The sequence below is a fragment of the Myotis yumanensis genome, unplaced genomic scaffold (assembly GCF_028538775.1).
Source record: "Myotis yumanensis isolate MYYU_CA2020_CCGP unplaced genomic scaffold, mMyoYum1.0.hap1 SCAF_14, whole genome shotgun sequence".
In the NCBI taxonomy this organism is placed as follows: Eukaryota; Metazoa; Chordata; class Mammalia; order Chiroptera; family Vespertilionidae; genus Myotis; species Myotis yumanensis.
The window spans coordinates 32,226,451-32,298,539 of record NW_027223765.1 but is presented as its reverse complement, the minus strand read 5'-3'; the positions used below and the strand labels follow the sequence as shown (position 1 = coordinate 32,298,539).

The window sequence follows — 72,089 nt, the reverse complement described above, 5'->3', positions numbered from 1 at the left end:
AAGAATCCGAAAGTGTGAAGATATTGTAAGGAGCCTCTGGGACAGCTACAAGCATACCAACATGAGAATAATAGGAGTGCCAGAAGATGAGAGACAGCAAGATATTGAAAACCTATTTGAAGAAATAATGGCAGAAAACTTCCCCCACCTGGTGAAAGAAATGGACTTACAGGTCCAAGAAGCGCAGAGAACCCCAAACAAAAGGAATCCAAAGAGGACCACACCAAGACACATCATCATTAAAATGCCAAGAGCAAAAGACAAAGAGAAAATCTTAAAAGCAGCAGAGAAAGAGGCTCAATTACCTACAAGGGAATACCCATACGACTGTCAGCTGATTTCTCAACAGAAACTTTGCAGGCCAGAAGGGAATGGCAAGAAATATTCAAAGTGCTGAATACCAAGAACCTACAACCAAGATTACTTTATCCAGCAAAGCTATCATTCAGAATTGAAGGTCAGATAAAGAGCTTCACAGATAAGGAAAAGCTAAAGGAGTTCATCACCACTAAACCAGTATTATACGAAATGCTGAGCGGTATCCTTTAAGAAGAGGAAGAAGAAAAAGGTAAAGATACAAATTGTGAACAACAAACATGCATCTATCAACAAGTGAATCTAAGAATCAAGTGAATAAATAATCTGATGTACAGAATGAACTGGTGATTATAATGAATCAGGGACATAGAAAGGTAATGGACTGACTATTTTTGGGGGGGAAAGGGGAATGGGAGACTCGGGAAGAGACTGGACAAAAATCGTGCACCTATGGATGAGGACAGTGGGTGGGGAGTGAGGGCGGAGGGTGGGGCGGGAACTGGAAGGAGGGGAATTATGGGGGGGGGGAAATAGGAACAAATGTAATCTGAACAATAAAGATTTAATTTAAAAAAAAAAAATAAAAGACAATAATAAAACTAAAAAAAAAAACAAAAAAACAATTAGCCTCCAGACAGAAGCAATTGCTCCACCCTGTTGGCAAAACTCTTGCCACACCTATAACCGATTGCCTGAGGGATACTCAAGACTAAATCAAATCAGTCTACAGACAGAGGCGGTCTCTGGAGGCCTTGAGTCTTTGCCTGATCTAATTAGTCAGAAACTATGTTTGACACGGTCCTGCTGTAGAGACTGATATGCATAGCAGATCTACCTAATACATAGGCAAAAACAGGCAGCCAAAATGAGACCAAAAAAAAGGAGCACCTAAATATATAAAAAACTGAGGAGCACCCAAGTATTTAAAAAACTGAGAAACACCTAAATATATATAAAAAAAAACTTCTAGAGAACTTTAAGGGAGAGATCGACAACAATATAGTTATAATAGGGGACCTTAACACCCCGTGGACTTCACTGAATAGATCTTCCACACAAAAAAACAAGGAAACAGTGACTCTAAAGGACACACTTGATCAGATGGATTTGACATTTCATCCCAAAGCTGCAGAATATACATTCTCCTCAAGTGCACATGGGTCATTCACAAAGATAGACCATATGTTAGGACACAAAACAAGGCTCTACAAGTTCAAGAAGATTAAAGTCATATCAAGCATCTTCTCAGATAACAGGGGAATGAAATTAAAAATCAACTACAGTAAAAACATTAAAAAACAATCAAATACATGGAGGCTAAATAGCATGTTATTAAACAATGAATGGGTTACCAATGAGATCAAGAAAGAAATCAAAACTTCCTGGAAACAAATGAAAATGAACACACAACAACCCAAAATCTCTGGGACACAGCAAACGCAGTCCTGAGAAGGAAGTTTATAGCACTACAGACCCACCTCAAAAAAAAAAAAAAAAAAAACAAGAAAAATTAATAATAAACTAACGCTACAAATGAAAGCATTAGAAAGAGAACAAGAAAAGGTAGAGTAAGCAGAAGGAAGGAAATAATAAAGTTTAGAGCAGAGCCCTAGCTGGTTTGGCTCAGTGGATAGAGTGCCAGTCTGTGGACTGAAGGGTCCAGGTTCAATTCTGGTCAAGGGCACATGCTTGGGTTGTAGGGGGCATGCAGGAGGCAGCCGATCAATTATTCTCTCTCATCATTGATGTTTCTCTCTCTCCCTCTTCCTTCCTTTCTGAAATCAATAAAAAATATATTTTTAAAAAAAGGTTAGAGTAGAAATAAATGACATAGATACTAAAAAAAATAATAATACAAAAAAAAATCAATGAAACCAAGAGCTGGTTCTTTGAAAGGATAAACAACATTGATGAACTATTAGCCAGACTCATCAAGAAACAAAGAGAGAGGACCCCAATAAATAAAAGTGAAACAAAAGCAGAGAAGTAACCATTGACACCACAGAAATATAACTGATTGTAAGAAAACACTATGAACAGCTATATGCCAACAAGCTGGACAATGTGGATGAAATGGACAAGTTCCTAGAAAAATACAACCTCCCAAAACTGAATAAAGAAGAATCAGAAAATCTGAATAAGCCAATAACAACTGAGGAAATAGAAGCAATAATAATAATAATAATAATAATAACTCCCAGGAAACAAAAGCCCAGGTCTGGATGGCCTCACAGGGGAGTTTTACCAAACATTTAAAGAAGTAACACCTATACTCCTCAAATTATTCCAAAAATTAAAGAGAAAGCAACACTTTCAAGCTCTTTTTCTGAGGCCAGCATTATCCTAATTCCAAAACCTGACAAGGACACTACAAAGAAAGAGAATTATAGACCAATATCTCTGATGAACATAGATGCTAAAATCCTCAACAAAATATTATCAAATCGCATCCAGCAATATATTAAAAAGATCATACACCATGACCAAGTGGGATTTATTCCAGGTATGCAAGGCTGATACAATATTCGCAAATCAATATATGTGATACATCACATAAACAAATTGGAAGACAAAAATCACATGATCATAACAATAGACACAGAAAAAGCATTCAACAAAAATCCAACACCCATTTTTTATAAAAACTCTCAGCAAAGTGGGAATAGAGGGTATATACCTCAACATGATAAAAGCCCTATATGACATCATACTCAATGGGCAAAAACTAAAGAACAGGAATGAGAGGGATGTCCACTTTCACCACTCTTATTCAACGTAGTACTGGAAGTCCTAGCCACAGTGATTGGACAAGAAGAAGAAATAAAAGGCATCCAAATTGGAAAGGTGGAAGTAAAACTCTCATTATTTGCAGATGACATGATATTGTACATAGAAAACCCTAGGGACTCCACACAAAGATACTACTAGATTTAATAAATGAATCTGACAATGTAGCAGGATACAAAATCAACACCCAAAAATCAATGCCTTTTTATACACCAACAATGAATTCTCAAAAAGAGAAAATAAACAATGCCATTTACCATTGCAACAAAAAAATTAAGATACATAGGAATAAACTTAACCAATAAGTAAAAGACTTGTACTTGGAAAACTATAGGACGTTGAAAAAAGACATAGAGAAAGATATAAACAAGTGGAAGAATATACCGTGTTTATGGATTGGTAGAATTAACATCATTAAAATATCCATACTACCTAAGGCAATCTACAGATTCAATGCAATCCCTATTAAAATACCGACAGCATATTTCACAGATCTAGAACAAATACTCCAAAAATTTATATGGAACCAAAAATGACCCCAAATAGCTGCAGCAATCTTGAGAAAGAAGAACAAAGTTGGAGGAATCATAATACCAGATATCAAGTTATACTACAAAGCCACTGTTGTCAAAACAGCCTGGTGCTGGCACAAGAACAGGCATACAAGTCAATGGAACAGAACAGAGACCCCAGAAATCGACCCAAGCCGTTATGCTCAATCAGTATTTGATAAAGGGGGCAAATGCATATAAAGGAGTCAAGACAGTCTCTTTAATAAATGGTGTTGGGAAAATTGGACAGATACATGCAAAAAAAATGAAACTAGACCAACTTGCACCATACACAAGAATAAAATAAAAATGGATAAAATACTTAAATGTATGTCGAGAAACCATGAAAATCCTAGAAAAAACCATAGGCAGCAAAATCTCAGACATTTCTGGTAGCAATATGTTTATGGATACATCTCCTAGGGCCGTGGTCGGCAAACTGCGGCTCGCGAGCCACATGCAGCTCTTTGGCCCCTTGAGTGTGGCTCTTCCACAAAATACCACGTGCAGGCGCGCACGAACAGTGCAATTGAAACTTCGTGGCCCATGCGCAGAAGTCGGTATTTTGTGGAAGAGCCACACTCAAGGGGCCAAAGAGCCACATGTGGCTCGTGAGCCGCAGTTTGCCGACCGCTGTGACCTAGGGCAAAGGAAACTATGGAGAAAATAAACAAACGGGCCTACATCAAAATAAAAAGCTTCTGCATAGCAAAAGGAACCATCAACAAAACAAAAAGGGAGCCCGCTGTATGGGAGAACATATTGGGCAATGATATATCTGATAAAGGGTTAATACCAAAATATATAAGGAACTCATACAACTTAACAAAAGGAAGACAAACAATCCAATTAAAAAATGGGCAAAGGACCTAAATAGACACTTTACCAAAGAGGACATACAAATGGCCAAGAGACATATGAAAAAATGCTCAAAGTCACTGATCATCATAGAGATGCAAATTAAAACAACAATGAGGTATATCACCTCACATCTGTCAGAATGACTAACATCAACAAATGACAATTGCTCTCGAGGATGTGGAGAAAAGGGAATCCTAGTACACTGCTGGTGGGACTGGTGCAGCCATTATGGAAAACAGTATGGAGTTTCTTCAAAAAATTAAAGATGAAACTACCATTTGACCCAATGATCCCATTTCTAGGTATATATCCTAAGAAACCCAAAACACCAATCAGAAAGGATATATGCACCCCTATGTTCATAGCAGCACAATTTACAATAGCTAAGCTCTGGATACAGCCCAAGTGCCCATCAGCAGATGAGTGGATAAAAAAAGCTGTGGTGCCGAACCGGTTTGGCTCAGTGGATAGAGCGTTGGCCTGCGGACTCAGGTGTCCCAGGTTCAATTCCGGTCAAGGGCATGTACCTTGGTTTCGGGCACATCCCCACTGGGGGGCGTGCAGGAGGCAGCTGATCGATCTCTCTCATCGATGTTTCTGGCTCTCTATCCCTCTCCCTTCTTCTCTGTAAAAAAATCAATAAAATATATTAAAAAAAAAAAAAAAGCTGTGGTACATTTATACCATGGAATACTATGCAGCAGTAAAAATGAAGAATCTCTTACCCTTTGAGACAGCATGGAAGGACCTGGAGAGTATCATGCTAAGTGAAATAAGCCAGTCAGAGAAAGACAAGTATTCATGATCTCACTCATATGTGGAATCTAATGAACAAAATAAACCGATGAACGGGGTGGATCCAGAGACATGGAAGCATGGAACAGAGTGGGGAATCTCGGAGGGAAGGTGGGGGAGGGTGGGTGGGTGGAAGGTGATCAACCAAAGACCCTGTATGCATATATGCATGGCCCATGGACACAGACAATAGAGTAGTGAAGGCCTAGGGTGGGGGTTGGGGGCAGTCTCAAGGGGGTCAATGGTGAAAAAAGGGGGACATATGTAATACTTTCAACAATAAAGATTTTTAAAAAATTAAAACTAAATATACAAACACATGCACTCCTATGTTCGTTCCAGGATTATTCACAATAGCCAAGACATGCAAAGAACCTAAGTGCGCTTTGACGGGGGGTTGGATAACAAAGATGTGGTACATATATACAATGGACTACTACTCAGCCATAAATAGATGGTTTTTTGTAACAACATGGATGGATATGGAGAGTATTGTGCTAAGTGAAATACCTCAGACAGAAAAGGACAAGAACCATATGATTTCACTCCTGTGGCTTATAAAACAGAAAACCACCACTCACCTCGCTGAAGCAGACAACAGAAGGCTGGTTACCAGAGGGGAAGGAGAGTGGGAGGAGGACCAAGAGGGTCAAGGACAAGGTGATGGGAGGCGACTAGGCCTCGGGGGTGAGTGCACAGTAACAGTACACAGATGCATTGCGAAGTTGTACAGCTGACATTTGTATAATGGTATCGACCAATTTACCCCAATTAATTTTAAATTGGAAAAAGGTTTCCTGTGCTTGAGACCTATGACTATATCTCTTTGAGGTCAGTTTAGAAGATGACATCACAAAGAATAATGCCTTTACAATCCCAGAAACAATTGACGCGAATAGATATTTTTAGGGAAGTTGCTTATCTTCCCTTTACACCAAACCAGCATCCAAGAGAACAGCTGTGGTGGTGAGTACAGGCCTCAAGTGGAATTTCACCTGCCTCCGGGATCCCAGTGCTCCCTTGGCCTCTGCCCACGCCTTTCTACCTGCCTGGAGAGAGGCGCAAGCCCCTGAAAGCACCCCCATCTGCTGTGTTCCAACAAGCTGAGCAGGGTGCTTTGTGGGCTCATGGGCCGTAAGAAGGGAGGTACAGAAGGGTTTGGAGCAATTTGGGAATCAGAAGGAGGTCAGGTCTTGAAGATACACTATGAAATGATTAAGGAAGGCATTTTCACATAAAGACTCTCAGTTGCGTTCAATAGGTAGACCAGTAGGTGGTGGTGGTGGTGGTGGTGGTGGTGGTGGTGGTGTGGCATGTGCAGTGTGGAAGTGAGGAGCCCGTGCCCAGGCCCTGATCCCAGGGATTTCCTGGGGCGATGTGCCCGAGCTGGGGTCGCGTCCCCTCTGTTCCTTCTACCCCACAGTGCCATTTCTTAGTGCCATTTGGTCAATGCATCTAAGCACCCATGGGCAGAACACTGAGTCACTTGGTCCTAAGAAAGTGCCTTTGCTCTTGTGACCATGTGGGAGACGGGAGGGACAGGTGGGAGTGTCGTTGCTCCCACCAACACAGCCACTGGGCACTCTGCCGGCCAGGAAGGATATCTGCGGAGCCCAGGAGTTGCCCACTTCAATGCCCAGCTTCCTGAGCTGGGCGCGGCGGAGGTGACGAAGCATCGGAGAGAAACAGCCTCAACCAAGAGAGCCTCCCAGGAGACAGCCCCACTGGCAACCAACTTTCAGTTCCCACTTCCAGAAGCTACTTTCCCCCTCCTTCGGGCAGATGGACGGCTGCTGTGCGGCCACCCGCCTCCCATTTCTGTACCCGCCTCCCATTTCTGTCTTCACCGGAGCCCTGGCTCCTCTTACTGCTCCTGGCACACAGCTCTCCCCGCTCCCCGTCCCCTTCTCCCCTCCCTGTCCCCTGCCCCCCTCCGCCCAGTTCTTGCCTGTAAGGAGGGCTCCTCCATCTGCTCTCACTGTGGCCGCTGCCAAATGCCCCGGAGCTCCCCATCGCTGCCAGCTCGACCTCCTTCCTGGGAGGCCCTCCCAGCTTCTTGCTGAAACTTGCTTTTAGGTACTTGTCTCGATATGAAAGGCACCTGTGGTGAGGGACGGCCTGCGTCAGGGAGGGCGAAACCCATCCCATTTAATGCAAAGCAGAGCTTGTCATAACCACCTTCTCACTTTCATGCAAATCACTTTCTGAAATTTCTGGCTCTGGCACAGTGACTCTTACCCATCCACTTCCTTCTCGGTGCTTACCGCACCGCCTGCCTTGCTCGAGGGGCCTCAAGTGCTTTGGCACCTACTGTCCTAAGCCCAGGATTTTGTTTTCTTCCTTCATGTCCTAGCACTTGACTGTGGGCCCCAGAGCCAATTAGAGTTCATGAGAAGAACGTGTCCTGAAGCCCGAACTGCACCATCTCCACAGGTTCTGCTAATAAATAAATAGGTGTGTTTTTAGCCTCCAGGGTTTGTGTTGGATCTTTTTAAAATCTTTATTGTCGAAAGTATTATAAATACTCCCCTTTCCCGCCCCACCCACCCCTTCTAGCCGACCCCACCCCCACCCCAGGCCTTCACCACCCTGTTGTCTGTGTCCATATAATTGTGTGGGATCTCGACGGTGAATATGACAAAAAGTGCTCTTACAGAGCGTGTTTTGAAAGCACCTGAGTCTTGTCCGTGGAGCTGAGGCCTTTTCGCCAGGAGAGTGGTTGTTCTGAAGAGCCCCAGCCCGTCTGACCGTCATCTCACAGTGAACAGTTTCCCTCAAGTTTTATCAAAATTCAGTTAACAGTTAAAGATGGAAACAAACACGACAGATTTCTATTGCAGTAAATACTTTGGGAAATTATGTTTAAGAACAAAAGCCAACATGAGCACATTGGACCGCTTGGAAGTCGGATGGAGGCAGGTAAGTGACGCAGACCCGCAAACGGCATTGCAGCAGGCAGTCGCGTCCCCCCATCCTCCTCCCCTCAGACAAGCCAGGGCGAGCTGAGGGGACCTGCTACCCCGCCGCGTGGTGTTGACTCAGCCCCTGGCACCTGGGCGGAGGAGGCAGGAGGTGCAGTTCCCACACTCCTGGGCTCTGGCTCCGTGCTCGCCTGGATCCCTGGAGACCGCCCGCCCAGCAGAGGAGCCTGTCTTCAGAGCCGGCGCTTGTCAATGGACAACACTGCTCCAGGGCTTCCAGGGAGTTCTTCAGAAGACATTTCTAACGCCAGGAGGCTCAGGGTCACTGGCTCAGGGCCGCTGTTACCTCCCTGCTGGGCCCACACCAGGAAGCTTGTCTATGTAGATTATGCCTGATTATGGCGATGAAAGATAGGCCCGGCCAAGGAAATCAGATTGCCCGGGAACAAGGGCTCCTCCATATCCCCACCTCCCTGCTGAGTCCCTTCTGAAAGGTTTCTCAGCGCCTGGAGGGCAAAAGCATGAGCTCACTGCAGGGTTGGGGGTTGGCCCCAGAGGCAGGTTCCTGCTGAGGCATCTCGGGACCCCCCGCCCCCCCCCCCCCTGCCTGTCACCCTGACAAGGGGCAGACAGAGACAAGCTGGGGAGAAACACCACGGGCAGAGGGAGCTCACAACTGAAAGCTTCGGCACCGCGTAGCATCAGCCACGTGGCAGGGGGGCGCTGCAGGGCCAAAGGGCCTCAGGGGCAGCTGCTGCGTCTTCCTCCTCCAGGTGCCGAGGAGGACGGACACCCCAGCATCTGCTGCAGCTGCTGGTAACTGGAAGCACAATCTCTTTTGCGTTGTTGTGTCTTGTTTAGGTTTTGTTTGCAAGACTCAACAAATACCAACTGACCCACCAGGAGTCCCCGATTCAATTAAAGTTCTGCTGGCGATAAATGGATGACTTCTACTTATTTGGTAAACGTGGATGAGCTGCCGTATGAGGAATTTTAATCATATATATTCATTCTACCCATAAAATAATTCCTACGCATAATCCTATACCAAAATCCCAATTTTTCTGTAGGATGTTGTCGTGCTCAATAAGCAGTTTTAGAACACACTCCACAGTTGATAACTTTTATGACCAATGTTTAAGTGAAGAGAGACATCATCCTCAGTAGGAAAAAGGAGGGAGTGGGTGTACCATGCACACCTTTGCCTGCCTGCCTCCCTCCCGTGAGACACTGTGTGTGTGTGTGTGTGTGTGTGTGCGCGCGCACCCGCACAGACTGTGGGTGGGTGAACGCTCCTAGGCTCAGGCACCGAGAGTCAGCACCCATGTCACTTACCTGTCAGGAATTTTCAAGGTTCCCTGTCAGCTGTGAGGAAAACCAGTGAGAACCTCCTTTAATGGACATTAGAAATCCTATGAAAATAACTGACAATCCGGAAGTTGCTACACATGGACTTTCATCTTTATAAATCCAGGGTCTGGTTTAGTAGCGGATGGATAATGCTAAGTTCGCAGTGTTTATTGAAAGAATGAATGAGTGTGAGCTAACCGTTCTCACCGCCGCCGGATTTTTCCACACTCAAGTGTGGGCGGCTGCTAACAAGAGAACGCTTGCCGGGGAAGCCAGGGAGCTTGGGAGGGAGGGAAAGAGCTTTCTCAAGAACAGATGAGTGAGAACTACAGCCAGAAGCCCACGAGTGGCGCTGGGATTGCTCCTCCCAGGAGAAGCTGGCTGTAGTGGAGAGTGAAACCACCTCCAAGGTCACGAAGCCACCAAATCACTTGCAGAGAGAGGCTCTCACTCAGTTCTGGGGTCCCCGCCAGAGCTCCCCCCCCCCCCATCCCTGTATCCAGGGAGGGAAATGCCCTAAAGACCACAGCAGCCAACACCAGGCATCAGTTGCTCTGCTCGAGTCCTGAGGGGCTTGTGAACTTCACCCCCACCCTCTTCCTTAAGTTCAGAGACAGTCGTGTTTGAGATCCCGGCTTAAAAGGCAAAGAGACCAGGGACATTGGCTCAGAGCCGGGCACAGGCTGCTTCCCTCATCTGCACCCACAGGGGTAGTCACAGGCCAGGGATGCACCTCTCTTGGGGCAAAACTCGTCCAGCCATTGGTTTGTGAGTTGAACTGGCCACTAGTCTTTGAGCGAGATGCTTCCCCACTGGCTCCAGGAACTGCCACAAACCCTGAGCGAGACCCCCTGCTGAAGAGCTGGCGGGCAGTGTGAGAGCAGGAAAGGTGCTGGGCAAGTGAGGGCGCCTGTGGCCAGGGCATGAGCGCAGCCGGGAAGAGAGAAATACATTGTTCCCAATAACTAATCTTATTCAACAATAGTAATAAGTTGCTGAAACCATTAGCGCTAATTTCCAGGCACTATTCTAAGCACTTAGTCCTATTTAACAAACACACACTTGAAAACAGAGAGGTTACGTTGAGGTCCCAAAGCTTGAGCAAGGGCAGAGGGAAGGATTTAAAACCAAGCAGTGTAGCTCCAGATGGTGCTCTTAAATAGAGTAGAGTTGATCCAAGCCCCTGGAAGGCAGTCTTCAAATCTGGTACGTGAACGGCTTAAGTTTTATACAGACAAATCCAGGTGAAACGGGTTGTCTGTCATTCGGCACAGAGTCGGTGGGAGGGGTGGGAGGTGGTCAGTTCTTTGGGTTTAAAGGAGGATGAAGATGACGAGGACCGTGAAGAGGACTCAGAGGATGCAGGGGACGTGCAAGGCATGGATGAGATGAGTCACCTGATGATGAAGAGGTCAAGGAGGTGGACGTGAAAAGCAATGCACAGAACCAGGACGAGGGGATGATCTAGGTTCACAAGGCAAGGTGACCTCAGGGAGACTCCAGGCCAGCCCCAACTACCCAGGAGCCCTGCAGAGCCAGCTGGTCACCCCAGTGCCCAACTATCACCCTTGGGAACCAGCAACTCTTTGGTGCATAGGACAATGCCCAACCACTGGGCCACACCAGCCAGGGCAATACAGGACCGAGTTTATAAAATTCTGAAACACCCAAGGAAGGAGAGCAAATTTAAGACGGCCAGAAGTCAGTACCACAGAAGACACATGCAGGCACCATCTGAGGGGAGGAGATGGGGCCACCAGGGTGCAGGTTCCTGCCCGCGAGGGGCTGAGGATCACAACCGAGAAAGAAACACACACGCCTCAGACTTGGTACATCAGGGTCACCAAACAGCACGAGTGATCAAGTCTGAACGTTAGACAGAAGCACTGACCAGCAGAGGGCCCGCACCCAGGCAGCTTGGAGCCACATGTCCCTGGGCAAGACGGGGCGGTGCAGGGAGGCACACTCCTGGCCGGCAGGGTGGACAGTGGAGCGCAGCAGGGCCAGTGGACCCGGTGGGCACACGAGTCACAAAAGATGGCGATGGCGCATGCAGAGAGGTTGACAGGGCGACAGGCCATCGTCGGAAGGACCGGATGGTGCCGGGACCTGTGACAGTCAGGGAGCAGACTGCCAGCTCCTGCATCGGGGCCTCCCCTCGTCAGAAGCATCCTGGGAAAGACATCCACGGAACCACTCTGCCCAGAGAAGACGGGCCAGTGGCTGCTATTCGCACCTGCGGTCTCTTCAATGAGTCGGGGCTTCCCGACTCTGGCTGATGCTTGGGGTCTGCTATGGAACCACCTGCTTCCGGACGCCTCACTAGCAAACTCCCTCGGATGGATTCTGGGACGCAGCCTCTTAATAATAACTGCGTCTTTGCAGGATCTCGACGACAGTCACAGTATCGTAGGTGAGGTTTTCAAGGAGCCCTGGCACTACTTTTAGACCCTTTCCCTGGAGAACCACGATGGAGGTGCGGGTAAACACCGGTACTCGCCGCCTCCCACCATCGCATCACAATTACAACTAAAATACAGAACAACCATCCCTCTGAACCGCCTGAAAGCTGGCTGAATGGAAGTCCTGCCACTGGAGAAATACAGAAGAAAGCACGTGGAGACTGGGAGGGGCAAAGGAGCAGAATGAGCTGGTCTAACACCCACATGTGCTGTTTTTTCAATCGGGAGGGAGTTGTCTCTGCACGAGGAGCAAGGGGTCTCAGCTGCACCCCAGCCCCCAGCCCAGGGTTCCAGCACTGGGAAGAGAAGCCCCCATAACTTATGGCCATAAAAACCAGCCGTGATTGGGGCTGAGTGACACAGAGGCTGCTGGAGACCCAGGTGTTCCTTTTAAAGGTCTGGCACACAAACTTACAAGATCCTGCTTCCTTTGAGCTCCAGCGCCGGGTGGTGGCTCTGGGGAACCAAACACATAGGGGAGGAACTGGATTGTCTGGCATCGGGGCAGGAACTCGGGGGTGACTTTCTCCCAGACGGGGGTGCTCACAGGAGTCATTGTTCCTGTGCTGGGACCTCTACTGAGTTTTCATCAGCATAGCCCACACTGTTTGCTCTGCCCTAGTGATTCCCTGCGACCCCGCCCCATCCAATTTGCAACCCCTCCCAACCTTTTTGCAGCGGCTTTTCCATGTGAATGCTCAGGCTTCAAACTTTGCTAAAATCTCAAACAAGCTGCAGATGGTGTCAGCGTGCCCCAAACCTACCAATAAAAGGCCTAACACCCGGCACTAGCACCAGCCTCCCTTGCTTCACAGCTGGGCCTCGCCTGGGCACCTCCAAGTCCAATACAAATAGCTCCTGCAGGGTGGCCCCAGGCAGTGGCTGACTTTGCAACGTCCTGGAGGCCCTAGAACCAGTGCACCCAGTGGACAGCTTCAGACCACAGCAGATTACAACTCTACACATCCACAAGCGACACACTCAAGAGGAGACTCAGTGAGCACCAAAGCCCCACTGAAGCAAGTCCTGCTCCATTGGGATGTTTCCTGCACAGCAGCTCTCCCACTGTAGCTGCAGTTGATCCTCACAGCCAATTGGCCTGGAGGTCAACTCCTCCCAGTGATACCAACAGCAATGAAGGCTCAACTACAAGACTATACACAGCCCACACAGAGGTGCACCTACAGTGCCCGGCTCAGGTGTCTGGGGAGGCTGAACCACGGAGCCCTACAGGACACCTACTACACAAGGCCACTCTACCAACTCCAGGAGACAGAGCAGCTCTACCCAATACTTAGAAACAAACACAGGGAAGCAGCCACAATGCGGAGACAAAGAAACATGTGACAAATGAGAGAAATGGAAGCAAGCAAACTACTGGATACAGAGTTCAAAACCATGGTTATAAGGTTACTCAAGGATCTTCATGAGACTTTAAGGATCTTAGTGAAAATATCAAAGACATGAGAAAGGACCAATCAGAAATTAAGCATACACTAACTGAAGTAAAGAATAATTTATAGGAATTCAACAGTAGAGTAGAGGAGTCCAAGAATCAAATCAATGATTTAGAATATGAGGAAGTAAAAAACACCCAAGCAGAAGAGCGAAAGGAAAAAATCCAAAAATATGAAGATAGTGTAAGGAGCCTCTAGGACAACTTCAAGCGTACCAACATTTGCATTATGGGGGTGCCAAAAGGAGATGAGAGAGAGCAAGATATTGAAAACATATTTGAAGAAATAATGACAGAAAACTTCCCCCACCTGGTGAAAGAAATAGACTTACAAGTGCAGGAAGCACAGAGTCCCAAACAAGAGGAAGCCAAAGAGGCCCACACCAAGACACATCATAATTAAAATGTCAAGGGCAAAAGACAAAGAATCTTAAACGCAGCAAGAGAAAAGCAGTTAGTTACCTACAAGGGAGTACCCATACAACTGTCAGCTGATTTCTCAACAGAAACCATGCAGGCCAGAAGGGAGTGGCAAGAAATGTGCAAAGTGATGAATAGCAAGGACCTACAACCAAGATTATTCTACCAGCAAAGCTATCATTTAGAATTGAAGGTCAGATCAAGAGCTTTACAGACACCCTGACCGGTTTGGCTCAGTGGATGGAGCGTTGGCCTGCGGACTCAAGGGTCCCAGGTTCAATTCTGGTCAAGGGTGTGTGCCTTGGTTGTGGGCGCATCCCCAGTGCGGGGTGTGCAGGAGGCGGCTGGTTGATGTTTCTCTCTCATCAATGTTTCTAATTCTCTATTCCTCTCCTTTCCTCTCTGTGAGGAATCAATAAAATATATTATATAAAAAAAAGAGCTTCACAGAGAAGAAAAAGCTAAAGGAGTTCATCACCACCAAACCAGTAATATATGAAATGCTGAAGGCTATTCTTCAAGAAGAGGAGGAAGAAGAAGAAAGAGGAGGAGGAGTTGGAGTTAAAAATATGAATAAAATGGCAACAAATACATTTCTATCAACAACTGAATCTAAAAATCAAAATAAACAAGAAATCAAATGAGCAAAATAAATGGTGAAAATAAAATAGAATCAGAAGCATGGAAGTTGGAACAGACTGATTAATCTCAGAGCGAACGAGGGTGGGGGGGGGGGGAGAGATTAACCAGAGATGTTACGTATGGACACAGAGTAGGGTGATGAAGGTCTGGGGTGGGGTGGGAACCGGGTGGAGGGGGACATTGGGGAAGGGGGGAAGGAGGAAGTCTGTAAAGGGGGGACAACAATAAAGATTTAAAAATCCCGTATACTTGCAGCACAACTATAAACATCACAGTATCCTCTTCCAGCTAACATGGCTTTTTAACTGCTGCTTGCCATGCAGCTGACCTTGTCCTTTGGAGTTATTTGTTGGGATGTGACGGGCCTTCTGCAATCTTTTATTGTCTTAGCGTATAAAAAGCAAGTGTCCTGAAGATCGTGTTGGCAGGCATGGTTACTGCCATCCCTCTGGGTGGCTCCCGCCTCAAAAGAATTTATGATCAGTTGCAACTTGTCTCCTCAGAGAGAGACTCACCGACCTGCTGACTGCTGGCAGCGAGCCAGCCCAGTGCACCTGGGACCGAAGGCGAGCCCTCCTGTGGCCTAGCACACCAGCCTCCTCTGGCCCCAGCACTTAGCTTCCAGAGCCACTGCCCTCTGGTAAAAGCAGAGAGGATGCCTGCCACTCAGCGCGCCCACCAGAAATGGCTTTAGCCTCACTGTGGTTGCAGTTGCTGTGGTGTAAGCTCCAGGAGGTCAGGGATCTTGTTTTGGTGCCCAGTGTATCCCAAGCTCCTAGTACAGTGCCTGGTACACACTGGGTGCCCAATAAACATTAAAACAAACAAACCGAACCTGACTGAGGCCATTTCTTCTCAATAAGTACTGATAGCAACTTCGCACAGCTTTCTTCACTGAAGAGGTGCCTGCCCTACACCTCCAGGCAGTGCCCTCCAATATCTTACAGGTTTTACTTAGCTGGAAGAAAGGAGGGGCTGGTAAGGACCTTGTTAATGGTCATGCCTGCACCATACTATCCTCAGAAAGCTGGACTCGTGGTTGCAGGCCCTTGTCTTCCTACAGGGCCACAAAGACCATGACTACGCCCCGTCCATACTGGCTTGCTGTGCAGGGCTGCCTCATCTAGCTGCAGGCCAGGGGCCCACCAACAGAGGGCGCCACTCCTTCTCAACCTTTGAATGGTATTTCACAGCTGAGTAGAACCTGTCCCAGGCCTTTGTTCCCCCGATTCCCATTTCATGCAGCCTTTGCCCTGGCTCTGAATTCCAGGCCTGCACAGACCATGATGGCACACAAGGGCCTTATGCTGAAATGTGGTCCTCAGAGCAGCAGCGCCTGGGGACTTGTTAGGGATGCAGAATCCCAGGCCCGACCCAAGCATTGCTGAATCAGCATATGCAGTTTAAACGGGATCCCTTGAAGAGTCATAGGCCTGCTAGGTTTGAGAAGTACTGGGCTGGAGGATATAATCTTCATTGGGAAAGTGGCCATATTAGCTTTCTATTTGCTGCCATAACAAATGACCACTAATTTAGTGTCTTCAGACGGTACACTATAGATCTCCCATTTCTGTCAGCAGCCTGGGCTCAGTGTGCCTCTGTTGGGCTCCTCTGGAGCCTCAGGGACAGATTTGACTTCCAGGATTCATTTCCTCTGGTTTTCCACACGGTGCCTTCCACCTGCAAGAGAGCAGGTGTATCCAGTCCTCCTCAGCTTCACCGGACTTCTGCTTCAGGCTCCTGGGATTGCATCAGGCTCCTGGGATTGCATCAGGCCTCTGGTAACCAGCACAATCTATCCCAAGGCCAGCTGATCAGTAAGCAACCTTAGCTTTATCTTCAAAGTCCCTCTTGCACCTGATGTAACATAACCACAGGCATGACACCACAGGCAATGGGTCCAAATCAAGACTCTTCATCTCAGGAGGGGACTCCCAAGCACTTTGATTTTTTTTTACTGTGAATTTTATAGGTCGTTTGTCAAGCTTTAAACCTCCTACATCCCGTTTGCTTCTTCCTCCCGGGTCCTGAGTTTCACTCATTAGCCACTGCCCACCACCCACCCTGCTAGGCGATGTCTCCCAACACATCTGGGTTCCCTCTCACCCCAGGAGAGCTCTCATCAGAGGGGCACAGAATTCTGCAGGAAGTCCACCCCTCTCACACCATCCCCAGCCATCCTGTTCCCTGGAAGGATCACAGGGAACATGGCTAATAACAAAAAATATGATGCTTGGCCGGTGTGGCTCGGTGGTTGAACTTTAACCTATGAACTAGGGAGGTCATGGTTCGATTCCCAGTGTAGGGGATGCTGGAGGCAGCCAATCGATGATTCTCTTTTATCATTGACTAGAGGCCCGATGCACAAAATTCGTGCAAGAGTAGGCCTTCCTTTCCCTGGCTGCTGGCACCGGCTTCCCTCTGGCACCTGGGACTCAGGCTTCCCTTGCAGCCCCGGCTTCGTCCGGAAGGATGTCCAGCCTAATTAGCAGATTATGCTTTTATTATAAATGTTTCTTTTTCTCCTTCTCTCTTCCTCTCTGAAATCAATAAAAATATATTTAAAAAAATATGGCAACTCATGCCTACTATTTCTTGTCACCCTCGCTCTTCCTCAGCTCCTACTTTCAACGTGGGGCTGTGGCCTGCAGGGCAGGAGACTGGGCAAGTGTGGCATCCCCCAGGCTCACAGGAGCTGGCACCCAGCCTAGCCTCCTGGGGTCTTTTGTCCCCAGCAGGACTGCACACGGCTCCAATTCCAGAGACTCACATTTGAGTAGACAGAGTGGTCAGATCTTCAAACAAATCCAGAGCTAATGACAGCCTGTCTCTAGCTGGTCGGTCACGCGTCAAATCCAGTGGTTTCTCATGAAGGCTCTTCAGAGTGATGCCAAGGCCACACACCACCTGAAGAGACTGATTTGGGAGACATCCTCTTATCGTGCTGTCTGTTTTCCACGCTTAAATACCAGCCCTCACCAGTCTTGACTCCCAAGTGAATTTTGTTTGTAAAAAGTCCATCCTTAACGGACGAGTCCTGCCACTTCTGACCAGAGTTAAAACTATACTCCTGGCTCCTGAAAGTCAACCCAAAAGTCATTCCTGAAAAGCTCTGAAGGTTGAAACATGATAGCACAGTTGTCTAAAGGGGCTTATTTGAAGGACAACAGTCACTGGGATGTGAGAAAATTTGGTTTGTTAAAAAAGCAGACACACTGCCTTCTAGTCATGCCTGACACCCTTCCTTGCCAGCAAGGGCGTGAAGAAGCCTTGCTGCACAGTCTGCCCTCTAGAAGCCACACGGGAGGCCCGCGGGCAGAGCGCGTGAGGATGCACCGCCCAGAACAACTCCCCGTGTGGGGCTAGGGCAGTGGCCGGCAAACTCATTAGTCAACAGAGCCAAATATCAACAGTACTTCTTCGAAATAGACTCGCCCAGGCCAAAAACCGAATTCTGCGCATGGGCCACGAAGTTTCAATCGCACTGTACGCACGCTCGCACATGGTATTTTGTGGAAGAGCCACACTCAAGGGACCAAAGAGCCGCAGTTTGCCGACCACGGGACTAGGGGATTGGAAAAGTCAAATGAAAAAATTCCACGTGGACCGTTTTGAATTCACGTATCTGTGACTCCCTCTTTCATACGAACCCGCTGCACGGGCTGTGGGCAGACAGCAGACTTCCAGCTCCTTTCACCACTCCCCTTTCACTGGGGAAAACAAGGGCTCCAGCGCAGCAGCCAAACTGGAAACACAGGAAAGCAAGGCTCCGGGAGTCTAGACCCTCAAGAGGAGGGCGAGCCCTTGGGAAGGGACATGTACATGGACTACATGCTGGCACTGTGCGCACCTTTTCTCCTTCAATCCTTGCAGCTCTCAATATACAGTGACGAGAACTGCGTAAGATTTGTAAGCACCAAATGTACATCAGGATTTAAAGCCAACTCCTCCTCCCTCTGCCCCCAAATGAACGCTCATGGGCAGGTTCTGTGGAAATTTCCCTTCCAGGCTGCACCTTCAGTCCTCCCAGGCTGCACCTCCCGGGACAGGCAGACAGTGCTAGACTCACTCCCTGAGGAGGCAAAGCTGCCTATCTTCAGCCCCTGGTTCAAGCTGTGGTCTATGAGTAAGCAGTAGACACCGCACTTACAGGTTGTTGGATATGCAAAAGCTCTCATTGGGAATCAGAAGCTGCATTTAAGACACCCAGTGAAGCTCCAAGGAAAACCTGAAGTGGAGCAGAAATGGATTGCGACTGTCCAGGGCTCCCTTCTTCCCAGCCATGCATCTGACTCGGACCGGCTCCTTAACCATAACTGCCGTCACCGTGGTAACCGCCACAGGTCTCAGAGCCTGTTCCCTCCTAATTCAACATCTTCGAGAGACCATGTTTTTTCATCTCTGAGGCCTCAGAGTCCAGCAAATCATCACCTGGCACACAGCAGGCCTGTGACAGAGTTGTCGAACTCCCCTAATTTTAATAGAAAACAAACAGGAAGAGATGGGTTGGTCAACCACGGTCAGACAGCAGTCTGAGCCACGCCCGAACCACGCAGGCACTACTCCGATTCAGTGACTAGGTGCATTCCCATTTTCCCCTCCAAAACCCAACATTCCCTCCGCTTTGGATATTCTTGTTTGTCTTCAGTTGCTAAGACGTCGAAAGTGAAAATCTGCTGTCACTAAGATCTGAGTGACAGAGCTCCGGATGGGGCCGAGGGCCCACTACCCAGCGCGGAGGCCACCTCGCCTCGGGAACCCAGGCCCACATGCCAGCCGAGGCCCAGAGCACTCGTGTTTTTCCCAGACAGCCATCCCCGAGCCAGCCAGCGGGGCCCACTTCTGAGTTGCATCAACACAAAGAAAACCTCGAAAATAGCCGTTTTGCTTTTTAAGCAGAAAATAAAAAATAGGCTTAAAAAAAAAAAAGCATACCTTTTTCAATAAAGGAGAAAGTCCCTCACATTGTGACCAAGGCTTGTAACAAACTCTTGAGGAAGGAGGTCAAATTTCAATGACACCAATCAAAGAATGCTGACATAAAACTCTACTGTTTTGTTGGAAGTTTTTCTCTCTCACAATTATAAAGTCCTTTTTATTAGTCAAAATCACAGTCACCTTGATTAAAAGGATGGGACACGCCATCCTCAGCAGAAAATGATAGTTTATAGAAACCCTCCCCCCCCCCGCCCCATACAGTCCCAATTAAAAACTAGGAAAAAATCTTCCCTCCTTCCCTACGATGTCATGGTAGGCTGGCTCCTTCAGTGGCACTGTAGCTCCAGAGGGGCCAGCCACCACAGCACCCTCCACTTCACCTTGGGGGGAGGCGGGATGCTGGTGGTCAAGGAGGTTAAAACATTAGTTCCAGTAATACCAGTTCCCAAACATGCATGTCCTTCCTATCCCCCAAGGCCTGGGACCATGGAGAATAGGGGACAGATAGAGCCCAGCTAAAAGGAGCAATTTGAGGAGGTTAGGAGAAGTCCAACATACCTTCTCCATTTCCTTCTCAAAAAAAAAAAAAAAAAAAAAGGAAAGAAAAGGCAGTTTTGGGTCTTTATCACACCAAAAATGGTTCCCCTCAGACATGAGAAAAAGACCAAGAAGTCCAGTCAGGGGTGGGGAAACTCAAAGCTCATCTAACCTTGCACCACCATTAATTTCACCTTCATGGCAATGGCTAAGCTAGGCCCCTTTTCTTGGCCACCTGCACTGTCCAGAACTGCAGATGGAAAAATACAGAGATCAGGGGATCACCCCAGGCACAGGGCCCCCCTCCTCCCTAAGGTTCCCTCAATCATCGGGTGGGATGTGCAGGGCAGAATACACCATCACCTGACTGTCCTTCTGCCGTTGGCACGAGAGGCTGCGCTGGATACTTCGGAGGGACCCTCCAGCTGTAATAAAGGCCCAGAGCCCCATGGAAACAGTGACTGCACAGATGGGCAGCAGGCTGGCCTCGTACCATGGGTTCAGGAATGTCAGTAGATGACTCCCAACACCCAGGCCCGAAGTCCAGTACCGTCTCCTCTCACAGGCATCAAAGAACACAACTCCCCAGAAGGTATGAAGCAGGATGATGGCTGCTGTCAGAAAAGCGATGCCAAGAAGTAATAGGGTAAATCTCCATGGATCCCAACCACACCTGGCCCAAGTGCATCGGCCAAAATATTGATAACAGAGAAGACACCACTGATGATACTGAAAGAAAGAACAGACACATAGGCCACCTGGCGGATGGAGATGGGTGATCTTCGGTCCTCACTCACAATGCTAACCCCTCATCTGCCTTCTTAAGCAGCTTGTAGTAGGCAAAGCGGAACATCTCCTGTAGAAGGACAGAGACCACAGCACCAAAAATCAGGAGGCCATACTGGAGCCGGGCAACTGACGGGTTGGTCACATGGACCAAGATGAACCAGACCACAGAGGCCAGGAGCAGAGAGACCAGCCAGAAAAATGCCCCTGCGACCAGGATGATGACACGAAGTGGGTCCTCAGGCACAGTGATCAAGAGAGCAAAGTCCAGGCCGAAAGCGACAAAGGTGCACCCAAAAAACACTGCGGCCCCTATTGCTGGTCAGCTGGGGGCGGGGTGGAGGCCTGGCCAAGAGAGGCAAATGGGAGGAGCACGCCCGCCAGAGTCCACGTGGGGTGGCGACCTGACCCGTAAGGGGTGAGGTGCAATGTCACCCTGGGGCCCCGGGGAAGGGGTGGTTGGAAGTTTCGAATAAGTTTCATGTTTTATATTTCACAATTTATGTGGTTTTTTAAAAATAAATCTTTATTGTTCAGATTATTACAGTTGTTCCCCCCCCCCACAGCTGCCCTCCACCAGGTTTCCACCCACCCCATGCCCTTATCCCACCCCCATTGTCCTCGTCCATAGGTGTAAGATTTTTGTCCAATCTCTTCCCCCACCCTGAGAATTGTCTGTCCACTCCCTTTCTATGTCCCCGATTCTATTATTTCACCAGTTTATTCCATTCTTCAGATTTTTTATTCACTTGATTTTTAGATTCACTTGTTGGTAGATGTGTATTTGTTGTCACTTTGTTGTTCATAATTTTTATCTTTACCTTTTTCTTCTTCTTAAAGAATACCCTTCAGCATTTCATATAATACTGGTTTGGTGGTGGTGAACTTTAGTTTTTCTTGTCTGTGAAGCTCTTGATCTGACCTTCAATTCTGAATGATAGCTTTGCTGGGTAAAGTAATCTTGGTTGTAGGTTCTTGCTATTCATCACTTTGTATATTTCTTGCCACTCCCTTCTGGCCTGCAAAGTTTCTGTTGAGAAATCAGCTGACAGTTGTATGGGTACTCTCTTGTAGGTAACTGACTTTTTTTCTCTTGCTGCTTTTAATATTCTTTGTCTTTTGTCCTTGGCATTTTAATTATGATGTGTCTTTGTGTGGTTCTCTTTGGATTCCTTTTGTTTGGGGTTCTCTGTGCTTCCTGGACTTGTAAGTCTATTTCTTTTGCCAGGTAGGGGAAGTTTTCTGTCATTATTTCTTCAAATATGTTTTCAATATCTTGCTCTCTTCTTCTGGCACACCATAATTTGGATGTTGGTATGCTTTGAAGTTGTCCCAGAGGCTCCTTACACTATCTTCATACTTTTGAATTCTTTTTGCTTTTCTGGTTGGATGTTTTTTGCTTCTTATTTCAAATCTTTGACTTGATTCTTGGGATCCTTTTGTCTGCTGTTGGATCTCTGTATATTCTTTATTTCACTCAGTGTATGCTTAATTTCTGATGGGTCCTTTTTCATATCCTTGAGGGTCTCATTAAATTTCTCTGAGGTTTCTAGATTCTTGAGTAACCTTATAACCGTGGTTTTGAACTCTATTTTCAGTATTTTGCTTTCTTCCATTTCTTTCATTTGTGACTTCTTTGTGCATTTTTGCTGCTTCCCTGTGTTTCTATGTACTGGGTAGCTGTTAAGTCTCCTTGAGCTTATAGAGTGGCCTTATGTGGTTGGTGTCCTATTGGGCCCAGTGGCTCAGCCTCCCCAGTCACCTGAGATGGACGCTCTTGGTGCACCCTTTTGTGGGCTGTTTGCACAGTTTTGTAATTAACCCTTGATTGCTGTTGGTATCACTAGGAGGAATTGACCTCCAGACCAATTGGCTGTGATGACCAGCAGTGTCTACACTGGAAGATCTGTTGCACAGGAGACACCCTTATGGGGCAGGACTTGCTTTCATGGGGCTTTGGTGCTCACTGAGTCTGCCCCTTGAGTGTGTCTCTTATGGATGTGAAGAGTTGTAATCCGGTATGGTCTCACTCTGAACACTGGGTACACTGGCTCTTGGATCTCCAAGGAGGTGCAAGGTCAGCCACTGTCTGAGGCCACTCAGCAGGAGCTACAGAGACACCTGCAGATTCTTCCTCTTCGTATGGGGTTTGGAAGTGCCCAGATGAGGCCCAGCTGTGAAGCAAAGCCGCTGCTGCTGCTGCCAGGCCTTGGGCCTGCTTTTGGAATCTCTGGGGCTCTCTGACCCAGCTGCTGTTTGTTTTAGGTTAAAGGACAGGCCATTCATATGCAAAAGCCCATGCACACAGCTTGGGTGGGGTGGGGTCTCTGGGAATCACCAGGGTGGAGCAAACAGCAATGGCTGCCCTGAATCGAAGTCCCTGGTTCTCTGTGTCCCGCGCACCCATGCAGGAACAATGGCCGCTGTGAGCACCTCTACGAGTAAGCCGCCCTCGTGTTCCTGTCCCGATGCCAGACAGTCCAGTTTCTCCCAGTATGTGTCTGGGTCCCCCAGTCTTGCCAGGAACTGGAGTTCAGAGCAAGCAGAAGCTTGTATGGACCTCCCGGTTTAAAGAACAGCACTTCCAGGTGCCAGCACTTTCTGTGCCTCCGCACCTCTGACCAGTCTCAATGAGCTTTCTTCACCTCTCTAGCTGTGGAACTTCCACTCAGCCAGCTTTCCCACGGTTCTGGGTGGTAGTTGTTCTGCCGTTTAGTTGTAATTTTGATGTGGTTGTGAGAGGCAGCAAGTATAGGTGATTACCTATGTTGCCATCTTGGCTTTTTTTCTTCTTCTTCTTCACAATTTATGTTTTTTATTAGAGACAACAGTCTACTAAATAAAAGTAGTAACAAGATATTTCACAATTTAAATCTTAGGAATTTAATTTCATTAATAAAAGTAGGTGCATATTCATACTGGGTAACCTAAAAATGCTGTTTCATCTATGGTCTAAAATACTTTTCATAAGAAATTTAGTCCCAGCACAAATAATTCCATCACTACTTTTTTTTTACATGTTTTATAATGAACAGTTTGTGTTATTTTTTAAAAAAGGGAAGTATTGATTTGAGAGAAACAAATCAATTGGTTCCCTCCTGCACACACCCCGACAAAGGCCTGGGCCAGGGAGGAGCCTGCAACCAGAATCGTGCCCCTGACCAGGATCGAACCTGGGACCTTTAGGTCTGCAGGCAGACGCTCTATTCACTGAGCCAAACCGGCTAGGGCAACAGTTGTTGTTCTTAATAATAACTTTACAATAAACTCAAGACAACCTTTCAAATCTGCTTTTATTTTCTTTTTTCCTCCTCACACATAGAGCTTCTCCCCACACATTTCTTGCAGCTGTAAAGTCACTTCATGTTGGTCAGGTACCATTTTACCTCTAAAACTTGGTTGGCATCAATATGACAGTTAACCAGTGTTAAATCTATAAAATATTTACATGGCACAGCACATTAAGCTTTAGACACTTGGCAATTAAACCACATAAAAAAATAGGACAAGACCCACATGTTCAGAATCAGGTGTTCACAGTCCCCGTCTGACGACTGTACAATGGTTCCAAAGGCAGCAGAGGCAACAGGCAGTTACTTCAGAGGACACCGAACACTACGCTTGGGAAGCACATTACAATGTTACCGCAGTGTCATGTACCACCCCACCTCTCTCTCAGGTGGTCTCACAATTCTAGAATGTCAGGTCCGGCTGATACAAAATAAAGACAAACAACACAACATTTACTCTGTGGACATATTCAAACTTCTACTATGCACGCATTGTGATTTTGAAAGCAACTCGTCCTAAAAACTTGTCACGGTCATCGTAGTTTTTCAGGTTTTTTGATCCAACAATCTTGCACTCAACTGTTACTTCTTTTGGGGTACTGCTAGCAGTATAGTTGAGCTGGACAGCAACTAATGGCTGTAGATAACTTGCCTGGTAAATAAAGGAAAACATATTAATTCAAATTCAAAGTAACCTCATCTACACTTCATCAAGAGTTAAGTTTATTCTGTAAAATTTTAAAACCAAAGTTTTAATCTATTAATTACATCTATTATTTTCCATTCTCTACTTTCCCCCCTTAAAACTGGATGTTCATTTATTTTCACTTAATTTTTATTGATAAGAGTATTTATGGCTATGAATTTCCCTGAGTACTGTTTTAAAAGCATCCCATGGGCTGTGATTATATTGCTTCATTACCAGTATTTTTTAGATATCCTACAATTTTGGTTTGAATTTTCCCTTTCACTCAAGTTGTTTAATAAAAATGTTGACTCCCTCCGTCTTTTGAGAGGGGCCCTTTTATTAATTTCTTTGGTTAATCCTCACCCAAGGATATTTTTTCCACTGATTTTTAGAGAGTGGAAAGTGGTGGGGGCACTGATGTGAGACACTGATGCCCTTGACTGGGAATTGAACCCATGACCCTCCAGTGCGTAGGGTGATGCTCTAACCACTGTGCCACTGGCCAGGGCTAGGATGTATTTTTTTAAAAAATATATATATTTTATTGATTTTTTATAGAGAGGAAGGAAGAGAGCTAGAGAGTTAGAAACATCGATGAGAGAGAAACATCGATCAACTGCCTCCTGCACATCTCCCACTGGGGATGTGTCCGCAACCCAGGTACATGCCCTTGACCGGAATCGAACCTGGGACCTTTCAGTCCGCAGGCCGACGCTCTATCCACTGAGCCAAACCGGTTTCGGCGGATGTATTTTTTAACAATAAATTTTGTGACTGTTCTAGGTGTGCTTGAGGATCTGTATTGTATTACCTCCGTATTATTGTTTGATAAATGTGCATAAGATCCACCTTATCATTACGTTAGTTAGGTCTCCTGTATCCCTACTTAAGATTCCTGTGTAATGTGGCACAAATATACTCAGTTGCTGTGCTATCATTATGATTTCTAAATACAATTCTTCACTGAAAGGAACTAGGGCCTGATTCCAGGGTTAGGAAGGGAAAGTAAGAAGTGCTCAAAGAATCCTGGGGGCATGTCAAAAGGACAGAGAAGCCAGCCTGAATGTTTCCCACCAGCCAAATCTGGGTCTAGCACCCAAATAAGTGATTATAACAGGTTATATATAACCCCTGAATAAAATAAGAATCCATGAAAACATAATGATACACATAAGTAATAACTGATAGAGAAGAAAAAGTTCTGTCTTAGAGTAGAATGCCAACTAGTAAATGGAAAAAGGAGAGACAGAATTAGAAAAACATTTGGGCCCTAGCTGGTTTGGCTCAGTGACTAGAGTGTCATCATGTGGACCAAAAGGTCCTAGGTTCGATTCCGGTCAAGGGCATATACCTCGGCTGCAGGCTCTTCCCCGGCCTGGGCCCTGGTCAGGGCATGAGCAGGAGGCAACCAATCAATATGCCTCTCTCACATCAATGTTTCTCTCTGTCTTTCCCTCTCTCTAAAAATCAATGGAAAATTATCCACAAGTGAGGATTTTAAAAACTAAAAAGTAAATAAAACTTTGTTAAAAAAAAAGAAAAAAGAAAAACATTGGGAACAGCTCTATTATTAACCGATTTATGCAAGAATCAGCAAATGCTAAGGCTATGAGAGAAACAATTTTACAGACTCCAAGTATTCTCCCCAGATAATATTTATTGATTACAGTGGAGAAACCTGGCCGACACCAGTTGGTAACCAGGAGTTCAAGGTTACTATCACCATTAATGGGACTAATCAATACCAAGTCTCTCCTGATGAACATTCTTAAAAGGAAGTAACATTTCTTCTGAGGCATACCTGCCAAAAATGTACAACCTACATTTAATCATGAAGAACACCAGACAAGCTCAAACTGAGCAACATAAACAAAACAAGCCAAGAGAGGCCTGTACCGGTTTTTGAAGAGTGCAAGGGTGTGAGGAATGCTCCAGGTCAAGGTGACTGAAGATGTTAACAGTGTGATATCCTGGGGCTGGAAAACACTTTTCTTTTCCAATGAAGGACATCACTGGAACAACTGGTGAAATCTAAACAAGGCCCAGTGATTGGACAATAGCCTCTAATAAGGTTAACTTCCTTTGATGACTAGATTATGGTTAGTAAGATGATGTCATTATTTTTAGGAAAGAGCACTCAAGCATTTAGTGTAAAGTGGCATCATGTTTATAACTTTGTCCCAAATGGTTCAGGGGAAAAAAAAATTATATATAAATGGAGACTGATAAGACAACCGAGGTAAAATAGTAACATTTGGGAAATCTGGGCAAAAGGTCTATGGGAATTCTTTTTACTATTTTAACCACTTTATGTTTGAAATCATTTTAAAATAAAAGTTTTCTAAGTATACATACAGTATGATCCCAATTTTATAAAATGAATTATTTATAAACATATACTTAAAAAATATGAAAGAAATTAGACCATAACATAGTTATCTCTGGGTAATGAGCTTTATTTATTTCTTGATTAATTCCTTCTCTACATTCTCTAAATAAACGCATCCTAAATAATTAAAGTGATAATGGTATTTTCTACTTGAATTTTTTGTTTTGAATTGTAGACAAGGAATCTTCATTTGCCATCACCATTTGTATTTAAAAACAAGAACAAATGATGCACAAGTTACACAAGACAGGTCTACCTGTCCCAGACAAGTGTCATTTTAATACAGATGTGCCTGTTCCCACTTAAGAACTTCTAAATACTTACATGCAGTTTTTTCCCATAATATGGAAAATATTTTAAGTCTATGTTTCCCTCAGGAGGATATGCTGCTAGAGTTGTTGTGTTTTCACCCTATAGTTGAAAACAAAAGAAACCCTCTTTAAGGTCACAAAAAAAGTGAATTTAAAAAATGTATTTATTACACAGCAGTATCAGTTATGAACAGTATGGGGAAACTACAATGCTACTCCAAGGACATTAATCACAAGTGCAGTTTTGAGGAGACTTACTCATCTTGATTTAAACCCCCTGAAACAAACTGTCTTTACTCTTCTTACATTTCCTGTTGCCCTGTATGCTTTCCCATGTGCCCCAACCAGGAATCAAACCGTGACCTCCTGGTTCATAGGTCAACCGTCAACCACTGAGCTACACTGGCCAGACCAGTAACCTATCTAATAAAAAACAAACATGCAAATTGACTGTACCTTTGCTACGCCCCAAGCCATGCCCACCATCCAATCAGAGCGACTATATGCAAACTGACACAACCAAGATGGCGGCTGGCAGTTACGGAGCTGGAGCAAGCAGGAGGCTTGGTTGCCCCCGAGATGGAGGAAGCCAAGCTTCCCACCTGCTCTGGCCTCTGCTGAAGGAGTGGCTGGGGGCCTGGGCTGCTGGGAGCGGGGCAGGAACTAAGCAGCCAGGAGAGGGGTCTGGGCCGCTGGGAGCAGGGTGGGAACTTCCCGGGGTGGGCGTCAGGCTGCTGGGAGGGGGGCGGGAACTTCTGCCACGTTGCCATGGCAGAAGCCGTAGCTGCTTGCTCATTCACTTACTCGCTCATTCATTCACTCATTATTCACTCACTCACTCAGCAAACCCTCTCAGGTCCCTGGCACCAGGCCAGGCACTGAAGGTGAAGCAGGATAAGACAGAGCTAAGTCCTCAAGATATTAGTAATTCAGTAGGGCGCAGCAGGCACATGAACAGGGCAGTTGTACGCACAGATGCACTGTACTGGGTTCGGTGAGGGATGTAACTAATGCCGACTTTGTTCTCTTGATAAAATGGGGCCTCGGGAGCCAGGCCGCCCCAAGCCTGTAGGCCTGTGCCTAGGCCCGGAGTGGCCGGGGTCCCGGAACATGACAGAGGGTGCAGGTTGGGCTGAGGGGGTCCGGCCCCACTCCCCACCCCCCTCACCCCTGTGCACAAATTTCGTGCATCAGACTACTAGTTCTTAATAAATGACTTATAAAAATCTTGTGTAACACATCCAAAATAGGTCTAATTTTAATGACTATAATTTTAACACATACTAGGTAGCAAATAGACAACAATTATTAAAATCAGTGGTAAGTTTACTAAATACAAATTAAAATAAAACCTTACTAAATGCTTCAATTCTAGATTTGAATAGGAATTTCTATTTTTGAAAGCACATGAAACACTGTAGCATAATTATTAACTGTCATGCAACACATGTGCATGGGGTGACCCAGGGAAGACGACACAAAGCAGTGATGATGCTCCACAGGAAGAGCAAGTTCTATGAGCCAGAGCGCAGGTGTGCGGGAAGAGCAGTGAGAACAAGGCTAAGAGAAACGATTCCAACACCACCCTAGCATCTGTACTCCCTTAACATTAAAAAAAAAAAAAAAAAAAAAAAAAGTCTAAAATAGCATTTTATCTCAGAGAAAAAAATTATCGTTTGGTTATGAGTGCTTTTCTGCACCGCTTTGTATAACCTAATTCACAGAAACACATAGGTGGTACCTAAAATATAAAAAGTTTCCTTTGGGTTACAATTTATTGTGCACTTCAGTATGTATTTCCAGCCACATTTAGCTGATATTTACCTCATTTATTGATGCTAACAACCCTTAAGAGGGCAGAAGCCCCAGCTGGTTTAGCTCAGTGGATAGAGTGTTGGCCTGCGACTAAAGGGTCCTGGGTTCGATTCCGGTCAAGGGCACATGCCAGGGTTGTGGGCTTGATCCCCAGTGTGGGGCAAGCAGGAGGCAACTGACCAATGATTCTCTCTCATCACTGATGTTTCTCTCTCTCTCTCCCTCTCCCAATTCAATTAAAAAAAAAAAGAAAAGAAAGAGGCAGGATCAATTACGGAGAGGGGAGCTAACGTCAGAGTTAAGGTCACAGGCTCAAGACTGCCCACCTGTGACAGACTCCTAATTGTTCTCTTGGTCTGTACCTAAATCATACTGTGGCAGGCTTTTACTTAAACTTGATTTTATACCTTCTGTAAAAATAAACATTTAGAGATGATAAAATACTGAAATGCGTATCTGAATGATGATGAGCTATTTTAGGGTAAAGCATCCATGTCATATTTTCTAAGCATATATAATGATACCATATTGGAAACTGTAAGTAACTAAGTACAAGAGTTTATTAATAGCCACTAAGTTCTACTGAAAACAAAATAAAGTTTTAAAATGAAAATTAATGTATTTTCTTTTATACAATCCTAACTCATAAGCTACTTAAAGAATACACATCAAATGTTCTAAGTAGCGATTATTTCTGGTTAGCATTAAAAAAAATTTCCTCAAATGAACATGATTCATTTTTGTAAGGAAATAAAATACCGAAAGAATGAATGACACAAACATGTTAAAGGCTACCTGTAAGAGCATGTTCTGTCACCAGTGTTTGTGCAGCAAATGTTTCCATCTGCTCCACAGAGACACTAAAATGTATGGACTCCTGATCGCACTTCTCTAACTAGCCTAGGAGTAAAACGCAATTTTACCAGCATTTCTTCCAATTCTGTGTGCTTTTTCTCAAAACAAAAATATTCCACAACTAAAAAAAAAAAGCAAAGCAAAACATCCCATCTGTTTTGATTACTTTATGTACTTTACACATAACAAAAACCATCTGAAATCTGAGTCACTAGACCAGGATTTGTCATTGACATTCCCCCAAACTCTTCTAGAAGCAAAGGACACAGAATAGATAAACAAGGAGAAAAATCCATTTAAAACCCTAAGGGATGAGTTATATGGAGGTTTTTTATATTGGCCAAAGGTTTATAAAACCGAAACCTTAGGAACGGGTTCTATAAAGTTTGTTCTTCTGGACTAAATGTGTGTGTGTTTTCCCTTCTTGGTGGTGCTGGCTCTATAGACCACCATCCCAAGCTCATCTATGTAGTCTGCTCACATAGAAAAGCAACAGGTCCTGCAGACACAGGTACACTGTCAGGAAATGAGCACTTCTACCTGGCTGAAGCCTAGCAACCCAGCCTCAGGAATTTCTACTAGAAAGATTTGCAAGCAAGGAGGTTCATAAAGAGTCCCAAAGTACAGCTTTTCTTTTGTCTCGAGAGATGATGGTAAATTTTTAGAAGGACTTGTTTATCAGAAAAGCGTGGCTTCAATGTAGCATCTGGTTAAGTGAGATTCTGGCTTTTTATCCAGTTTCCTGCTGAGCTGAATATGGCATAAAGAGATAAAGTGAATTGCCTATGGTGATGTGTATACCTCCAACCTAGAGAAACCACGCACTTCCCGATTTTTATTGTACTCAAAAGGAGATAGTAAGGATCCTCTAATGCAGAGGTTCTCGAGGGTGGGCCCCAGACTGGCAGCATCGCCTGGAAGCTTTAGGTAAATGTAAATTTTGGGCCTAACCCCAGACCAATGGAGTAAAAAACTTCAAGAATGGAAATCAGCAAGCTCTCCAAGTGGTTCTGCTGGATGATCGAATTTGATAACCACTGAGCCAAGAAGTTTCTGTCCAAATACAATACCATTCATGGTTAAAAGGAATTACTATTTTTTCCATAAGCAACTTTAGAAGTGATTTCAATGTAATGTTTCAAGTGAAATATTTCTGACACAACTGGAGTTAGAATGTCAATATTTTGCACAATGATATAATTAAATTTAGAACTTAAAAAGTTTCCCCTCAGAACTGTTACCAATATTTACATATTTGTCTTCATTGCACTTGCAGCATAGAGAGAAAACAAAACAAAACAAAAAACTATGAGATGAAAACTGCACAGAACTCTCAAACAAACAAACAAACCCAAAAAAATCACAAAGTCAGGACAGGAGAGAAAAGCAATGCCTCTACCATGCTGCATTAAATCTCAGGTGTCTCTGATATACACCAATTGATGTACTATTAAGAAAGAAAACACATGGTAAGGCACACCATTGATTGTAAAACCAACCCCAATTTCAGTGTTATTAAGCTGGAAAAAAGGTGAATCTTAGCATTAATGAACTGTGGCATATGGTGCTGTAAAGCAATGCACGTGAAATCAAATTCACACGAAAAACAAGTCTTTCATTATCACGAGCACACAGAGAAGGGCTACCCTACCCACCAAGCTTGGTGAAATTCTATTCTTCTAAGACTGGCACTACAAGCACTTTTAAAATGTGACAGGGAGAGGGGATGACTAAAACTTATTATTAGACTTTTAAAGTGTTCAGACACACTAGAACTTTAACGAAAGTTGGGTTATTTCTTGAATACTAACCTTAGAATTACCAGTGCATTCTATCCTTGGTTGTCCTTGAGGCTTTAATCCAATTATCTAAGGTAAAAAAAAGTTGATTAATTGAAACATCACAAATGTATACCACAGGAACCAGAAGTGCAAGAGTTGAGATTAACAGTAATTCTGTGTATTGAAAACCCATTACCTGTGCCTTTTATGCTAATTTCATTTTAGAGGACTAGAATGGACTTTTCAATATAATAATCTTACCAACTGGCTATCTTATTACTGTACTAAGGCAAGTCAGGAAATACATCAGTTACCAAAGAACTGACCAAAACACAGTATTGCACTTGCTACCCTTAAATTAAGAAACAACCAAACAGACACCTTTAAATTTCATTATTTATATGAGCAAATAATGCAAATGATAAGAATTGTAGAGGCACAATATAATTACCTTTTTTCATGAAAATATGTTAGGTCACAATCCTCCCATTTCCATCATGCTTCCAGGGAGCCTGACCAGAGTCCACATCTATCTGTCCCACACAATGCACACACAGGGGATAATCCCATTTTAAGACTCTCAGCACTATTCAGTTATATGGAATGAGGCTACCTGCATGTTTGTAGTTGACATAACTAGCTCTTGTATGAATGATAACAGATATTTATTCATCTATTTTGTGAGGATTTTGGCATTCTGAATTTATATGCATTTTATATGTGAGTGCCTGGTAAAATGTAAATATTTCTCACAAAAGACACTGCATTATGCTTACTTTGTTAACCTTAATTCTTAACACAGTCTTCTTGGAACACCCTCAATCATTTACTGGTGCCTACTATGTGTCAGGCAGTGTTTCAGAATGACCTCTGGAATGCTGTGGGATGAACAGACGCTGTCACCACTGTCCTTTGGGGGAGGGGAAGGATGGAGCTGGAGGGTGTCAGCATGGGTGTGTTAGGATCTAGCTGGCTCTCCCTCCAGGGAAACTCCTTACTTAGTGCCAACTTTGGAAGACATAAGCTGTACTTTTATTAGGGATGGTAGCAATTTGCTTATTGGATATGATATGTGAACTCAGGATCTTGAGAGGTCTTCACCTTTTTATGAACCTACCCTTACTCTGGGTAAATGTCCAGGAATTACCTCACTTTTCAAGGGGAGACCTTGTGGGCCTCAACAGGGTAACTGTGTCAGAACACAACTCTGCAGCACAACGTTCAGAGAGCAGCAGTGCACGGGGGTTAGGGATCACTTCACGGCAGAAGGGACGCAGCTTCCTTTGCACCATGACAGAGAGTGTAATCACTTACATGGGAGAGCACGTTAGCCTTTTAATTTGCTGATGGCTATACAATTCAGGCACCTCTTCTGCACAACATAGCAAAATACTACCAACTGGCTACAACTGAGCTCATTATATTGCAGCTTTATTTGTATTTCTATTATTTAATTGTACAGTATAATACAAAAATATGCTTTCCTACTAAATCTAAGTCAAAACTTCATATATTCCCCATGGGATTTTAAGTTGCTTTACAACACAGTATTCAAAGTTGATACTGAACATTAACAAAACCATGCTTTGGGCATGACACCCAGAATACCTGCCCCTAGAAGCATTCATCTATGTCTGCATGCATGCAACTCTCTCCAAAGGGGAAAAGCAGAAGTTGTTTTACTCCCTATACTATGATTAACTTGTGAACCAATCTTGTTTGCCTTCTGTATTAATTTTTCCAAAGGTCAATCAATATCACTGTTAGCCCTTTACACAAGCTATCCCAAATGAGACATTTAAAAAATACCTGCCAGTTTCTTAATAAGGGTATTAGAAAAAGCAGCAATAGCAGCAAAATATGTACATACTCTGTTCATTTTCACAAGAATACAAGGGTGTCCTTGGGAGTAGCCGAAGTCAGGATCATTCTCCCCACTGCATGCTTCAAGTAAGTTAAGAGGAAACTGACATGCTTCATAAACTGGACCCTTCTGTTCAGAGAGGACTCCATTGGTGCAGACTTTAAGATTCTTCTGTGCTGCCGAAGCATATGCTACAAAGGAAACATATGTGTGCACAGATCAGCCAAAAAAAGATCTTCAACACATCTAGGAATATATGTCCTCCTTTGGACAACATTCTTGGAAGACAAAAACAGCGAGGCTAATTACTAGATAATTTTAGGGGAAGAATATTAAGTTTGTTCCTTTAACTGTTAAGAGCTACCTAGTGCTCTGAAGTTTACTGCATTTCAACACTGATACACGCTGGATTATAGATCAATATCTTTTGTCATCATGAGGTGGTCCCAGCCATGGCTATAGCATTATCTGAATGACGCCTCTGTTCCTGGCCCCAAGATATAACAGTGAGAACCTAAAAAGGTACTGTTGCTGCCCTTAAAGAGCTTACAGTGCAGTGGGGAAGATAGGTGTTAAATATAAAATCATAATCGAAGGGTCTCAAGATAGACAGTGCTATGCAGTCTATACTAACAGGACCTGCAACAGAGCCGAGAGCTAATTTTAACTTAGAGAAAGGCGTTGCAGCAGAGATGGAGGTAACTATTAACTCCACTGCTCTATTTTCCTCCACTACACTTACTACCTCCTAATCCACCCAGGGCAAGAACGCCACAAAGACATTTTTCTTTTGTTTATTGATGGAACCTAGAAGCGTGCTTGACACAGAAAAGGCATTCATAAAAGTATGTGTTGAATGAACAAAACTGCAGTTAGAAAGGTGTAGCAGGAAACTACTGTTTTTATTACAGACCTTTCTTTACTATTGGGTTTTTAAACCATGGTCATATCTCATAAAAAATAAGTATATATTTAATTATAAAAGGAAAGAGACTTAGGAAGATAGCTAATGGAAGATGTGGGATTCAGGAGAGGATTTTGATTTAAAATAGGAATTGAGGGCTTTTGCATGCTGACAGGAAAGATCAATGAGAGGCTAAATGTACAAAAGGACTGTAAGTAGCATATTTTTGAGACAGTGAGAAGGATGAGATCCATGGCCTGGCTGGTGGTACAGGTGAAAGGCAGCTCCCTCATCAGAGCAGGAGGAATACCAGACAAAATGGCTACAACTGTCAGTTTGTTTTACTAATAAACGGGGAAACTGGGAGGAATTCCTATCTGAGCCTCAATTTTCTCTTAAAGCAGGAATGTTATTCTACCATGTGCCACTTAATAATGGGGGTCTGTTCTGAGACTGTTGCCTTAGGTGAGTTCACCACTGTGCAAACGTCATAGAGTTCACTTATTCAAACTTGGATGGTACAGTCTACTACACACCTAGGCTAGAGGGCATAGCCTACTGCTCTGTAGGGGAGAAAAAATGATTTGTCCTGGCCTTCTGGGTTCTTGGCTGAAACATCCCTATAATAAAAGACAGATGAACAGGAGAAAAACAAACAAGGTTAAAAACATGTAATCTCCTGTATACATGGGAAAGACCCACGAAAACTGAGCAACTTGTCAAAACAGCCTGAAGCTACCACCTTAAATGCCATCTTCAGCTGAAGACAAAGAAGATGCTGGGCTTGGGGGTGTCAGCTATGGGAGGTCCCCTGGAAAAGCACCGTAAACAAGGGTAAGGTTGTTGCGCTGGTCTACATCTCTGTCTTTTGCATCGATGAGAGTGTCCAGAGATAAGGTCAACCCCCTTACAAACGGGGATCATCTGTACAAATGTAAAGGTTTTTTACCAAGGGCCACTTCTAGTTGGTTTGCAGAGCTGCTCCCATGGCTGCTGTTTCTCAAAATTAACCAGCCTAAAGTAATCCTATGCGAGACATTTTGGGGTGACAAATTCAGTTCCCCTATAGCTCCTGGCTACAAATTTGCATAGCACATTGCTGGACTGAATACTGTTGGCAACTGTAACACAATAGTATTTGTATAATGTGTTGCCCTATGGCCTTATGATGGCTACTGAGTCACTAGGCAATAGGAAATTTTCAGCTCCATTACAATCTTATGAGACCACCACGGTAAATGCAGTCATTGACTGAACCATTGTTATGAGTTCTAAGGGAAAAGGCAGGAAAGTAGAGGTTGTAAATAATTATTCAGAGAAATTCTATAGCCCTGCCAGGTAGCAGAGCAAGTCCAAGAAGGTAACCAAGCATTCCAGCGCTAATTAGTCCCTGCTGAAAATCTTCAGCCCTGCCCTTGTGGCTCAGTGTGTTGAACCAGGAGGTCATGGTTTGATTCCTGGTCAGGGCACATGCCCAGGTTGTGGGCTTGATCTCTAGTAGGGGGTGTGCAGAAGGTAGCCGATCAATGATTCTCTCCATTATTGATGTTTCCATCCTTTTCTCCCTCTCTCTGAAATTAATAAAAACCTATCTTAAAAAAAGAAAAAGAAAATATTCTTCAGCAGCACCTGGTTGCTCAGGGGGGCAGGCTCTAAGGAAGAGCTTCATCCAGGAATCTCATGGCTTCATCCATTTGCAATTTATGACCAATAGATTGAGAGAGGCAAGGGGTTTTAGAGTAATGGCAAGAGTAAAAAAACATGGAACTAAGCTTGATAAAAGGGAAATAGGGGGATTGGCTGGGATAAAAGGGCTGAAAGTCCCAAATGAGGCAGAAGAATAGTGAGGGAAAGTTAAATAAGCAAACTAGAAGGACAGAGGTTGTGGTAGGAAAGCCTCACAGTGATTTTGGCAATGGAGTCCTATATGCTTAAGGAGTGCCTGTAAGTGTGCGGCCAAGGAAGAGGTGAGGCAATCAAGAAACAAGAGGCCAGGGCATTTGATGATTATTCATGTGAATGTTAATACCATGAAATTAGGACAAGCAAACCGTAAGAAAAGAACTGGGCCAGGGCGGGAAAGATTTACAACTGGTTAACACCAAAAAACTCAAAACTGATACATAGATTTCCTTTCTTTCTTTCTTTCTTTTTTTAAATAATAAGCAACATTCCTAGTCCCCCACACAAGCACAACATTGGATGCAAAAGATCCAAATAATTAGAGGCATTATTTTATGTAAGATAGCTTTGCTCTACTACTCAAATACTTTCCATCTTAATGCAGATATAAATGTTATGTCTCAATGAACTTACTCACATACTTCTTATAGGATAAAAATAAATTAAAAGCAACCTCTTGTTTGACTTAGACCCTTATGTCTTGCCATAAGTTAGAATATTAGAATATCATGACTAATCATGAAATCTACTTACAAGTCCTTAGTTGACTGTTTGACAGACCAAAAAAAGCAAAATAAACTCTAAGACTAAGAAAACACACTTACGCGTTAGAAACTTCTTAAGGTCTTCAATATACCCTTTATAGGACTCTGGTTCAGACACACTAAATGAATATTCCAACGCTGTCACTGGTTTTGGAAAAACCGTAAGTCCTATAAAGAGATAAAAGAGAAAGGGGTAAATTAACTGCAGTAAATTCCTTCTCTCTTTCCTCTTACCCCTAAAAGGACAGATCTCAGTAAAGTACATGGAAATTTGTGTTCACAGGTAGGTTGAAACTATCAAGAACCTCCCACTTCTGACTATGAAGGTCAACATCTGTAATGAAGAGAATTCCAAATCCTCAAAGTCACCTCAGACCAACTAGATACCTTCCTAAATCTGACTGGCTACAGTTAATTATAATTGCTCTGTTCCTTAAAAGATGCAAGCTTTACTTTGTACTTTCTATATTCATTTTTCTACCAAATGTTTTTAGGTTTTGCCCACTTGTTATTAATATATGGAGAAAATTTTTAGCAAATTAAATCTAAATACTTTTGTCATTCAAATTACAGCTGCATGGAAACATTCATAAAGAAAACTTACCTTATTCAGTAAAAGAGGCCTATACAATATAAACTCTAGGGTTAAATATTCTTCCTTTAATAATAAACACTGCTCTCTATAAAATGTTGTTTCTCATACTGAACTTGGAGTAGAAACACCAACAATTTATCAGGAGTCCATCCATGTGTATAGAACATGTTGCATGAGTTTATTAACAGAAAATGTAAGCATATTTATCTGTAAGCAATATAATCAGGCTTCTAACTTTAAGCTTTCCTCATTTAAAAAGCATTATGTCACAAGCCCTGTCCACTGTTTCTGTGCATCTAGTTAACACACCTTTCAAATGCCTCTAGAGCAATGGTTCTCAACCTTCTGGCCCTTTAAATACAGTTCCTCATGTTGTGACCCAACCATAAAATTATTTTCGTTGCTACTTCATAACTGTAATGTTGCTACTGTTATGAATCATCATGTAAATATCTGATATGCAGGATGGTCTTAGGGGACCCCTGTGAAAGGGTCGTTCGACTGCCATAGGGGTCGCGACCCACAGGTTGAGAACCACTGCTCTAGAGGGTAACCATCCTCAAGAAAACAAATAATTTTGTTAAAAATTTTGTTAACTATCCTGTAATCCAAACCCAGGAGCCTTGCTTTCTCTCCCCTTGTAATCTTCCTTACATTCCCTCCTTAAACTGCAAACTATCATTCTGGGGAGCATCTGAGATCTTCCTTCCCAACAATCCCATCAGTTTGGGCTAAAATAAACTCCTAGTAAAATTCTCTACAGGTTTGGATGTTTCTTAGGTCGACAGTAGAAATAAAACCTCTGACCATCCATTGTAGGAGAGGACAACCTGTGTATGTCAGATAGTTTGTTTTTCTTAAAACTATTTACCAAGTGTACTTAATGTATCATTACTATAAATAAATAAATGTATATGCACGAGCATTCATATGTATGAGAGTACTGTTACTGTTTTACTTACAGTATAGTATGTCTCATTCTTGACATACTATAGTAAAGTAAAACAGTAACAGTCAAGGCAGCTTGCATGTAACTATAAAAACACCTAACTTTTGCCCTGGCTGTTGTGGCTTAATGGTTAGAGCATCAGCCTGCAAACCGAAGGGTCTCAGGTTCAATTCCCAGTCAAGGGAAGGCATGTACCTGTGTTGCAGGTTTGTTCCCTGGCCCCCAGTTGGGGCAAGTTCTGGAGGCAAACAAGTGATGGGTCTCTCTCTCTCTAACCCCCTCCTTCCCTCTCTTCTACGCTCTCTGAAAATCAATGGCAAAAATATCCTTGGGTGAAGATGAACAACAAAAAACCAAAAAAAATATTTAAAAACACATAACTTTTTTAAAAAAAACCCCAAAAGAAAACATGCAGATTTCTAAATTAATTTTAAAATAAAACATGAAGATATCTATGCTATTTTAAAATTGCATTATTTTACATGACTAATTTCTAAGAGAATTTTAAAAAATAATTCAACTTACAAAAACTCTGTATGAACATCTAAAACTGAATTTCTGATACCAGCTACTTCTGAAATTGCCTAGCAATGCTCTCAGAGTCCTAGTTCCTGCTATTTAACAACCCATCTGAAATTCTTAAGTAAAGAATCCACAGCAGGAGAGTGCAGTACAGCTGTGTTTTTGACATAGTAAACTCCAAATAAAGATTTTAGTTTACCCCAAACCAAGAATAATAGAATGTGAGGTCTATAATAACTCTTCTCTCTTTCCAATATACACCACTGGGATATGAGTGTGTGTATGTCTATAGGGTGTGGCTAGGCAGTACGTGGTAACAAACATGCACACCAATTTGAAACTAGCATTTTACTGGGTACAAACACATTGAAATGATGGTCATGGTTTAAAAAAACAAAACAAAACACCACCACACAACTTAGAAAATACAAGTAGAAGAAAAATAAAAATTGCCCATAATCCCTTTATGAAGAGAGAATCATGTTTAGCAAACTAACACCTAATATTATACATACATATGAATGCGCGTGCATATACATTTATTTATTTATAGTAATGATACATTAAGTACACTTGGTAAATAGTTTTAAGAAACTCAGTTTAAAACTGTGTACTTAAACTATATTAAACATATTTTACTGCTTATATTATTCATGCAATTATAAACAGAGTTTAATATTTATGAAATAGATCAGAGTGTAGTCAATGGTAATTAACTTTAGCCAAAAAATAATAATTATTATCTTAGAATTAGTCTAGGTTGAAAGAAAACAGCTAGAATGAGAGATGAGGGAAAATTTTAGCATGGAGCTCACTGATACTCAGTCAAGTAAACCGAAAGGGTTAAGAGTTATTTATGATGTTTTAACAAATACCAGCAGCAAACAAAGGAAAAGCCATTAGAATAAATTGAAGAAAAAATAGTTGAGGAAAGTGGTTCAGTTCGGCTGCTGACATGGCTCAGAATCCATGCAGTGAGAGAGGATCTAGGTCTGGGCTCCTGTCTTGGCACTACTAACATGCTAACTGGGTAATTCTTTGTTGTGGTGGGTGGTCCTATGCATTGTAGGATGTTTATTTAGCAACATGCCTGGCCTCTACTCACAGTGGCACCACTCTGATGTGACAAACAAAAATGTCTCCATACATTGGCGAATGGCCTCTGGAGGGCAAATGCCTGCTGGAAGAGAACCATTGCTCCAGACAGAAACCTCCAGCCTGCCTGCATCCAGATCCCACTCCTCCATTAGAATCTTCCATCTCTACTGTCTCCACAAGTTGTTCACATTTTAGGGAAGATACATTGGGATTCTGGCACGTTAGTATTTTCTATAAAAATTGCCAGCACCTTGAAGACAAGGGCCATATCCAAGAAAGGCAGAGCCGGCATTCAAAGACTGTTTCAGCCCTAGCCAGGTAGCTCAGTTGGTTAGAGTGTTGTTCCGACACACCAAGGTTGCAGATTGGATCCCTGGTCATGGCACATACAAGGATCAACCAATGCCCTGCCCTGGCCAGTGTGGCTCAACTGTCTGGGCAACATCCCTTGCACTAAAAGGTTGCTGGTTGCAATATCTCGGTCAGGGCACATGCCTAGGTTACAGACTAGATTGCTGGTGTGGGGTGTGCAGGAGGCAGCAGATCAATGTTTCTCTCTCTCCCTCTCCCTTCTTCTCTCTCCAAGAATCAATTTTAAAATTAAAAAAAAAAAAAAAAAAGATGCCCAGTGTGAGCGTTGACCCATGAACCAGGACTGGGTCCGATTCCCAGTCAGGACATATGCCCAGGTTGGGGGCTTGATCCCAGTGTCAGGCAGGAAGGAGGCAGCCAATCAATTATTCTCTCATTATTAATGCTTCTATCTCTCTTTCTCCCTCTCCCCTCCTCTCTGAAATCAATAAAATTTATATTTTTAAAAAGGAACAACCAATGAATGCATAAATAAGAGGAATAACAAATCATTCTTTCTCCCTTGCTTCTAAAATCAATCAATAAAAAATAAAAAAAAGGAAGAAAAAGAGGGTTTAAAAATAACCCCAAAACCAGGAAGACAACATGATTTAAACAATGTTTCAGTTAAGATTTTTTTCTGTATTAAAGTATCCTGGAGTTTTCCCCCTCTTAAGATTATTAATAAAGTAGAATCATTTTGTTCTCTATTGATGTATCATTATTTAATATTTACCATACTAAGCAATTAAAACCATGAAGCATGTATTTTATAAGACCAAGGCTCTGACCTGAGTTAGAGCCAAAATACATACTTTATAAGTAAATTAACTCAGGACGAAGTGGAACTGCCACACATATTCATAAAGGCCATTCATACCTATAATTACATCAGTCAGGTTTGGCTTCACTATAATTCTCAATATTTATTTCTGCTTACTTCTGGCAAAGGATGCAAAATTTATCAGCCCAGGTCTTTCTATCAGTATGTAAATATTAAAGGTCTTTGTATCCGTATGTAAATATTATACAACAAACAAAAATCAAACATTCTCATTACCTAAGGCCAAGGTTAAACTATCTTATCTGCTATGTAAAACATTTGATAGAGATAAAAGCCACAACAAGTGCAAGTTCATTACCTGGACTAGAAATCTGGTCTCGATATTTTGGAACTTCATCATTCAGAGTCTGAAGCATAACCCACATTGTGAATGTGAAGAGTGCAGCCAGGAACCCATAAAAGACTAGGTAGAAGAGCAAGATCAAACCTGTAAAAGAAAATAAAACTTATGAAATTTTGGAGATACACACATAATTGTGTGCGCATGTGTCCAGACTAAAAAAACCAAGCCAACCACGGCAAAGTCAGGATTCCAAGCTTGCCATGCACACAGCCAAAATGTCTCCATATTCAGAATATGAATTTGCCCAAGCAAGGAGTATTTCAGCAGGTAGCAGCCACCCATCCTGTGACCCCCTCCTCTCCGCTAATACATCCAAGTACAAGTAGCTTCTACAGAGCATTCTCTAGTTCAAGGTCAGAGCTTTAAATTCCAGCACAAAGGGGAATGTTTCCCAAATTGGAACTCGATGCCCTCCAGAACGATAAAAGATGATTTTAGGTGGGACAAACCCAATCTGTACATGTTCCTCTAAGTGGCAAACAGAAAAGAATTAGTACATCAACCCATATTTCACACAATAATTATTTGCATAAATTTAAGTGTTGAAAAGTGATTTAAAAGAATAGCCAGGAAATGTGTAGGAAGGCAAATAATGAAGACGGTATCTCAATGAATGAAGTTTAGGAAACACTGGTTGAATGGAAGGCTCATGCAAAACTGAAGAGGACAAGGCCAAAAACAAGCACCCCAACCAATGGGACGTCACTACTCTACTGCTGAGCACAAAGCAAGAGATAGCAGATGCAAGGCTCCACATCAAGAGCTTAATCTTTTTTCCTTCACTATCTGAAAACACTATGATAGATCTATCCTAAACCAGTGATTTGTTTTGAGAACATCTAAAAATAATTATTTCTCTCAAATGTCTATATTTGAAGTTCTAACATCAGATGTGGTCACCATCAGAATTACATATTATAATATTAAAGTCACACATTTATAAACATTTAAAAATTGATCAAAGAGTATTGAACAAAGCCGCAGGTATAGCAATAGTGAAGAACACTTAATTCCTCACAGTTGATTAACATCAGCTTTATTTCCCACTCTTAATAACCTACTTTTTTGTTTTCTCACTCTATTCTAGCAGAGGGGCTAGAGCAGGGGTTCCTAACCTGGAATATATGGACTTCCTCACCCCCACTCTCCAGCAAGGATTAACTTCAGTGCTTCTGAAGTCTTCTGTAATATATTTCTAAATACACCCCCCCCCCCCGCCCCCCCCACGCCCCCGCCTCCCAGCAGCTCTAAACATTCTTCTGATTCTCAAAAGACTCCATGACCTCAAAGCAGATTGTGGCAAAAGCTAGGTAACTTTTATTTCTGCAGGCCAGGAAACTGTCTCCTTTTCCCTTCCTTTTCAAGTAATGGGGAAATAGTTAACACACTTGCATTTTAATTTAGATTAGCACTCCCCCATCCCACCCTGCCCCAATTACCAGGAGGCCAAAATAGGGAGCGAGAGGACAGAAGGAAGAAAGGAGAAGAGCATGTCACCTTCAGACACCATCACTTCCCTACCACATGCAGCGATCCTGTTGTAGAGAAAAAAAAAGGGAAGACCAATCTCAATGAAGTGATCAGCAAAGTATAGAAGGAAAAGAAACACATGCAAAGCCCAAAGGCTAGTTTAAGACATAGAGGAGAGAAATGAGTCTTTCAGATCTAGATGTTTGTTGGAGCTACCAATAAAATCCTCCACATTGCAGTCCAGAGTGGACAAATGCATAAATTTAACAAGTGTGGGCTGTGCTTCAATAAAATCTCATACAAAAACAGATTGAGGATATAGTTTGTCAACTAATGCAGTGGATATTTAAACTGGAAAAGTTCCAAACAAAAGTGCTGAGTATAATTATTTAGCACCGTTTTTAAGTTATCTCAAGTATTTTTTTAATCGTACCATTTTCAAAACTTGATTTTAAACTTCCAGGAAAAATACTGTAAATAAAATTTATAAACATTGTTTTGAGAACATCTAAAAATAATTATTTAGATGTTCACAAATAAACAGACAACAGACATTGGTAAGGTGTATCCAAATATGGTTTCTAAAGAACCATAACACAATGAAAAATGTGTCCAAACTTCCTATAAAGAGTTAGGTTCATAACACAGATACACAAATTAATAGCCATGTCCCAAGTCTGGTGCCATATACTTGTGCATTAAGTTAACTTTGAATGCAGGGAGTGTACAAACAAGTAAATGAGTCGTTTCCAGCACTGAAGCAAGTGTTCCTACTAGATTAAAAAAAAAAAATCCTTTTGCCAAGAGACCCAAATTTAACATTTAAAAAGTAAAACTAATCTCACTTATAAATCTCATACACGAAAGGGCAGCAATACTTCACCACCTCTCCCTACCAAGAAAAACAGAAAATAAAAACAGAAGTTGTAAATTGCCACTCTTATAGGGATAAACGTGTAGTTAGATACTCAGATGCAGTTTCCTGACCGGCTTAACACAGTGATGGCGACCAAGCTAGGGGTGTCCTAGGTGAGTAATGGGCAGACTCTTGGTGGGCCCCTAGGGGAGGCTGGTGCCCAGAGGGACCAGTACCTTGTTATTGGAGGGAGCCCTGACCTCCAGGGAGAGAAGAAAGAGCAGGAGATTTGAGTTCAATGATGAGGCCAGTGATTTAGCCATACCTACCTAGTGAAACCCCAATAACAACTCTGGATTGAAGCTTAGTGGAGCTTCCAGGTTGGGGAACACATAATGAGGGGTGGGGGGAGTAAGGGGGCTTGAAGGCTTCATCAAGAAAGGCCTGTATGTACATAGGCATACTTCCCAGTGAGATGTTGTGATCTGACTCCCTACTCCTGCAAACTTCCTAGTTACCGAGAGTGCCTAGACACCAGAAAGACGGTGCCTCCCCGCAGAGAATTCTGATAACTAGAAACTACTTCCCCTTGGTAAGTAAATTAGCATTCTGTTTATAGTTTTAAAATTTAGAGCAGGGGCCAGTATAACTTTAAAAAAATAATAATTACATGGACAAGTACAAGTTTAAAATCCTTTTCATGTTTAATTTTTAAAAATAACTTTTTGTTGAGGTATAATTCACATTCTATTCACCTATGAGTGGAATTGCTAGGTAACTATGTGTAGCCTTTTGAGTAAGCGCCAGACTGTTTTTCAAAGCAGCTGAATCATTTTACATTCCCACCAGCAGGGTTCCAATTTCTCCATAACCTCACCAACACTTCATACTGTCTGTTTATACAGCTATCCTAATGGGTGTGATCTGCATTTCTCCAATAGCAGGTGATGTTGAGTATCTTTTCATGATCTTATTGGCTAATTCTATCTTCTCTGAATAATTGTCTATTCAGATCTCTGGCCCATTTTTAATTTGGGTTGTTTGCTTACTTGAGTTCTAAGATTTCTTTACATATATAGATATAAGCCTCTTATCAGATATAGGACGCACAATTATTTTCTCCCTTCCTGTGGGTTGTCTTTTCACTTTCATGACAATGGCCTTTAAGTCCAATTTATCCACTTCTTTGGTTGCTTGTGCTTTTGGTGTCACATCAAAGACACCATTGCCTAATTCAAAGTCACGAAGACTTGCACCTGTTTTCTTAAAATTAATGAGCCTGGCCCTAGCCGGTTTGGCTTAGTGGAGAGAGAGTGTCGGCCTGTGGACTAAAGGGTCCCTGGTTCAATTCCAGTCAACAGCACATGCTTGGGTTGTGGGCTCTATCCCCAGTAGGGGTGTGCAGAAGGCAGCACATCAATGATTCTCTCTCATCATTGATGTTTCTATCTCTCCTCCCTTCCTCTCTGAAATCAGTAAGAATATAAACACACACACACACACACACACACCCCCACCAGAAAAACTAATGAGCATGTATTATTTTAATAATATATACACACAAGCACTCAAATTTTATATATTTACTAAAATAAAATGATGGTAGCATAAAAAGATTAAACAAGATTAAATAACCTGCCCAAGAGTAACCTACCAGTAAGAGAAACACCCAGACCACTGGCTCTCTATGTGGTATCTTACTTGGCCTGCTCTCCCTGGAATCCTCAGGTTGTTACTTTTTTGTAATAAAAACTCCTATTCTCTGAAAAATATATCATTCAAGCAATCTGTGTTACTCAAGGTGATAGAGCTTTGCATAGAATAAAATTGTTCCTTCCCTTCAAGAGTTCAGCTATCATATTGTGAAAGACATGTAAACCAAGAATTACAGATATCAAGTGTTAGGGGGTAAAAAACCTCAGAAAGAATTAACTGTCTGTAGTAGGAAGAGGAAGGAAAGGGAGTTCATCAGGAAAGGCCTCCCAGGAATAAGTGCGTTGGCTCACTAAAGATGGAGAACAGGAGCTGTACACCTAATACAAAATAATATTGAATGTAAACTGTAATTTTAACATTTTAATTAAATTCAATAAAAAATGGAAAGCAATTATATGATTAAAAAATAAATAAAGAAGAACAGAGGAAGCTCTGTATCAAAAGCTACATGACCAGATGACTCCACAGCAGGAGCAGCCAGGTGAGTAAACTGTGCTCCTTCCTCCAAACATACATGCTCTCTGGTGCCAAGCAACTAGGAATAGTAGCAGCAACATCTACTCTGAAGTGGGAGCAGGGAACAAAGGTCTTGGGCTTAAGAAGTGAGCAATGTCCTAGATCAAGCATGTCAAACTCGCGGCCCACAATGAATATTTTTGCGGCCCAGCCAATATAATGGCATGTAATAAACGTCTTAATAAAAATTTCGTAACTTCATTTTTACAATATCCTGTTATACATAATTATTAATAACCAACTAAAACGTTCGCTAATGACTGATTACTATAACCGTGTTGCATTCATTTCCCTTATGCGCCCTACACGCAGGTGCACCATTTCTCTCCACTAATACTAGCAGCGAATATTTTAGCAGCCAATTGCCACATCATTAGTCTTGTACTGACTTGTTTTGTGTGCACAACAGGAAATATTTCGCTTCCAGAGTACAAGAAAAATAGGTTTATTTGCGTTAGAGTTATTAATTTGTGCAGTTATTCAGTGTCTGGTAAGTTAATGTTCAACAAAAAATATTAATTTTTTAAACATATTTTTATTGATTTCAGAGAGGAAGGGAGAGGGGGAGAGAGAAACATCCATGATGAGAGAGAATCACTGGTTGGCTGCCTCCTGAATGCCCCACACTGGGGATTGAGCCCGCAACCCGGTATGTGCCCTTGGCTGGAATTGAACCTGGGGCCCTTCAGTCAGTAGGCCGACACTCTGTATTCACTGAGCCAAACAGGCTAGGGCAAGAAAAAAATATTAATTTTTATTAAAATGTTCTATTATGTTAACAATTATTCATTTATTTCAGCCCTTTGTATTCAGCATGTCTCTATCGAAATAAATCTACTTTTCTATAAAAAGTGAAGCGTTTGCTTTTTTTGCGGCCCACATAAACTTAAACCTTATTTATTTGGCCCGTGTTAGTCTTTGAGTTTGACATGTTTGTCCTAGATGGATTGGTAAAACACCTAGGAGGACCACAGACCAATAATTACAAAATATGTGAGAAAAAACTAATCCAGTGAAGTATCAAATTCAACAAGGAAAGTAACTAACACCTGAAAAAACTGGGTCATAACAGCAAATACAGCAGGGACAGGAGAAGTGTAAATAAAATTAAAATATAAACTAGAAGGTGAAAGAATGGTATTTTTAAAATTAGTTTTCATATTTTGATTAAAATAAAAAACTTAGATAAGCTGAGGAGCAAGTGAAAACTACCCTGAGCTACCACTGCATGTTCACCAGATGCTAGGAATTTTAAAGACTGTTTGTACCAAGTGATGGCCCAGGCTTGGACAACTGAAATTCTCATACACTCCTGGTGGGAATGTACCAAAACAAAACACAACACAAAGCTATTTTATAAAACACTCTTGACAATTTTTCTAAAAGTGGGCAAACCATACCTATGATAAAATTCAGCCAATATATTCCTAGATGTTTGACCAAGAAAAATGAAAGCACATGTTCAGTATATACTCACAGATGCTTTATTTGTAATCACCAAAACCTGCCAACAATGCAAATGCACACACCAACAGATTAATAAATTCTGCCTTATCCATATAATAGAATACTATCCATAAACTACTTCTCAAAATTATGCTGAATGAAAGCAGTCAGTCCACTCTCCCCAGAGTACACACACAATACATGATTCCATGCATTTAAAATTGGAGAAAGCACAAACCAGTGTCAAAAAGTAGATCTATTTTTGCCTGGAGACCGGGGGAGACACAAAGGGGCCAGAGGAAATCTGGGGGATATGAATATGGTAATTATCTTGATTAGAGTGAGTTTCATGAGCACAGTGTATGTATGTGCTTATATGTGAGTATATAACAAAACTCAAGTTGTACACTTTAAAGACCATATATCAATTATATGGAATAAATTTATTTTAGCTATGGGAAAAAACAAAAACTTGGAAGAGTTAATCTAGAGCAGTGGTTCTCAACCTCCTGGCCCTTTAAATACAGTTCCTCATGTTGTGACCCAACCATAAAATTATTTTCGTTGCTACTTCATAACTGTAATGTTGCTACTGTTATGAATCGTAATATAAATATCTGATATGCAGGATGGTCTTAGGCGACCTCTGTGAAAGGGTCGTTCGACCGTCAAAGGGGTCACGACCCACAGGTTGAGAACCACTGATCTAGAGACCTGACCAAAGAAAAAAATCAGTGAGCTCAAGGATCAAGCCAAGGTATTCTACAACACTGGACAAAACAGCAGAGGGGGAATGTATGTATGGAAATTGTTGAGATGTGGGAGCCAGAACCAGAATATCAACAAATCTAATAGGAATTCCACCAGAAAAGAGGAGGGGGAAGAATGCTCAAAGAAATAACAAATTCTGTATCTAGAATGGCAAAGATTAAAAAATACTGGAAAACATTCTGTATCTAGACATAAAGAGGTGATATTTCAGGACACCAAAAATAAAGACAAAAATTCTTAAAGCTTCTAAAAAGATATAGAACAGCCCTGGCCAGCATGGCTCAGTGGACAGAGCGTTGGCCTGTGGATTGAAAGGTCCCAGGTTCGATTCCAGCCAGGGGCACATGCCTGGGCTGCGGGCTTGATACCCAGTGGAGGGCGTGCAGGAGGCAGCCAGTCGATGATTCTCTCTCATCATTGATGTTTCTCTCTCTCTCTCCTTCTCCCTTTCTCTATGAAATCAATAAAGAAATATATATATTTTTAAAGATATAAAACAGGTTACCTAAGGCAGAGAAATATAACAGATATCAGATATCACAAAGTAAAAATGAAACGATATGTTCCAAAATGAGGAAAAACGATTGTGAACTAAAATATCAATCTACTGCCGAAACCGGTTTGGCTCAGTGGATAGAGCGTCGGCCTGCGGACTGAAGGGTCCCAGGTTCGATTCCGGTCAAGGGCATGTACCTGGGTTGCGGGCACATCCCCAGTGGGAGATGTGCAGGAGGCAGCTGATCGATGTTTCTCTCCCATCGATGTTTCTGGCTATCTATCTCTCTCCCTTCCTCTCTGTAAGGAATCAATAAAATATATTTAAAAAAAAATTAAAAAAAAATAAAAATAATAAAATATCAATCTACCAAAAAAACAAAAGAACATTTCTAGACATACAAGGATTCAGAATTACTACCTTCAAATCCTACATGAAAGAATCCTATATATTAAAGGACTAATATGCTAATTAGGCCGGGAGGTGGAACAACCTTCTGTAACCACCAGTGGGCAGGGGGCGGGGCTGTGAGGCAGGTGGGGCTGCGAGGGCCTTCTCTTTGACGAATTTTGTATATCAGGCCTCAAGTTGGCTATATAATACAAAAAACCCTAAGTGGAAAACAGTACCTCAAAATGATACCACTTGCTTAAATTTAAAACACTCCGAGTTATGGAATTCTATAAATGTATGTATAAAGAGTGGTTTTTAATGGATCATAAATGTACAAAGTAAATTCATAGTGATTACCTTCTGAATAAGGGAGGGATTGGAATTTCTTTCCTAACCAGGTCTAAGGAATAATTTACATACAATAACTTTCATTGATTTCAACTGCACCACTCTAGTGAATGTTGACTGTTGTATAACCTGTGAAACCACCACTATACGAAAAATGCAGAACACTTCCATCACCTCCAAAAGATTCTGTGTTCTCCTTGGCAATCCCTATACCCCTGAGTCAGTCAATGATTTCTTTGTCACAATATTAGTTTGGATTTTACATCAAGTTAAAAATTTAAATTTGTTTAAATTTAAAAACAAACTAAATTCCCCAAATAGTATAATAGCAATAATTTAGTCAAATAATAAAAACATTCTCAAAGTGGGTTTAAAAGATTCCAGTAAATGCTATTTATAGAAAATCTAAAATTAAAACATAATGGTTGAAAATAAAATGGCTTAAAAATAAATGAAGATGTGGTATTTTTACTGTAAGCAAACTAGAATTTAAGTTAAAAAGCATTAGTAAGGCAAAGATATTTTGTATCAATAAAATGTAAATAAAAATCAAGACAGCATAATAGCCATGAACCTTCATGATGCTAAGTGCTTAAAATATATAAAAAAGCATTACAAAATTCAACACTATCACAAGTAGAGATTTTAACATACCTTTAAAAAAAAATCCTCACCTGAGAATGAATATATGAATGAATATATATATATACACACACACACACACACTCCCCCCCCGGAAGATGTATTTTCCCACTAATTTTTAGGGGGGGGGGGGTGAGGAGAGAGGGAAAGAAAGAGAAAAATGGGTGTGAAAGAGACACATTGACTGGTGAGCCGCCCCCCGCCACCCCACACACCGCAACAGACCAGGGCTGGGGATTCTGGAGATTGAACCTTCAACCTAGGTCCTGGGCCAATGCTCTGGCCACAACAGCCCTAGGGCTGAACATACTTCTTGCAGATATCCACAAAGGGAGCAAACAATACCAAAAGGCCAATATTTTTTAAACACAACTAACAGTGTTCTAATATATGTAGAACATGATATCGATCAAAAAATTTATCAGAAACATTGTTTCAAATTGATCATAAATTACAAAAAATGAAAACAAAAATAAAAAACTATAAGACACATTCTCTAAATTCAAAGTAAATATAATTAAAAAAATTTTTTTAAATAAACTTCTAAATAATCCTTGGATTAAAAAGAACAAAACCTGAAATACTGAAAATTCAAAACAATAATGTAGTCAGAGCAGAACAAAAAGGAAAATCCATACTCTTACAGGCACTCATCAAAAAACAAGTAAGACTAATATAAAAGCCAGGATTTTAACTCAAGACTAAAATAAATTCAAGTAAAGTGAGAGATTTAAGATAAAAGCACCATTTAATACAAACAAATGCAAAAAAAAAATCAATTTTCAAAAAAATAGACTCTTTTCTACACATAAACTATCCTTCCTGTATGTCTCATAAGTTACTTAAGTGGTTTTTAAAATATATATTTTTTATTGATTTCAAAGAGGAAGGAAGAGGGGGAGAAAGGAAGAAACATTAATCGAGTGCCTCCTGCATTTGCCTCACTGGAGAACAAACCTGCAACATGGTCATGGCCTCCTGGTTCATAGGCTGACGCTCAACCACTGAGCCACCTCGGTGGGGCACCTAGTTAGCATTATGCAAACACCAAAAGTGGACAGCACTCACACAAACCACACATGTATTCCAAACCCTTACATAGAGCAATTAACGACACAGGACTGGAGATACAGATCAAGAAAATATAATATCCAGGAAGGAATCTATGTAAAATGAATATTTGCATGTAACAAAGCTGGCATATCATTATCAGTGAGGAAATATTTTGGAGTAAGTGATTAGGAAAAGCCTATAAAAAATTGTTAACATTTGTGATGTTTATTTAAAACAAGGAGAATTTTAAAAATAAACAAATTAAGAGACAAAATAGAGCAAAAAGATGAGTGAGCGACTGAAAAGAAATGGAAACTGAGTAAACATAAAAATATGCTAAGTTGCATTTTTAGAGAAATTGGAAATTAAATGAACCAGATACATACCAGCATCCCATAAAACTGGCAAAATTTTTAAAGAGTGATAATGTCCAAAGCTCAGAAAGTTGAAGGGAAACAGGTTTTCTATCTGCTGCTGTGGGAGTATAAACTGGTACACTTTTTTAGAGATAGTCTATTAATAATAAAAAATAAGCATATATATATATATATGTATATAAATATATGCTACAAACTGCTAATTCCATTTCTCAGTATCCAACCTAAATAAATAGTTGCACACTGCAGCAATTTTACGAGAAAAAATGGAAAAATCTAAATATTCATCACAAAGAAAAATACATGTATTTTGGATATATATATAGATAGATAGATATCTACAATGTGGAATATTATGCAATGATTCAAAGGAATAAGATAAATCTATGTTTATTGACACGGAAATATGGCGAACACAAAGTAAGTGGAAAAAAACAAAGAGCAAATTCTAGAAGATACATTTTTCCTATTACTCATGTAAACATGGAAAAGAAAATTATTCTTATATATTCTACACACACAGCTATACATATATAAATACACTGAAAAAGGACTGGTAGGAAAATTGATAAACAATCATCTTCAGAAGAGTCCACGATTGGGGGAAGGCAATCAAGGGAAACACAAATGTATTCATGTTTTCCTTTTTCTCCAAGATTCAGTTAGGAATATTTACAAATATTCAGAAGAGTTGAACAAAATTTAAAGACCCATTAAACCCACCTGATTCTCCAGTTTAACACTCTTATTATACACATTCACCATTTACCTAATTTTTTTATGCATTTTAAGTTGCAGATGTCAGTAGACTCCACCCTTAAACACTTTAGCACGCATATTAACTAAAATTGAGAGAGAAAAATTACATTAGTGAAACATACAATTCTCTAATGTACCAATAGGTGGCTTCTGACAAATGCATTCACTTATGGTTCAACCCCCTCCCAGTCAATCCCCGTGCCTTAAAGGCAAACACCAATTTGGGCTTTTTTTCCATCATAGGTGTTGCTTATTTTAGAATTTCACAAGTGAAATCATATAGTATGTATTCTCTTTGGTAAAGCTTTTTTAAACTAAGTCGTCCAGGTTTTGTGTTATCTGTAGTTAGTTCCTTTTTACTGTTGAGTAGTATTCTATTGTGCGGACATACCAGTTTGTCCATTCTGCTGATTCAGGACACTTGGGCTGTTTCCAGTTTGGAGCTACTATGAATAATCTTGTACAAGTATTTTAGTGGATATATGTTTCCATTTCTCTTGAGTAGACACACGTAGGAGTAGAGTTGCTGGGTCATGGAGTAGAGGTATATTTACTTTTGTATGAAACTGCCAGACCTCTATCCAAAGTGGATACAGCAAGTATTATATTTTAGAAAGTATTACAGTTAATTAACAGTGGTTACCAAGGGTAGAAGCTGAGGATGACAACAGACTTACTGATTATCCACATCTGTACTGTAAAAATCCAAACAATGGCATTACTTTTGTTATATGAAAAGAACAAAGCCAAGAGTCCACATTCCACGTAAGACCAGTTCAGGCTTCTGAAGTCAGCCCAGACCACTGTTAAGTTCTAAAGCAGAGGTCAGGAAACCATAGCTGCTGCTTGTTTTTGTAAATAAAATGTTGAGAAACAGCTAGGCCTATTCGTTTATATATTGTCTGTGGCTACATTAAAGCTACAATAGCAGAGCTGAGCAGTTGCCACAGACACCATGTGGCTGGCAAAGCCTAAAATATTATGTGGTCCTTTAAAGAAAAAGTTTGTCATCTCTTGTTCTAAAGCATTTACGTAAGTTTTGTTTTTCATTTCAAAGTGACATTTGAAACTGTCTCATGCAACTTTTCTCTTACAGAGGAAGCTAAGATCCAAAGATTTTAAATGAGTTATCTAAGCTAAGATGGAGATGTGGAACTAACATTTAGATCTATATTCTGAGTCCTCATCAGATCATCTTCTTAGTATTTTGTGTACTTCTAAGATTCATAAGTAAAAAAATGTATTTATCCCAACAGGCTCACTTTTACTATGAAGCCCTATCTGGAAATTTCTAAATGAATTAGAAGTTTAGTAGGACAGACTCATTGTGAGCTAAGGGGAATTATGCCTTCATGTACATGTATGTATACAAATAAGACTTTCAGTGTACAGCTATACCAATTGACCCACAATACTCCCAACTTTAGCCCAAGCAATAGGTGAATCACAAGCTGAAACTAATTAAATGACAATTTGTTCATTAAAAAAATAGTAAAGGGGAGCATTTGAAATTGTGCTCCTCGGCATATATCATCAGTTTGGCCCAAATAAATGCATAAAAATTCCCTTAAAAAATAAAAATAAGGGTGTACTATGTGCTAATTATTGTAGGGATATAAAATGCAGATGTATATCATACTCTGTGAGAACAACCAGTTAGTAGGAGCAATCCTATCTAATAAATATGCTAATTAACCCTCATGCCATTGCAAAGATGGCGGCACCCACAGCCAATAAGGAATATGCTAATTGACTGCCACACCCTCAAAGATGGTGGTGCCCACAGCCACAAGATGGCGGCGCCCAGTCCCCTCAACCCCCCAGGGCAGGCCCGAGGTGCAGGCAAGCCTCGCATGGCAGCCGCCCAGCCGCCCGAGGCTTGCACTGCTGGCAGTGGCAGTAGCAGAGGTGTGATGGGGGCGTCACCTTCCCCTGATTGCAGGGTCGCCTCCCGCCTGAGGGCTCCCGGACTGTTAGAGGGGGCAGGCTGGGCTGAGCGCCGCCCCCCCCCCCCCCCCCCCCCCCGCAGTGCATGAATTTTCATGCACTGGGCCTCTAGTATGAGTAAATAAATATAGATATAACCAACTTTAAACCAGGACCCAAATTTTTAGGTGCCATATGAGGTAAATGTGACATTATTTTCATCTGGGGATCATCAGAGACAGCTTAGGGCATGGCTGCCACTCAAGCTAGGTCTGAGTAGGGAAGAATTGGTGATGCAGAGATGGCCTGGGAGAGGGAATGAGTAGGGTATTCCAGGCCAAGGGTCTTCATCTACACCCATTTGAGTAGAACATGTGGTGAATGGGAAATAAGGTGGGAAATGACAGGTTATAAGGTTGGAAATTGAGTTTTAAGACAGTTAGCCTGGGATGCCAGGCTGTCTGGAACTTATTTAAACCTTCTGAAAGCAGAAGGGATCCATAGTTTTGGGGTACAGGAAATAGCATGATCAAAGCTGCAGCCTTAGAAATAATCTGATAGCAGTGAAGTTACACTGGTTTAGGTCACAATGACTACAACTGATTTCTTGGATCTTTTGGGGATGCAAATGGGTTAAGAGCCAACCTTCCTAGAGTCAACAACACTATTACTTTTTAAAAAGCTGGAAAGGCATCTATGTTAACTTGGAACAACTTTTAAAAAGTTACAAAAGCTCTTTATCTGGTGCTTTAAGATTTTTAATCAGAGAATTTATAAGAAAAGGCACGACCAGATCTTGACAAAGGGGCAGAGTTTGGTGGGAGTCTTAAAAGCTCAGAAATTTCTAACAGGTGGTTACTAATATGAAGCTAGAAAATGATCACTCAGGTTTATGGGATAAGCACAAAGCGACTGGAATCTGAGAGATGTTAAACCAAGAAGTAAAATCTGTGAGTGATCTTTGGAGTTGTTTTATGAGATTGCAAGGAAAGGCCAAGAAGAGAAAACAAGGCCAAATACAACACCTGGGAAATATATATTTAGGAAACAGAAGAAGAGCAAACAGGAAGGAATCAGGAAAGAAATGTGTAGAAAAGTATGGAGTTGGGTAAGGGTATATATACAAAGAGCCACATTTTATGTGCCAGCTGCTAGCCAAAGAAAAGTACCTTATGCTTTGGACACGGGTTGGTTACAAAGTCATACCTCACCACGGCACCAGCAAAATACTAAAATTTAGTAAGGGTCATAGATAAGCGCCAACTCCACAAACGACTCAGTAACAAGGTGACAGATACGTGGGAGGCTAAGTTAGAGAATTCTTTTCAGAAATATTAATAACAGCTGAGTCTCTCCTGCAAGAGAGAAAATGATACTATTAATTACGCCCTCATTAAGTTTGAGAGCGAGTAAGCTTGAAAAAAAAAAAAAAAGACAGAAAGATAATAGCATCAACCTAAGAATCCCTAAAATACCAAAAGGAATAAAGCAGGAGCTGGGAGACCCAAATAATAACCCTGGTTCTGTTACCCTAATCAGATGCAGGACCCAGGTCACAAGCTCAGCTAAGTCCCCAACAAGAAAGTTAAGCGGAAGCTTCTTCAGAACACTGAGCTTCTATGAAAACCATCAGTGCTACAGCAAAAAAAAAAAAAAAAAAAAAAAAAAAAAAAAAAAAAAAAAGGGTGGGGGGATGTGCAAACCTTGGGGGAAGTGTTATACTATGATACACCACCACCACCCAGGACATTAAAAACATGTTGCAGAAGACTAATTAACATGGGAACATTTCACAATAGTGTTCATTCATTCAATAGATTTTTATTACATTCCTAAATGCCAGGCAACAGGCTAGGTATTAGGGAATCAAGATGAGTAAGACATGAATAGCAGTTTATATATAGTCTAGTAAATGGGAAACAAGTCATAAATGCTATAATAGAAAGTGGTGGTATGGGAGCACCTGATGCAGTCTTAAGGCAAAGAGGGTTTCAAAATGTTTTCCAGAGATCAGGCTGATACCTGAGTAGCCATACCAAGGTGAAGGAAAGAGGCTCAGGAGCTAGGAACCCATAGTTTCCCAGGAGAGAATTATGTGGAATGGTAGAGATGACAGGAGAGGAATAAACCAGAGAGATTATAAAGAGAGCCTCTGAAGACAACGGAGATTTACATGAAGTGGTGCTATGAAATGAAACATCCAACTAAAGATTTCTAACAGTTGGAAATCTTAATATTGGTTATAATTACCCTTAAACATTAAGTGATGGAACTAGGCATCTAACTGTTTATTTAAATTTTTTATGTATTATATACATTTAAAAATTTTAATTTACATGTAGAAAAAAAACTATTAAAATGTTAACACTGACTATTTTAAGTGGTTAAAGACTACAGGTGATTTTATTTCAACACAATAAATGCATAATTAGAATATAATATAAATATATCTTTCAAAGTTAAATGGATTTTCCTTCCTCCTATTACACAATCAAGTAATAAATGACTGGTTCCTACTCATTTATAATGATAAAGCAAGGACAAGATAGGAGGGTTTTTTAAGTTCTTTTATTATAGCTAACTTAATTCTAGAGATATAAATTTAAATTTCAACTGCAAAGAAATCAAATTATTTCAGGGGTTGGGAAATTGTTCTTTTTTTTTTTTTTTTTGGGAAATTGCTCTTTAATAACAGTAAAGCACATATCATAGTAATTGCAATGGTGTCTGGAACGCAACACATAAACTTACCCCTTCCCCCCCTAACCACTACCGGTCCAGAAAGTACTGTCTCCTGCTGGGTGATGGCTTAGCATGCCTCTGCTGCTACCTCTGCCACACCCACCAATGACCTTCATTTATAGGCTGCACACAGGGTAAGGCAAGTTCTATTACTTTCCCAATGGTGCACAGTTCTGTAAAGTTTAATATGTCACACTCCACAGGACAAAGAACAATACCATACAAAACTATGTGATACCGGGAAAATAAACACACTCGCCTCTGGGGACCTCTATAGTCAGACACCCAAGGTGAGGTGGTGTCTGATATCCAAAGCAGAGCATTTACTGAGGCATGACCCATAATGGGAGCAGTTGACTGAGAAAATGCTACTTCACTGCTCTATAATCATGAAAGAGAAGGCACATGAGCAAACTATAGGTGTTAAATAGTTTGGGTCCAGAATCCTGATTCTGCTTGTACATCAGTAACTCAAGTTTTAACTTAATCCCATATAATAAAGAGCTAATATGCTAATTAGACCAAACAGCAGAATGACCATCTGAGCAACATTCCCAATGAAGCCGGGTTGGGAGAGCCAAGGCAACCAGGGCTGCGAGGGCTGAGCCCCTTGCACAAATTTTATACATTGGGCCTCTAGTAGTAATATAAAGCATCTATTAACAGGTGATCTAAAGCTAATGAATTCCAAATAAGCCCACAAGCAGATGTCATTAGATGAGGTCATGTAACGTCATAGTTTTTCTAGCCTTGGAGAGCCTCTGAAGGCCCAAGGATTCTGTCACTAACTCAGTGAATTTTGACAAGTCAGATCTGTGGGTTCAATTTTCTAACCTATGAAATGCTGGTACAGGGCTAGGTTAGTGGTTTTCAAGCTTTTCTGACTCTGAGCCACAATAAGAAACACATTTTACATTGGGGTATCTATACACACAAAATACAGAAAAGTTTCATTAAACAGCATCTTTCCATAGACTCAACTTATTAGGTAGAATAAACTTTGGTATTTTTACCATTCTATTTTCTTATTTTTAAAAAATGCCAATTGCAACACATGGTCCATTACCTACAGTTTAAATAACACCGAGTGAGTTCTAGGCTCTCTTTCACTATTTTCATTCTAATTGTATTTAATGCACTTAGGCTTAATATTAGCAACATCAGCCACAAAGGGCTAAATTTTTTTTGTCCTGTTTTCATAAAATAAAAAGTAGCACCTAAACAAACAAAAAAAGGAAAATAAAAGTGGCATCTATTTATTCCTGATGTGCCCTTACTCTTCTGCCAAGAAACCAGCACTACGGGGTTCCCACCATGAAGGGCTGTTTTCTGACCATTGTGCGTTTTTCTGGGGGTGCCCACACCTTTGTACAAATGTGTAGATTACACTTTCCACGGCTTCTGCTTGTGAATAAAAGATGCATCGATTGTTAAAAAACAACAAAAACCCCAGCTCTAAGCATACTTTGATCACCCAGAAAGTGTGCTTTAGGAGGCTGTTGTGAATATCAAATAAAGTGATTGTAAGTATTTAAGCATTTTAAATTGCTGTAATCGCCCTAGCCATTTTGGCTCGGTGGAGAGATCGTTAGCCTGCAGACTGAAAAGTCTCGGGTCTGATTCTGGTCAATGGCACATGCCTGGGTTGTGGGCTAACCCCCAGTAGGGGGTGTGCAGGAGGCAGCCAATCAATGAGTCTCTCTCATTATTGATGTTTTTGATCTCTCCCTTACTCTCTGAAATCAATAAAAATATATTTTAAAAATAAATAAATAAATTGCTGTAACCAAGTATAAGATATTAGTCAGGTATTCAAGTGGTTATTCAAAATCCTTACATCTAACACTTAAATAAAGCTATGTGATGCAACAACATGCAGTATTTTCACTGTATCTCAACTGTAAATGGCAAGCATGTGTGCTTTTAATATATATTTAATGAACTTAAGAGAGGAACCTCAGATTACAGGACAAATGCACTGAAGACTGCAATATAAAAAATAAAATCAGGAGCATCTTAAATGAATGTCTTTATAAAATCCCTGGGGGTAGAAAAGGGGCCTTTCTTTCTTTTTTTTTTTTTTTAAATATATTTTTATTGATTTTTTACAGAGAGGAAGGGAGAGAGAGAGAGAGTCAGAAACATCGATGAGAGAGAAACATCGATCAGCTGCCTCCTGCACACCTCCCACTGGGGATGTACCCGCAACCAAGGTACATGCCCTTGACCGGAATCGAACCTGGGACCCTTCAGTCCACAGGCCGACGCTCTATCCACTGAGCCAAACCTGTCTTGGCAAGAGGCCTTTCTTTACACAGCAGTAGACCCAACAACTTCACCAATATCAAAGAAAGATATTACCACCCCATCACCAGTTACATTAAATTCAAAAGCAACTAGAAAAAATTTTGCACAAATGAGTTTTTTTCGTAAACAGTTTAACATGTTTTCAAACGCAAAAGTTACATATATTATACTTGGCCTAGAAATTCTACCAATAGAAATATCTCAAGGAAATAAGTTTGTTAACATGTACACACAAAGATAAAGGGAACAGGAGGAAGGACCAGTACATACACTAATGCACTAATTTAAATTTTTAGAAAATCAGGAGTCACTTATTTTCCCCTGGGTATCTCCTATGCACACATGATGTATACATATTAATAAACCTGTTAAAAAATCACAATACATCTAACTATACCAGGGGTGGGGAATGCCTGGCCCAAGAGCCCTTATAAGGCCCACGAAATCATTTGGTCTAGCCCTGCCAAGGCATTAGGGGTGAGTTAATTAAATGTTTGACCAAATATAGAAGGCTAGTTTTTAAGTTGACAACTTAGTATGGCCCTCAAATGTTGCTATAAATATCTAGATGGCCCTTGGCAGAAAAAAGGTTCCCCACCCCTGAACTATACAATAGAACACTAGTCGGCTATTAAAAATGGTGATAAAGATCTTCATTAACATGGGAAGATGACCACAATGTACTCAAAAGATTATAGAACACTGTATGGTGTTTTTTCGTTAAAAAAAAGTTACAAGCATTTCTCAACTCTGCCCAGTTACACACCTAAATACTAATAATGGGCATCTCTGGGGTGATGAGATCCGCTAGCTCACACAATGCCTCTCTGGAAATTAGAACAAGATACTTCCTTTCTCCAGGCAGACCCCACGCTCCAGGGTACACAGCCTGGGGAGCTGAGTGTGAACTTCAGCCTCCACACACCACTCCCCTTGGAGGGAGGGAGGCCCTTAGATTGAGATAACTGGATAATATGGATAATTTTCATCTATTTATGCCACTCTGCACTGGCATACCATTACTACCATCAACAGAAATTTGCTGTTTGCTGACCAACATAATACTTTATTTTCAATTTTGAAAAAAGGTCATGCCCTCATCCTGTTAAAACTAATCCCAACTTGACTTGTACGGCCCTACCACTGCTCCTACAGAATGCCCTATCTTTTGATAATTTGTTCATGTTATCTATTTAAGGGCACATACAAATAACTCTCTACCCAGTATCACATAATACAAAGGTTAGATATAAGGAGGAGAAAAGTCATGCTAACACAAAGTGAAGATACTTATCACTGGAAATGGGAAGGCGATGAAGAAAGGAGGAAGTTCATCTACAAAAACTAATCCCTCTCGAAAATTCCTTCAGCAAAAGTTACTAGACTCTAGAAACAATAATTGTTCACTTCCCCACCCCCACTGAACTCTAGATGCAAGATATATTTCCTCATAACACTACTGGGTTCCCGAAAGACAGCCATTTAAATAAAAATTGTGAGCGATTACCATGCAGTTAGGCAAGGCATCTGTAAAATAATACAACCGCTGGACTGGGATTAAAGGAGAACTGGGTTCTTTTCTTGGCTCCGTGGAGTATGTAATTTTACTAGTACACAAAGCAAAATCACAACCTCTCCAGATCTCTCTTTTTTTTCCCTTCTCTAACGTGGGGGTTGGGCTAAAAAAAAAGCCCTCCAAGGCCCCTCTCGGCGGGTGATAGGACCTGAGCCATCCTCCCATCCACTCCGCAGGCGCCGGATGGCTGTCAGCAGCAACAGTTTATTTTCTAAGCCCATGCCTACTTGACTCTCTCCATGCTTCTCTTAAAAATGGGCCCAAATAGTTCTCAACTCTAGAAATTTAGTCTCACTCAGAAAAAAAAAAAGATGCCAAGACCCACTTACAAAATATTTTTCAAAAGGCCCACAAGGAGTAAAATTCGTTTACTGGATTCATTTTTCGGAAAAAATAAATAAATAAAAGAGAGAGGCACCCTAGAGCAGCACGACCCTGGCGAATGGTTTAAATATTTCCTTTAAAACAAAGAACTCCGGCACAGAAAAAGTGCTAACATAGACAACCATCACACGTCTCAAAGGCACAGGAAAACATTGTGATGTTCAGAGAGGATTTACTCCCCCCCCCCCCAAGAAACAGTTTTTCTAAGAAAAAACAAACCCAAAAACCCTGTAATTAAAAAGGAGTGAGTGTCTTCACCGCCCAAACTCAAGTGCATTTCCGGGGACGATGCACTTGTGCGATGAACTCACTCACCGCGGCGTCCGTGCAACCCACACGCCGCGCACCCGCTCGCTCGCACGCCCGGTCGGGCGGCCGCGTGGAGTCACAAGGCAGCGGCGGGAGCGAGTGGAAATTTCCTCTCCGCGGGCGCGGGGCAGGGTCTGGGTGCCCCGAGCCGCTCGGCGCCGCTGGCGCCTCCTCCAGGGCCGCCCCCGGCCGGCGCGCTCCGTACAAAGGAGGCCCGGGCGCTCGGCCCCCCGCACGCTCCGGGCTCAGCTCCGGGCTGGGGTCCCCGGCTTCCGGCGCCGCTCGCGGCCGCAGGCCCCGGCAGCACGTGCGCTCCGGGCCCGGAGGAAGCAGCCGGCGCGGCCGGGCCGGGGCTGCCCGCGGTCCCTCCAGCCTCGGCCGCGGGCCACGGCCCTCCCTCCCGTCCCGCGAGAAATGAATGGGCCCCGCGCTCCGCCCCGGCCCGGCGGAGAGTCCGGAGGCCCGAGGCGAAGACCGCGGCGGGCGGCGGAGGCGGCTCCTGGGGGCCCCCCGCGCGGGAGCCGCCTCCCGCTTTTCCTCGCCCATCCGACCCCGCCCGGCACCTCCCGCGCCCCGCCGCCGCCCGCTCACCCCAGCTCTTGGCGGTGCGCCCCAGGAACGCTCCGGTGGTCGGGTTGTAGAGGAAGAGCTTCCACTCGGCCAGGGTCTGGTGGAAGGACTTCTTGTCTTTCTTCGTCATGGTGGGCGCGCCGAGGGCGAGGGGAGCGGCGGCCGCGGGGCTGGAGGCGGCGAGGAGCGCGGAGGCGCGTCCCGGCTCGAGCGGCGCAGCCTGGCGACGGCGGCAGAAGGTGGAACAGCCGAGGACACCTCCTCACGGCCGCGGGCGCTCGAACCGACTGCGCCGCGCCGAGCCGGGCGGCCGCTGAGGCCGCGGGAGCCTGACGTCTCCGCCCGCCGCAGCCAATCCCCGCGCCGCTGCACCCGCGCCGCCGCCGCCGCCGCCGCCGCCTCCCGCCCGCGGCTGGCTCAGCCCCAGGCGGCGAGTTCGCCCCGCCCCCGGCCCCGCCCACTCCGCCCCGCCCCGCCCCGCCCCTCCCGCCCGGCTCAGTGAGTCCCGGCCCGGCTCGGGACCGCTCCGGGCTCCCCTCTCGCCGGCCGCTGAATGGGGAGTACGCAGAGCGGCTTTAAAAACCTCCCGAGCTTCATAGGATGCACATGTGTAATCAGGAGCCCAAGGTGGCGTCCCCCGCTCGCCCGCTTCTCAGGAGGAGGCGTCGGGGGAGCTGCCGGGGCAGCCGTCCTCGCGGCATCGTGCGGGCGGCGGCGGCGCGGGAGAGGCGAGCACGGAAACGACTCCGCCGGGGACGTCCTCGCCCAGCGCCCCGGTGCCTCCCGCGCCGCCGCCGGGCGGTGTCCGCTGGGCTCTGTGACGTGACTGGGACCGGCTGCTGTCCAGCCAGGACGCTGCCCACATGCTGCTGCCCAGAGAAGGGCCGTCCTCGCTCTGCTGACGGGTTTATTCCGGAATCTCGGGCGAATGGGCCTGTTTCATCCCCAATGTGCCCGTCGTCTTCATGAAACGGGGTGCAGGGTTTCTCCAGAACCGATCACGGAAGTCAGCATATGCGGCACATACTTTGCCGAGGCCTCTGGCTTTTCTCAGACACGGAGACTCAACCCACAGGCAGCCAGGGCTTCGTTCAGTGTGGACGCCGAAGGAACGTGCCCGGCCTCCCCGGTTCTCCGCGGCCGCGGGTGCTCCCCTCGGCCGCAGCGGAGGGTGCAGTCCACCTTCGCCGCCACGAGGCGGCGCTGAAGAGCCCCTCGCCGGGCGACGGCTGGGGCTGGATGGGAAGCCTTGAGGAGTTGAGTTTGGGCAGAAGGGGCAGGGTTTGGGGAAAAGGCTTGCAGCCTCTGTGTCTCGTTTTTCTCTATTAGCACATAAAAAAGTATGAATGGAGGAACGTAGCGCACGTCTTCGTGTTGGGAACGGTGCGTTAAAATCCGTCCAGGAATGTCCACAGCCTGCAGATGCTAAAGGACTGACACTGCTCGCTTCCTCACTTTGCGTATCAAAACTAGGAGTTGGGAATGACGCCTCCCACACATGGAAAAGAGATAGAATACAATATTATAAAGTGATTCCCCCCCCCCCCCCCCGCCCCACTCCCCGGAAATAGGAGAGCTAAATTTATCATTATGACCTTGGGAATAACCAAAATCCAGTTACTTTTGAGCCAAGGACATCAAAAGATTTGCAGAAGCATTTTGTAAAAACTGGCATGAAATTAGAAGAAAGCTAATATTGACACAGTTGATAATAGGCCTTCTCGTTTTTGGTAAGCGGGAAAATACAGAGTCTGTTTGGAATAAAATACAAAACCCATCTGCTTTATTTATTTTGGATGTGTGTGTGTGTGTGTGTGTGTGTGTGCATGCGCTAATAAACACTGAGAAATAATTACTTGGCACACACAAAGAAAGCATGGTAAGCAAGAACATTATGAAAGAGTGTTTCAAAGATAATGAATGCTGTCAGACATTTGTGATCTGTATATTTTTTAGTGGTGATTAATATGACTCATATTTAGTGATTTGTGGTTTTCCAAATGAGGATTTAAATACAAATATAATTCAGTCATTTCAAAACCCGTGTCTAATTTAATATAGTAACTAGATCCAACAGATTTCAGTTGGGAGAAAATTTTACATTCTGCTCCAAAACATGGGAACTATTTGTGTCTGACATCTGATACGTGAATGTTACCTGGAGAGAAAATACCGAGCTTACCAGGGGATAGTGGACTCTGAAGTCTGAGCAGATTTAATATAAAATTTAATGAGAGCTTTATTCCCTACAGGTTTATTTCACTATCCCTAAATCTCCCTTTTGAAAAAGAAATGATTGTGGTCTCTGTGGCCCAGCTGGTTAGTGCGTGAGGCTGTTATTCGAAAGGTTGTAGATTCGAGCCCCCCAGGGACACATCTGGCATTGTTAAGAAGTAAAATCCTTTGTGACTCTCTCCTCTACACATTCCCTCTCAGCCATTACCTGTGAGAGGCCTCCTCCACTAAAAGAGAAATTATTTTGCCAGATAGATAATGGAATTTAATATAAATTTTAGTGTAAGTATATTGCATGCAATATCTGGAACATACTTAGACTAAAAAAATTATTCCTGGCCATCTCAAATTCAAATTTAATTGGATATGCTGTATGTTTATGTGCTAAATCTGGCTATCCTACCTGTGGGGGATACCGATGAATCCCACTGTAATAACAGCAACAATCATTTATACATACTTAAGTCCTAGGCCAGTGATGGCAAACCTATGACATGCGTGTCAGAGGTAACACGTGAACTCATTTTTTTGGTTGATTTTTCTTTGTTAAATGGCATTTAAATATATAAAATAAATATCAAAAATATACATCTTTGTTTTACCATGGTTGCAAATATCAAAAAATTTCTATATGTGACACGGCACCAGAGTTAAGTTAGGGTTTTTCAAAATGCTGACACGCCGAGCTCAAAAGGTTCGCCATCACTGCCCTAGGCCCTGTGCCACTTGCTTAGTATCATTTCTTTTTTAATCTTCACAAATACCCTAAGGAAGGAGGTATTTCCTTAATTATATAAACAAGGAAACTGAGGTTTAGTGAATTTAAGTAACTGGGCCCATGGTCAAAAACCGATCAAACCACAGCACATGGGTTCAATGCCCACCTCCACCACCTCTGCCAGCGAATGATGGCAGACTCTGGGGACGTTTCACAACGCTGAGGAGACCGCATGAAAGAAACTGTTGTCGGCCAGTGATTGAGTGTACTCTCCAGTGAGCAGAATACATTTTCTACTTTCTATGGGCACAAATAAGATATTTGGACTCTTACTTTGCTAAAACTCTTAGTTTATTCCTGAAGTTTAAACTCCTGTGTACAGAAAGAAGTATTTCAGTTCTTATAGCAGCATCTTATTTCTTACCTGGTGTTATAACTGATGTCACTATGCTACTGAATCACTAAAAGGCTATTAATTGTCTCTCAGAGAAGAGATATTAAGATGTCCTTAGAGCTCTAGCCAGTTTGGCTGAGTGGATAGTGCTGTCCTGCAGACTAAAGGGTCCCAGGTTCAATTCCGGTCAAGGGCATAAGCCCGGGTTGTGGGCTCGATCCCCAGTAGGGGGTGTGCAGGAAGCAGCCAATCAATGATTCCCTCTCCCTTTCCCTTCCTCTCTGAAATCAATTAAAATTTATTTTTTTTTTTAAAAAGATGTCCTTCCTCACAAGCAGCAGCTATGATTATGTAGGCATGTTACTGTGCCTGAGAAACACAGTTGTGAATACAGACTTCTCTCCACAGAAAATGTACTTTCCCACACATTGATCTTAATACATTTTTTACTAATCCTTTAACAAACGGCATCTCTATATCCTTTGCAGATTAAAGAGCACACACTTGCATTATTATTATTTATTTATTATTATTTTTAATCCTCACCTGAGGATATTTTCCCATTGATTTCTAGGGAGAGGGAAAGAGAGAGAAATATAATGTGGGAGAAACACATTGATTGGTTGCCTCCTGCACAGGCCCTGCCGGGGAGAAGCCTGCAACCGAGGTATGTGCCCTTGACTGGAATCGAACCTGGGACCCTTCAGTCCACAGGCTGATGGTCTATCCACTGAGCTAAACCTGCTAAGGCTCAAACACTTGCATTATTGATAATTTTAAGTTAAATAACCAATGTTTTGACCCTGGCCAGTGTGGTTCAGCTGGTTGAGCATCGTCCCAAGCACCAGAAGGTCACCGGTCAAACATTTAATTAACTCACCCCTAATGCCCTGGCAGGGCCAGACCAAATGATTTCGAGGGCCTTGCCTGTGGGCGGGACGTTCCCCATCCATGGCCTAGAACAATGGTTCCCAACCTTCCTAATGCTGCGACCCTTTAATACAGTTCCTCATGTTGTGGTGACCCCCAACCATAAAATTATTTTCGTTGCTACTTCATAACTGTAATGTTGCTACTGTTATGAATCGTAATGTAAATATCTGATATGCAGGATGTATTTTCGTTGTTACAAATTGAACATAATTAAAGCATAGTGATTAATCACAAAAACAATATGTAATTATATATTCAATATGTGTTTTCCGATGGTATTAGTCAACCCCCAAAGGGGTCTCAACCCACAGGTTGAGAACCGCTGGCCTAGAATGACAGCTGTACAGCAGGGCAAGGGAGCAACTAGTTTTGAATGGACAAGGGTGTCTTCAAGTAGAAAGTTGATTCCACGCCACAGAGAGGGATTAAGGTCCTGGATAAATTTAGTCATATGGTGAAGGCATACACTTTTGTTAAGAAGGAAAATGGAAAGCAATTGAAAGCATCAGAAAACTATGTTCCAAATATAAAGCAAACTAAAATGTGGTTTTATTTTGAGCAATTAATAAAGTGTTGGAAAATGTCATTATTTGAGCTTGATGTTTGGAGCATTCTTATCTATTGGCACAAAGTTAGCGATATAGATTTACCTTTTTGATGCTAACTGAAGCATTTTGTTCAACAGTGAATACTCTTTACATAATCAAAATAATGTAATTGCAGTGTATTGGCTTTCAATACTTAGAATCAACTGAATGAGTATTCATAGAACAAATTTTTTTTGCCACTTTATTTTATTTATTTATTTTTACTGTCTATAGAATGAAATTTAAATGTTGTAGACTGCCCTAACCAGTTTGGCTTAGTGGATAGAGCATGGCCCACAGACTGAAGGGTCCCTGTTTCAATTTCCATCAAGGGCATGTACCTGGGTTGCAGACTTGATCCCTGGCCCTGGTTGGGGTGAGTGTGGGAGGCAACCAATTCACATCGATGTTTCTCTCTCTGTGTCTCTCCCCCCCCTTTCACTCTCTCTAAAAATCAATGAAAAAATGTCTTCCAGAGAGGATTAAAAAAAATTTTTTTAACCCCATAGAACTCTATCAAAAACACAAAACTATTTTATTATTTTTATATTTATTGGTGTGACATTGGTTAATAAATGTATATAGGCTTCAGGTGTGCAATTCTATAACACATCATCTGTATGTTGTATTGTGTGTTCACCATCCCACGTCAAGTCTCTTTCCATCATCATTTATCCTCTGTTTATCCTCTTCTACTCCCCCTCACCCCCCTTTCCCTACAAAACTATTTTTTAAAGGTTATTTATTGATTTTAGAGGGAGAGGAAGAGAGAGAGAAACATGGATTTGTCGTTTCATTTATTTATACATTCACTGGTTGCTTCTTGTATGTGCCCTGACCAGGAATCAAACCTGCAACCTTGGTGCATTGGGACTATGCTCTAACCAACTGAGCTACCTGGCCAGGGCCAAAACTATTTTCAGTCATAGAAAGGGCTAAGCCATTAATCAGTCTCCAGTGAGTTTTGGTATACTTTTGTTTGATATGTCTGTTACAAAGGAGCTTGCTAATTTAATTCAAATTTGAAACTAAAAGGATGTCACATGAAGTCATCCATTACCTAATCAGGCCCTTTGGACATGTAATATGCTGAAGTGATCCATACTACAATATTTCTAATCTTTCATGAATGGTACTAACTAAAGAGGGGAACAAAAAGAATTTCCTTGCACAAGGGCAAAAGAACTTACAAACAATGTGTCACACTTAGTCATAGTACAGCACACTTGATAGTATCTGACTCTCAAAATTTTGCTCTAGGCCTTTACGAAAGAAGAAAACTCATGGTCCCGATAAATTTGAGGTATTTGATTTCCTACTCAAGAATCCTTCATGAGTATTCTCGTTCCAAACCTGGCAGTTTATTTCTGACTGTTACCATAAAGGACTGAAAACTATAGAGAATGCGTCGTTTCAAATTGTACTTGATATGACAATAAGATAAGTACATTGCTCATAGACTCCAATATCTCTAGGGACGGGAACCTGGAGATCAGCTGGTTGAAGCTCCTCCGTCCGTCCGTCCGTCCGTCCGTTCACAGAGGCCTGGAGAGCCTGGAACTTCAGCCCACCGAGAAAGTCAGTGAGATACATAGTGACTAAAGAGCGTCAGCTCCTGGTGAGACCTTCCTTTATACTGTGCAGCTTTCTTAACTCAGAAACCCGCTATAAGAAATATCAGCGTTGAAAAAAACCTAATAAATCAGTTTAAAACGGGCTTTGTGTAAGCCTAGATTGAGTCTGCAGAAATGCTGTAAATAAAAAAATGTTGCCCTTCAGAGGTCAGGAATAATGACGGTAGACAAAATACTTTCCATATCCTGAAGTCTAGGGCATCCTTCTATGAATAAAGAAATGTGGTGCAGAAGAATAGCAGGTCCTATCTTTTCATATTCCATCTGTATTTGAACAAAGATATCTCACAAATAGTGATCAGGACTCATTTCCCTCCATTCAAATAAGCTATGGGTTTCTAGTGAGGTTTGCCAGACAACTCCGAGGGCAACGTTGGAGCAATTCAAAACTTCAATCCAGTTTTCTACTTGCCAGGACTGCATTCTCTGATAGCATTTCTCTGATAGCATTAATAAATAACCGACATTATTTATTTTTAAAAGCTCTTTTCCTTTCAGTCCGATGTTTTACTTTCAGTGGAAACGAACTGTGTTCTTTTAAGCGGGAACTATCTGTCACAGTCTGACTGAGAGGAACATGAGGGGACATTTAAATACCACTTTAGGCAATATCTCAACATTCTTTCCTAAGAGACTTGATAATGTCTCCAGGGGCGTGGGAATTGAAGTTCCTTGAACTAATTATTGTGTTGCAACCGACTCACTGTATGACCACAGCTTAATTGCTTTTACACAAATGCATTGTGTTCAAGGATACAGCTCTGCCTTACTGGGGATATTATGAGGAAAATGGTCTTGTGGTTAAACACTGGTTTGGGAGTTCAGAAAGCTCTGTAAATACATATTGTGTTCCAACTTCCTGCAAATCACATAAGCTTATATTAACTAATAATATTTCTGTGGCAAGAAACAGAAAACAAACTCAAGTGGATTTAATAAGGAGAATTTATAGGTGAACATCGCTTCAAGTCCAGAGGTCAAACCTTTGGAAAAGGCTTCACCCAGTGCCCATATAAAGTAAATACATCCTGGATACTTGCTCTCCATTTATTGGTTCCATTACCATAGGATTTGTTTCGAGAAACTGGGTCTACTTCCAGGTTCGAATCCAGAAGAAAAGAGACTCAACATGCTCAACAGCTTAAATAAAACTCCCAAATTCGTCTCACTGGCCTCTTTGGCCTCCTGCTGGCCTGACTTGGGTTCTGTGTTTGTCCTAAACCAACCATGAAGGCCGGGGAGAGGGAAACACTGATAGGGTCGTGATCAGGAAGGTCCACTCTTGCCTGGGGTCCCTTCAATCCTTCTCAAATACAAGGTTCGGAGGTTTGGAATAGGGGTTAGGAAAATGGAAGGGGAGGTAAACCCTGCAACCTTCCATATAAACGCCTTCTTTCATTCATTCATCTAACATTTCTTCAGGGCAACTAGAGGCGAGGTCTTAACTCCATTCTCTTTTACTCCATTTCCAGGCTCCTCTTTAAGAGCAGGCACCAAGAACTGGAGCTCAAACTGGGGGCAGAAAACTGGTCTCCCAAGAACGTCCACATTTTTAGGGCTCATTTTCTAGTTCCTGGGAAAGGCAGAGAAACAGCCACTTACACATCCTACCCAGGCACATCTTTTTAAAAAAATTTATTTCTTTATTGATTTCAGAGAGAAGGAGAGAGAGATAGAAACATCAATGATGAGAGAGAATCATCGATCGGCTGCCTCCTGCACACCCCCCACTGGGGATTGAGCCGCAACCCAAGCATGTGCCCTTGGCCGGAATCGAACCTGGGACCCTTCAGTCTGCAGTCTGATGCTCTATCCACTGAGCCAAGCCGGCTAGGGCCCCAGGCACATCTTACTCCTGTACCAGTAACACTCTGGGGGGTTCAGAGACTGCTTCAAGTCCATTCACGGGCCCAGGTTAAGAACACTTGGGCTGATCACTAAGATACATGAGAGACCCACTTCTGGATATAAGATTTACAATAATACGATGACTTGGCAGTAACGTTTGAAAACATAGTCATACTTTTCTTAATGGCCAAGGAAAGGTAAGCACCTTTCTTGGGAGAGGTCACCCCTTCCCTGACTTTTGGGTCCCCGCAAAACCAGTTCACACCGGTCCGAGGAGGAGGAGTTATAGCATTTAGTGGTTGGACTTAGGTTCCAAAATGCCACCCATGTCCTGGGTGGAGTTAAGGCAGAACACTTAATCTCTGTAGCATGTGGGTTATATAAAATAGGAAGGGACAGGGAGTGTTCATATATTTTGGATGTTCCCATTGTCTGAACAGGAAACAGTAAGAGTGATAATAGCTGATCAAGCCTTTCTCCCTTTGAGAAAGCAGCCTTTGGGAAAACAGGCATAGAAAACGTAAGACAAGTACAACTGAAATGTTTCCAACCATGCTATGAGTGTGCACGCCCTGCTTACAGAGCATTCTGGAATGATTAAATAAGTTGCTCCATATCTAGGATATCAGGAAAAGAGGGAGTTCCTGGTGATTGTACCATGGCCTGGAGTTAAGCACAGTGCTCTCTCTCTTTCTCTCTTTCTCTCTCTCTCAATCTGAGGACCCTGATATTTCCTTTCCTACAGGGAAGACAGCTTTGGTGTTCAACAGGATGCCCTGATCCTCCTGGTGTAGCCTTGGAACTTGTTTGAGGGTGGACACACCTAGGGTAAACTTGGAAGGTCAGAGAGAAAACGGAAAAGAGAAGATAAACTTGAAAAGTAGAGAAAGACAACAGCAGGCCTTATGACCCGCCCTGGCAAAATGGTAGAATGTAAGAGGCTATTTGATTCTTACCAACATTTGACTCGCTATGCCTGTAATAAATGTGTTAGTAGAAGCCCCCTGAGGGTTGTTGTGGGAGAAAACGGCAGTGCAGCGGAAAGGTGGGGTCTTATTTCTCAGACAAATGCATGTTGGTCAGGAGGAGACTCAGATCCAGGCTTTACTCCCCATTTGACCCCTTGCTCTTCTTTTGCAGGACACCCCCAAGAGCATGGTTCCGAGCTGGCACTTCTACTCACTGCCTGTGGCCTTCAGGATGGATTCTCTCC

At 42.6% G+C, this 72,089-nt stretch overlaps 1 protein-coding gene and 1 pseudogene across 1 annotated transcript; both read right to left on the bottom strand.

Annotated features, from left to right (window-relative positions):
- Nucleotides 1-20,359: 20,359 nt before the first annotated feature.
- On the bottom strand, nucleotides 20,360-22,449 carry LOC138992632 (gamma-secretase subunit APH-1A pseudogene; annotated as a pseudogene).
- Nucleotides 22,450-24,099: 1,650 nt separating this feature from the next.
- On the bottom strand, nucleotides 24,100-62,826 carry ATP1B3 (ATPase Na+/K+ transporting subunit beta 3). Its single transcript, XM_070433531.1, has 7 exons — nucleotides 62,549-62,826; nucleotides 41,826-41,954; nucleotides 37,229-37,336; nucleotides 33,824-34,008; nucleotides 31,984-32,040; nucleotides 27,516-27,602; nucleotides 24,100-24,766 (listed from the first exon to the last, which is right to left on the bottom strand). Exons 1-7 carry the CDS (start codon nucleotides 62,655-62,657, stop codon nucleotides 24,596-24,598), a joined length of 846 nt encoding a protein of 281 aa, XP_070289632.1. The 5' UTR covers nucleotides 62,658-62,826; the 3' UTR covers nucleotides 24,100-24,595.
- Between the last annotated feature and the right edge of the window lie 9,263 nt (nucleotides 62,827-72,089).

Bases quoted from the DNA above. Each gene is read 5' to 3' on its own strand.
- ATP1B3 (XM_070433531.1), bottom strand. From the start codon at position 62,657: ATGACGAAGAAAGACAAGAAGTCCTTCCACCAGACCCTGGCCGAGTGG. The intron at 32,041-33,823 runs GTATGTACATAT...TTTTTACCTTAG, and splicing joins TTCTTGTGAAAATGAACAGA to ATAATTGGATTAAAGCCTCA. The intron at 24,767-27,515 runs GTAAGTATTTAG...TTTATTTACCAG, and splicing joins ATTATGGGAAAAAACTGCAT to GCAAGTTATCTACAGCCATT.